The sequence below is a fragment of the Eurosta solidaginis genome, chromosome 4 (genome assembly GCF_040869045.1).
Source record: "Eurosta solidaginis isolate ZX-2024a chromosome 4, ASM4086904v1, whole genome shotgun sequence".
Lineage (NCBI taxonomy): Eukaryota > Metazoa > Arthropoda > Insecta > Diptera > Tephritidae > Eurosta > Eurosta solidaginis.
Window position 1 is genome coordinate 70,867,636 of NC_090322.1, and position 60,948 is coordinate 70,928,583.

Below are 60,948 nucleotides of genomic sequence, written 5' to 3' on the forward strand. Positions count from 1 at the left end.
CTCATAGTCGGGCGCTATGAAGATCGGCTAAGCCCTCACACCAACGGCGAGGTGCCTACCCTAGTGAGGGAGATATTGGGGAGATAGCTGTTTATTTTATTGCAAAGCTCATCGGTGTAGGAAACAATACCCCAGCGGGTTAGGGGATCAGAATATTTCCGCGGTAGGTATGCCTGTCGTAAGAGGCGACTAAAATACCAGATTCAAGGGGCTGGGTAGCGCAACCCTTCAGGTTGCCAGCGCAATATATAGCTTCTCCAAACCCAATTGTCAACCTCACCTAACCGCGGCGAATCCTGTTTCACTAACAGAAGAGGCTCTGGCGACCCCAAGCTCCTCATGGAACTTGGGGGTGGAGAGGGAGGGAATGACCTGAAGGTTTAATGTGGCCACATAAATCGTTCCCGAGATGGTCGGGCTAGCACCTTAATGGTGCTGTGGTACCGGAGCGTACCGGATCTGTATCCGGCAAAGGACCATCACATCGATAACACTCCCCAAAGCCTTCGGGGAGCAACCTTATCGCTACAACCACAACGACAACATGTAGGAAACAATGGCATATGTGTAGAAGCAATAGTGACTGCTTCTGGTGGTAAAGGTAGCTATTGATATGTAGAAGTTAAACAGAAATTTGATGAATATGAGTTTTGTTTTAAGTTATTGCAAAAAAGCGTTGAGGATTTTTAATATCTTACTAGGTACCTTCGTACATGTTTCTAAGAATGAAGAATGAGACCTATTCAAACTTCGCTATACTTTAACATACAATACTTTACCCCATTTTAACAAAACTATCATTTTTTGATTTTATTAAATTTTATAAAATGTTTCTTCCTCTACAGTTCCATTTCCGTATTGGATGGTAAATATGGCTTTCGCATTTTCTCCATCAATAACTGTGACAAGGTGGAAGAAATCTATGCGCGTAAATCGCAACATATTATCTTGGTCGAGCGTTTCTTCAATAACTCTCTAGTGGTGATGGTGACAGCAGAGAAACCCAACTGTTTACAAATGTTACACTTCAAAAAGAATCAAAATATCTGCGTCTACGGCTCAAATATCCACAGTATATGAATGAATCGAACGCACCCAATTGTCTTCCTAACGGATAGTATACATATTCATCAACGAACTGGGTCTGAATACTGAAACAGTACACATATTCAAAATCGATGAGAAGGCTGTGATGATGGTATAGGGTGAGTTGTTGAATAACATACGAAAACCACTTTAACCCATCTATATATTTGCATTACAGCTTAAGCTTTGCAAACAAAAATTGCTGGCGCCAAGCAATTGGAAAAGGCAGGCGTCTCCGATATGGACGCCAAGCCTAAAGGTTACTAACTGGAAGAAAATACAGGCCTGTCAAAATGCTGCCACCAAAGCCGCTACCGGCTGCCTTCTTATGTCCTCGGAACACCACCTGCACAATGAAGCGAGAAAACTCCCAATAAGGGAAAGAAATGAAATGCTAACCAGACAGTTTCTGTAGAATACGAAGAAACCTGGGCATCCCAACAGACATCTGATTGTTGATCCAACACCGCTTAGGGGCTTAAAGAGTCATCTCGGTAAGCATTATGAGGAAATACGACACCTGAGAACTCAGCCGTATAAAGCAAAAAAACACAAGCAGGTCCTCAGTGAACTCCACAAACAGGCGTCGGAACTTTATGCTAGGAATTGCCCGGGGAATCCACTACTTAAAGAAGAGTACCCAAAACTTGCGGAAGAGGACCGCATACTCCCCAGGGAAAAGCGAGTCACTCTAGTTCAACTTCGTTCTGGATACTGTAAAAGGTTAAACTCTTACCTATCCAGAATCAACCCCAACATACAAAATGTATGCCCCGCTTGCAATGAGTCCCCAAATGACACCAACCATCTCTTTAATTGTAATGTGGAACCAACGCCTCTAACACCCCTTTCATTATGCTCCACCCCTGTTGAAACAGCAAGTTTCCTTGGACTCCCGTTAGATGATTGATGACAATTTGTGATCGGTCGCACCTATTAGGTGGGGCGAAGCGCTGCTACAACAACAACTACCATCTCGGGAACAATTAATATCATGACTTTAAACCTTCTAAGCCATCCCGCCCACACCCTATTTCCACGAGGAACTTGGGGTCGCCATTACACATAACACTGAACGAGTCCGCCGCACAATCATTATAGCATCATGTAACGAAGCTCAGTTTCTTCCAAAAATTGTTCGGCACCGCCACGTAAAATCAATGTATATGTTCTAGCATTAACGCAACCTTTAAATAATTATAAACTATGAAAATGAAATTAATGTCAAACCCACTATCAAACCTTGGAAAATGTTGAAACGTTCGCCACCAACCTGACGTTCTTCAAAGTAATCACATTGACCCAAAACACTTGAATTAATATCATTAGCTTTAGTCATAACAGCACCACCACAAGCTTTCATTGTACGTTTCCAATCTTCTTCTGGTACATGAACAGCACAGAACATATCCGATCTGCAAAATACTGTGTAGCAACATCACCAATTGGTAGTTTAGAAAACACAACATTGGCGCCTTACTTACCTAGTTTATTGTACAGGAGACGCCATTCAGCATCAACAATTGTCTGATACTCTTGGACATTGGAGGACATTGCTGTGCCAGAGCATTTTTCCAATAAAGCACTTTGTTGTTCCTTTGATTGGCGCTTCGACATGTACAGCCATGTCATATTTTATCATGCATAATTGTAATGCTTTACGTATAGCTTTAATGATGATACGTGCATGCACGCCTTCCTCAACATATGGCTTAACTTGTTTTAAGATTTCACATGCTTAAAATACTACTGAAATGGTGCCATCGCCGACCTGATAAGACAAACATTTTTATTCTACACATTCGAATATAACAAAAAACTTACCTCATCATTTTGAGATTTGGCGATGTCTACTAGAGCTTTACGGCTGAATTCACAATATCCAATAGTGTCATAATGGTTGCCCCATCATTTTAAATTGTGGCCTTACCCCTGGAATCAACAATATGCTTGTCCATATTACGTGAACCCAATGTAGTACGTACATCGTCCACAATTGAATGCGAGGCATTGGTGTTGGATATGATTTGAGGTTTACCTTGAGAGTTATCGGTACCCAAACATTTTTTACACAAATTCTCTTGTACCCAACACAAGTTCAGGACGTTCATATTTATCGACACGCTGTCCGATGTGGCCCAAATGTTGGAAATATGCAGTTGGCACTGTTGAGCAAAAATATGGATCAATGAAAACAAGTAAAAGTGAAAGATTTTTTTTTACCATCTCTTGTTACTTTACACATTAGACATTGGAAACGACGACCAGCATCTACAAGTTGCTTATGAGCCTTGCAACGATTACATCTAATTGCATCCAATTCATTTAAAATTTACAATTGAGACGGTAGGTGTAATGGACAAAGCTGCTGTTTTTAATAAATCAGCTGTCGCATGTATGCAATACAATGACGCCCTGCAAAGAAGAAAGATCAATGTAATTGCCAAACAAAACATGAACTTCGATTATCGATACCTAACGTAACGTGGCGAGGAGTTAAAGCCAAATTAAACTTCCTTAACCCTAACGCCATAGTCGTAACCATACCCATATCCATAACCATCTCAATGTGATCGATTAATGGTGCCTTAAACTAAAAATCGTGAAAATTTCATAAAAATGATGAAAACGCAAAAAATTACAAACATATTCCACAAAAAATAAGTATCTTAGTCATAACGTATCCAAAACAATGAAGAAAATCTAAAAAAAGTTATTAAATTCACCAACTCAAATATTTTTAGGTTATGGATATGGCGAGAAACCAAAAACCAATTGAGTGGCTATGGCGTTAGCGTTATGGTATGGCACCAATAATTGATTACATTCCTTTCCATAAGGTAGGTTCGATCAGCTGATTTATCTGATTATGGCTTTATGGTTATAAGTCACCATTAATTCGCCCTTTACTTTGATCTTCTACCACATATTTTGTGGTCACCAATGGTGGTAATGAACCCTGTTCATTAGTAATAAAAGCACGACCAGCGCTATATTGATTTTCAATGATAGCGCTTATCGGATTTGGCATCTGATCGGGATCTAAACGGCCTTGGGCTTGATCATACTGTTGCGTGTTGCGGCTGTTGATATTTACCAGTAACAGGTGCAGGTGGTTGCTAAAGAAAATAACACAAAAATAATCATCAGCAAATTTGTAAATTATTAGTCGTATTAGCATACATTATAACTAGGACGTCCGGACGTGTCCGGGTATTGGGGGTTGACCCGGCTTGGGTGGTTGACTGAGCATTGGCGTCTGTCCAGGTTGTGTTGGTGGCATCATTTGACCCATGTAACCACGTGGTGCACCTGGTTGTTGTAGAGGATAACCTGGCCTGTTGAGGTTTTCCATTTGTGCTCGATTTCCAGGCAACGAAACGAGACGTGCACGAAGTGCAACAATTGTTTTCTGACAAAATATTAGAATTTGTAATATTGTACAACTACAAGCATAAATACATATTAAATTCACTTTCCAAACACTTACATCCAACATCGCTAAGTTATTTTAATTTAATTTAGTGTAAGGCACCAAAATTAGCACAGGCCTGCAGCTCAATTCGCGGAAAATGGCGGGCTCGCTGAAAATTTTTTTCCACACGAAAATGACATATTTCACAATACCTATGAATATAGTAGGTGCGAGAGAGCACGATACATTGTGGCAAAGCTAAATTTGTCAACATGCTATTTCATTTGGAGAATTTTTCATTCCAAATCGTCACCCCTGTCGAAAATTCGTGTGGCTGTGTACGTTTTTGGTCACACGATTTTTGCAGGGGAAGTATACAAAATCTGCTATGAAGTACTATTTCTTGTATGTCTTCCCTACAAAAACGCTCCACGCCATTTGGCTAGTCATTTTACGGCCATTGTGACTTTCTTCAGCGGTTATATTCATAGTCATTTTTGCATGGGGCGATGCACCTTTGTGACCAAATTTTCGTTTCGTTCCTATTATTGTGATCGTGCATTCCGCTCCCACTTATAGGATATAAACATAGCACTGTTCTGCTCACACGCGTCACAATGCTCGTCAAATGGCGGTCATTTCTTCGGTCATTTCACTCTACATTTTCCAGTCTTTTGACAATAAATTTTACTGCGGTTGTACCATTTATATAACCGCCATATAACTTGAATTTTACCTGCCGATTTACTTTACCTGGAGCAGCCATATGAATAAAATATGAACCAAAAAGATTGAATTTTCAATATTTATTATTTCCAATATTATTATATATGTACATGAAATTGGAACTTATGTTAATACAGTTCATATAAACAAGAAGTAAGTACTTTAATAATAAATAAACTCGCTTAATTGGTTTTTGTTTTACAATTGAAATCTTTTCTAAGCGAGCAGAAAATAATTTTAAGCTTTAGAAAAAACTCCAATTATTTGAATAATCTACAACTTAAAGCTTAGTAGAAATTCAGATTAGGTTAACTTTTTTTTCAGATTAAGAATATTCAAAGGTGTCGTGCAATCAGATTGCTGTTGTAATTGGTGAACTTAAAAATGTACGACTAGTAATTGAGTCAGACTTATTATTGTTCTAAATCTAATCTAATGGTTTAAAATCTAATTCCAACAGCAATCGTACCACGGCATACTTTATTATATATGTACATGAAATTGTAACTTAAATTAATAGACTTCATATAAAGAAAAGTAAGTATTTTAATAATAAACTCGCTTAACTGGTTTTCGTTTTCCAATTGAAATCTTTTCCAAGCGAACAGAAAATAATTTAAAGCTTTAGAAAAAACTCCAATTATTTGAATAATCTACAACTTAAAGCTTAGTAGAAATTCAGATTAAGTTTATTTTTTTTCAGATCAAGAATATTCAAAGGTGTCGTGGAATCAGATTGCTGTCGTAATTGGTGAACTTAAAAATGTACGACTAGTAATTGAGTCAGATTTATTATTGTTCTAAATCTAATCATTCAAGCAATAATTCTGCAACCCTTATCATTGATTGGTTTCAAATCTAATTCCGACAGCAATCGTATCACGACATCCTTTATTATATATGCACATGAAATTGCAACTTAATACAGTTCATATAAAAAAGTAGTAAGTATTTTAATAATAAATAAACTCGCTTAATTGGTTTTTGTTTTCCAATTGAAATATTTCCTAAGCGAGCAGAAAATAATTTTAAGCTTTAGAAAAAACTCCAATTATTTGAATAATCTACAACTTAAAGCTTAGTAGAAATTCAGATTAGGTTTACTCTTTTTTCAGATCAAGAATATTCAAAGGTGTCGTGGTATCCGATTGCTGTCGTAATTGGAGAACTTAAAAATGTACGACTAGTAATTGAGTCAGACTTATTATTGTTCTAAATCTAACCATTCCAGCAATAATTCTGCAACCCTTAGCAGAAGTATTGATTTGTTTCAAATCTAATTCCAACAGCAATCGTACCACGACATACTTTATTATATATGTACATGAAATTGTTACTTAAATTAATACAGTTCATATAAAAAAGAAGTAAGTACTTTAATAATAACATAAACTCGCTTATTTGGTTTTCGTTTTCCAATTGAAATCTTTTCCTGTGCAAGCACATCGCTAACCTGTGTTGGCAAAAGATATGATTATACTGTCTTCGATAGATAGTCGGACGAGCCGCTACTCGGCGAAGTAGAGATGACCGTTGTGTCGGTGGCAGCAGTTACAACAGCAGTTTCTAACTTTGCACCATCCGTACAGTTTGATGAATGCTTCACTGCCTTTTCCAATTGCTTGGCGCCAGGCAGACAATTTGGTGCGTTCGATTCATTCATATACTGTGGGTATTTGAGCCGTAGACGCAGATATTTTGATTCTTTTTAAAGTGTAACATTTGTAAGCAGTTGGGTTTCTCTGCTGTCACCATCACCACTAGAGAGCTATTGAAGAAACGCTCGACCAAGATAATATGTTGCGATTTACGCGCATAGATTTCTTCCACCTTGTCACAGTTATTGATGGAGAAAATGCGAAAGCCATATTTACCATCCAATGCGGAAATGGAACTGTAGAGGAAGAAACATTTTATAAAATTTAATAAAATCAAAAAATGATAGTTGTGTTAAAATGGGGTAAATTATTGTATGTTAAAGTATAGCGAAGTTTGAATAGGTCTCATTCTTCTCCTTTGGAAACATGTACGAAGGTACCTCGTAAGATATTAAAAATCCTCAACGCTTTTTTTGCAATAACTTAAAAAAAAAGCTCATATTCATCAAATTTCTGTTTAACTTCTACATACCAATAGCTACCTTTACCACCAGAAGGGGTCACTATTGCTTCTATACCTATGCAATTGTTTCCTACATCGATAAGCTTTGTAATAAAATCTCTCTCTCACTAGGGTAGGCATCTCGTCGTTGGTGTGAGGGCTTAGCCGATCTCCATAGCGCCCGACTATGAGGCGGAGCTGTTTAGGACTGGCATCTACGCCGTTTTGCCTCAAAGGAGGGTGGCGGGATTGTGGTGACCAAGAACTGCCAACCCCCTAATCCAGGGTGTTATGCGGACCATGCCTATTGGACAATTTGCTGTATTCGAACGGAGCCTTCCCGATACCGGACCACCTCGGGAAGTATTGATGGCCTTACCTCTTTACCAAATAAGGAGGATGATAAGAGGACTGAGTCGCAAGCCAAGGACGACGAATACGCATTAAGGGATGCGTCGGACTCGGCGAGCGAGAGTAGTGCTGAATCAATGAACTCCGTGTTGGAAAAGCACACAAATGAGTAGAAGAGTGGAGAAGGGTACGGAGCAGGGGAATTAAAAGAGCTCTCTCGCAGTACCGTGCAGCACTAAGAATTGTTCAAAGCCTGAGAGCAGTGGTCGACCCAACAGAAGTGGAGAGCCAGCGCTTGGAATGGGCCCATGAGGCGGTAGAAGTAGGTCGAAAGCCGTTCAAACGGTTTGCTGCTAGAAACCCTCGGTTCTGCAACCGGTACGAGAAAGAAGCGTCGAATCGTAGAATGAAGAGGCAACGTTCGGCGGTAGGCGAGAAGCCTGCTTCCAAGAGGCAGAAAGGACCCAGTCCCAGAGCCGTGAGGCAGGGCAGTCGCATAGACAAGACAAGTAGGCCCAAATCTGTAAGACAGATGGGCCCCAATAGCAAGGTAGCAACTACCTCGAAGGTTGCGAGTCAGAGGGAAGTTCCAACTATGGAAGTAGGAGATAAGCCAAAGGGAAATAATGCTAAGACTCCGACTTTCTCGGAGGTGCACGCCGGCTTTTCCCGAGAAGATGAGTGATTCGATGGGTGCATAAGACTGAATCATGTACCGCACTCTTGGAGAACTGCTCGTGTAGCTTTCCTACCAAAGGCGGGGAAGATCGGTCACGTGTATCCAAAAGATTATAGACCCAATAGCTTAACATCATTTCTGCTCAAAACCTTTGAGAGGCTGATAGATGTGCACATAAAGTCCAACGTGGATTAAAACTGCTCTCCACAACACAATAGGCGTACACCAAAGGCAAGTCAGTAGACACCGCATTGCATAGGGTGCTAATAAGCATAGAAAAAGCCCTAGAATATAAGGAATTTGCTCTAGAAGTCTTCTTAACCATTGCCGGGGCTTTCAACAGTGTTTCTAAATGGGCGATTATGGATGGTCTTAATTACGTTAAAGTACATCCAGCCTTACCCAGATGGATCGACTGCATGTTAAACTGCAGTAAGATTACATCGCAATGGGGATTGTACGCGTCCACAAAAATTAGTGGACAGGGGCACTCCGCAGGGAGGGGTGCTATCACCTCTGCTGTGGACGCTGGTCATTAACCAACTGCTCAGGGGATTCTACGAGGGACCAGCAAAACTTACGGTTTACGCAGTTGACGTTGCATATGGTCTTGTTTACAAAGAGGTACAAAGTCCCTAGGTTAGGAGGGGCGACACTACGGGAGAAACCATGCACAAAATATCTAGGAATCATCCTAGACAGTAAGCTGCCATGGAAGCTCAATTTGGAGGAGAGGGTGAGGAAGGCTTCAACGGCACTTTATGCATGTAAAAGAATGCAAAAGAACCGACATATACGATCAGAAGGCACTCAAAGACGATGCCTCAAAACTAACAACTAAAAGCAATAATTATCATTTCACTGACACAAATTTTACAGTTTTTTTCTTCGGGAGTTGGACACAATCTTTTCATTATATTACTTAACAATTTAAAGGCTTCATTCTGTATTGCGAACGATAGCTCAGACGAACGAATCGCCAAGGCGAAAGGCAAAAGTAATTGTCAAGTGATAAGTTGCCACCGTTTAACATAGTGCAAATACACTAGCGATTCGTCTCTGATCCGCAACGAAAGTTCGTTTCGTAATAGAGAATGAGGCCCTAAAATTAGGCTTTTTTCAATTTGTATTTTGACTTACCAGCAACAACAGAATCATGTTTAATTGTACGCCGCACAATCATTATAGCATCATGTAACGAAGCTCAGTTTCTTCCAAACATTGTTCGGCACTGCCACGTAAAATCAATGTAATAATGCGATTTTACATTTTTTGTATGACGTTGGGTCCATCAAAGGAAAGTACAGCGTCCACAACAATTTTAGAAAATAAATCTTTTTGTTGATGAATAAGTTTGGGGGACATTGCTGCGGCAGCGTGTTTTCCAATAAAGCACGTTGTTGTTCCTTTGATTGGCGCTTCCACATGTTCAGCCATGTCATATTTTGGTCATGCATAATTATAATGCTTTGCGTATATCTTTAATGATGATACGTGCATGCACGCCTTCCTCAACATATGGTTTAACTTGTTTTAAGATTTCACCTGCTTAAAGTATTAATGAAGTGGTGCCATCGCCGACCTGATAAGAGAAACATTTTTATTCTACACATTCTAATATAACAAAATAACCAATAACAATGGACCCAATATAGTGCGTACAGCGTCTACAATTGATTGCGAGGTATTGTTATTGGATATGAGTTGAGGTTTACCTTGAGAGCTATCGGCACCCACACATTTTTTACACAAAAACTCATATGTACCCAATACAAGTTCAGGACGTTTATATTTATCGACACGCCGTCCGGTGTGGGCCATATGTCGCAAATATACAGTTGGCACTGTTGAGAAAAAATATGAATCAATGAAAGCAAATAAAAGTGCAAGATTTTTTTTACCATCTGTTGTTACTTTACACATAAGACATTGGTAACGACGACCAGCATCTACAAATTGCATATGAGCCTTGCAACGATTACATCTAATTGGACCCAATTCACCAAAATTTACAATGGGTGGCTCATATTCACCCTCAACCGTGCCATTGGTTAGACGGTAAGTCTAATGGACAAAGCTGTTGTTTTTAATAAATCAGCTGTTGCAGGTATGCAATACAAAGAGGACCTGCAAAGAAGAAAGATAAATGCAATTGCCAAACAAAACATTAATTTCGAATAGCGATACCTAACGTAACGTGGCGAGGAGGTACCCTGATCTTCTACCACATATTTTGGGGTCACCAATGGTGGTAATAAACCCTGTTCATTAGTAATAAAAGCACCACCAGCGCTATTTTATTATCGGATTTGGTATCTGATCGGGATCTAAACGGCCTTGGGCTTGATCATTGATTAGCGGCTGTTGATATTTACCAGTAACAGGTGCAGGTGGTTGCTAAAGAAAATAATCATAAGCAAATTTTAAATATATTAGTTGTATTAGAATACATTATAACCAGGACGTCCGGACGTGTCCGGGTATTGGGGGTTAACCCGGCTTGGGTGGTTGGCTGGGCATCGGCGCCTGTCCAGGTTGTGTTGGTGGCATCATTTGACCCATGTAACCACGTGGTGCACCTGGTTGTTGTAGAGGATAACCTGGCTGTTGAGGTTTTCCATTTGTGCTCGATTTCCAGGCAACGAAGCGTATTTTATTGTTAATTCCATTTGTGGGAGACGTGCACGAAGTGCAACAATTGTTTTCTGGAAAAATATTAGAATTTGTAATATTGTACAACTACAAACATAAATACATATTAAATTCATTTTCCAAACACTTACATTCAACATCGCTAAGTTATTTTAATTTAATTTAATTTAATGCTCCAAAATTAGCACAGGTCTGCAGCTCAATTTTTACGGAAAATGGCGGACTCGCTGAAAATTTTTTTCACCCACACAAAAATGACATATTTCACAATACCTATAAATATAGTAGATGCGAGAGAGCACGATACATTGTGGCAAAGCTTAATTTGTCAACATGCTATTTCATTTGGAGAATTTTTTGTTCCAAATCGTCACCCCTGTCAAAAATTCGTGTGGCTGTGTGCGTTTTTGATCACACGATTTTTGCAGGGTTATGTTCGGTCACCATGAAAATGATTTAAGACTTTCCTGGTTTATAATTAACTACTTGCTTATTTGTTTTCGAAATGGTACCGTCGCAATATACCAGTAAATGCTTCTTTATTTTCAGTTGCTCTTAAACAAACATAATAATTCATATTCAATAATTATAAGCCGGCGTTAAGCTCATGAATTCTTAAATATTAAACTACTTGAATAAATAGAAGGGGCTATTTTTGCTATTGACCAATTTTACGCCTTTTTTGCACCCAACTCGTAAATTGATTTAACATATCTGATGGCAATGAAAGTATATAAAAAATAACCTTGGGGAAAAAGTATTTAGTACTGAATGGAAAAAAAGTGTGCATTCATTTCAAGTTTACATTCATTAAAGATTGGGAGTGGTTCTTACATCCACAATCTATATTGAATTATATTTTACCATTCAATAACACACACACTTTAGCTTTGAGTTAAAGTATTTTAAGCCATTCAGGAATGGAGATATATAATATGCAACCAAAAAATCACAAATTTTTAAAAGAATGCTGAGAGAATGCACACTCAATTGGTTCAATCTTTTTACAGCTCTGCCATAAAGCCATAACCAGATAAAACAGCTGATCGAACCTACCTTATGGAAATCAATGTAATCGATTAATGGTGCCATACCATATCGCTAACTCGATTACACTGATTTCCATAAGGTAGGTGTAATCAGCTGTTTTATCTGGTTGTTACGGCGGCAAGACCACAGATAGGGCGCGCTCGTAATAATGGTGGTGAGAAAAGAAAGGAAAAAACACAAACGAATTCGTTATAAAAAGATACACAATAACGTTTATTGAAGTGAAAGTAAATGCATATTCAGAGTTAATCCAATTAGTAACAATTCAAGATTTCAGATTACAGAAGTGTATAAAATGAATTTTATAATTTTGATTAAAAAAGACTTACCTTCGGTGGCTTGGCTGCTGGCGGTTTCTTAAACGTTCGCAAAAGAAGTGAAAGAGGTAAAAAGACTTTAGTTCGCGGCCACCGCCGAATCCTAGGCTTAACTATTATCCGGCGGGGTAAACGGTTATCGGTATAAACCGATATGAATAAATGAAAGGAAAAGTAAAGCGATACGAGGGTGCACCGCCATATTAGGCTTGTGGCCTAAACACTGGTTATGGCTTTATGATTATAAGTCACCATTAATTCGCCCTTTACATCAAATATGTAAAAGACATGCATTCTGTAAATACTCGAAGCAAAAATAACTTCAACCTAGCTGCTTATAAAACTGAAGCAGACAAATGTAACTTGTATTATAAGGGATTAAAATGCTATAACGAGCTACCCAATGATATCAAATCATGTAATGCCAATAGATTAAAAAAAAATTGTATATTCATTGCAAAACACTACCAATTTTTAGTACTGTATAGGCAGGCTTCCATAGAATCAGTAAAAATGTATGCCTGCTATGTATTCTGATATGAAGCGTCTTCCAACAATTTCCCTTCCAAGTTCTCGTGCGCATACAATAAAAGTCGCCGAAGCAGATACTGCAACGCATCACTCGATCATATCAGTGCATCGCCGTTCGGATGTTTCCTTCGCGCTTTACGAACATGCGTAAAAGTCGCCGAAGCACATACTGCAACGCATCACTTGACCATATCAGTGCATCGCCTTCATGCTTATTCGTAAACGGCCTTCATACCAGAGATAACTGGCATCAAAATAATGTTGGCATGATTCGGAGGTCTGCCACAGTTCAGCACCATACGATAGTTCATAGATATAACTAGGTTAGAATTATATGTTAGTCTAGTTCAGATTAATATATATATATATACATTGTAAATAGATATAAGCTAGGTTTAATTAAGCTGTAATAAATAAATAAATAAATAAATTGTTCGGGGTGTCAATCCTCGACATAATGGACATGAGTCGTTATCTGTTAGCCAGATCGTTAAACGCGATCGGTGAAAACCGTGCAAACATGGCGTGGAGACAAAATTAAAGTTTGTAATCTCCTCGTTACAAATCGCACAGGTATTACCTGGTGTTGGGTGGTTGCCTAAATTCTCATTACTGTGGCCTACCGACATTTTAAATTTATTAGGATTCAATTACCCAAACACGCAATTAAAAAAAGAAAAAAAAAAATGTAAGTTTCTATGTATAAACTCTATCATCAAAAATATAGGTCTAGTAAGTCAATGAAAGTCGTGAGTTGAATGAACTGGTATACAAATTCTTCTAATGCACATTTAAAGAAAACAATGTAGCTGGTGCAAAATTTTGTCTTATCTCTCTTACTATTTCACATTCAAGCACGAGTACCCACACGCTGATGTAAAAAGGGTAAGGGAGAACTAAATGTATTTCGGGGATAACAACTGGCAAGGTATACTATTTATAATTAAGAAAACCTTGTTCCAATATCGCTAATTCACTAACTTTTCTGAGTTGGTGAGATCGACGACCAATCGCATCCAAACTAAATTCCGTTACTCGTCCAAACTAGCATTGAAAAAAAAATTGGAAGCTCCAAAAGTAAGATTCTAAATATCTCGTTTTGGATCTTTGCTAACTGCTATTATTTGCAAACACTCAACTTATCCAAAGCCAGTTCACTGGTAGAGTGTAATAAACATATATTGCTTCAACTCTATTTCAAATGAAAAGTAGTTGGAAACCAAAATCCCAGTCAAAAAAATTGTGGACCGTGAAATGATTTTTACACTTGTTTCAATTATCCAAGTTTCATAATGCTTATCATGGTAATCGTGAGCTTTTTACTTTGCTTTGTATACATTTTGGTTGGTTATTAATCTGTTGCATGTCAAAACATTTTTGAGATTGGAGAACATTGTTTTTTGGACTTTTGACCTCCTAAAAGTGAAAAAAGTTATACTGTGTCACGGAAAGGTATGCATCACCACAAAAAAACTGTATACATGAGCATGCGGAGGAGACATATTGTAAATTCGGATGAAAAAATTCATATTAGGGTGGATCGCAGCAAGAATCCCGACCTCCCGAGTAACTATGCCCGGTTAACGCAAGCATGCACGCCCGCTCCGAGCTGCCTAGGCCAGTAGCAGTAGAAAACTGATTTGGCGTTAGGTAATATATAATAACCTAGGTAATTGTTTACTTTAGCTCACCAGGTGTCATCAGGAGAGGTGTCAAAAGACGCGCCTTGTACCCAGGATCACGAATCCGAAGGCGGAAATTCAAAATTTTATTTCGTTTCGGAGATATTTGCAAACAAAATTGAAAATGTTCATGAGGTTGTTATTGTTTTGATGATTTTGTAGCCTACCCACATGAAAAACTGTGGGTAAAGGTGTTTTGCACGGATATATTTTTGGTCTCCAAACCGATGTTGGACCCACCCAGGGTAATTTTTTATAAGCGCGGCCGAAGGCCGCACATGCAGAAAGGTGTTCTGCGCACAAATACTATGGATCCCACACCCAGTTTCGGAGCTCTCCGGGCCATTTTTCGGTTTTTTGGAAATAACTTTTGACAGAAATAAAATTTTGCATTTCCGCTCTCGGATTCGTGGTCCTGGGATCAAAACGCGTCTTTTGACACCTCTCCCGTCGGCTTTTAGCAGTTATGAGCTAAAGTAAACAATTACCACAACCTATCCTGATGTATGGCTCGGAATTATGGGCTGCGTCGAGAGAAGATGAAATGGCTCTTGGTGTGCTCGATAGAAAATTTCTTCGGAAGACGTATGGTCCTGTCCGCGATGCCCACGGCGAGTATCAAAGGAGGTATAATGATGAGATGTATGGGTTTACGCAGATATGACGATAGTGCACCTAGTAAAAACCCAAAGGCTCTGCTGGCTAGATTTAAAAAATATTTTTTACCTTTTATTTATTTCCCCTCCCAAATGTAAACACGGTCGTTTCACTCGATTTGTATATAATTTTCGACCATAACGACCGAAAAGGCTAATTCACTGTACTTTTACAACCGGGTATTCGTATGGTAGAGGGTCTCTCTCACTTTAGCAAACGCTTTAAATTTAAATATTTTAACACTTTCTAAACTTTTCCCAATTTTGGTTTTGCTTTCATTGTTTTAAATTTTCTTTTAATTTATGTAACAGGTGTCATTTTCCAACCTGTTTGATAAAACCGGTTGTATTTATTGAGCAATCTTACTGATGCAACTTTGTGTCGAACTCGTTTTTAAATGCGTTAAATGGTAAAACGTATTTAATTTCCTACAACAATTTGCTTGCGATTCATCACGTTTAAATAGGTTTTGACCATTTTCAATTGAACACAGTATAAAGGGCCTATTACGGTATACAACTCAACTTAGTTGGGTTGTAACTAAAACAACTCAACTCCTGTTTGGTATTACGAATTACAATTTATTTCAGTTGAAGTTGAATTGGTGTTGCCAACCTAGGAAAGTCATGATTTGACAGATAAATGAACAGCTGATCAATTTGTGGCGAAAATTTAAACATTTGCAAAAGTGATTTTATTATTAAAAGATATTATATGATATGAAATCTATTTTATAATGGCAAAAATGTTGGTGATTAACACGTCGCGAATACGGAAAACATTTGCGTGATCATTCCAATCCCTTGGAACTACCAAGCACCCAGTACGAAAATGTTTAAGTGACTAAAGATGAGTTTCAAATGAAGTTATTTTGCAGATTTGAAAGGAAGCATTTTGCTCATTACTAAACACAATTAAGAACCATTTCGGCAAACGCGTTCGAGGGAAGGCTTAACTCATATTTTAAAATTATGCGCCACACTCCGATTCCTTGCTGATGGCAGCTATCAAAAATGCTGTCGAAATGATTTTGGTGTTGGACTGGTTTTGTATATTATTGAGGAGCATACTTGTGCGAAGTGGATTAATACCCAAACAGTAAAAGTTGTATTTTACTCTAAAACAGAATTCCCAGGAGTAGTGATTAGTATCAATGGGACTCACGTTCGCATAATTTCACCTCTTTTGGCTGCATCCGAACTGCGGCCAGCCTCGTCCAACTTCGGAATGTCGCTCCAGATAGTCAAAAAGTTATTCAAATGCAATCCTTCGTATAAACGTTGTTTTTTCTATAAATGCGTACAAATTCTCGATTATTGTTTGATTAAAAAAGGTTTAACTACCGGCTTTAAATTTTTTGTTTTTTTTTTTTTTGTAACGTTTTATGGACCATGGATCATCTAACTTTTATCAAAGGTGGTATCAAAAGACGCGTTTCGATCTCCGTTTTTAGGATTCGAAAGCGGAAATTAATAATTTTATTTCTGTCGAAAAATATTTACAAAAAACCACAAAATGGCCCAGAGAGGGTCCGAAATATGAGGTCCGATCCAGAGTTTTTTTTGCACAGAAGATCTTTCTGTGTTGGCAGCATTTGGACGCGATTTGTAAAAATAATCCTGAGTGGGTCCAACGCCTTTCTGCACTAGTGTGTACAAAAAATCTGGTAAAACACAACCATATGAAAATTTTAACCGAAATGATATGACAAAAATTAAAAATTTAATTCGTATTCTTAAATCGGAGGTCGAAACGTGTTTTTTATACCAACTTTGAAAATTTTTGTTAAAAATTAGGTGGCGAATCGTCTTCTAAAACTTAACATTTTTTCAAAACAACTGCAAAATTGTATGAGACAACTGCTAGTAATCAGTTGTAAGATTTTGACAACTACATTAATACAAGATTGTAAACGGTAATGCCACAAAAAGTTGTTAGACTAGGCAACTCAACCGACATTTTTTTTGACAGGTTGAGTTGTAATCGGTAATACCAAATTGCGAAATTTCAGCCATACGGTCATAGTAGTATAGCGCCATCACACATTGGACGAACAGACAAATGAATCCCGTACCTGCGCTTCGATGGCGATTTAGGAGCCGGTATAAAAACAAGGAAGGATTTGCACATAATCGGCCAAGCGGGAAAGGCGTTGAACCGGGCAAGGGCTGTGTCGAGGATCTTGTGCAGATCTCAGGACCTTAGACGAAACAAGTTAATCTTATCACTAAAATATAAGGGATTGTAGGCTCATGATGCTGACCCTGCTTTCTGGGGTAAAATGCTTTTTAATTAGGCATCGTCAGTGATACCAGTGTGCTCGTATAGGCCCTAGAATGCTTCTGATTCCTAGGGTCTTTCAGTTAGGTCGTAAAACTAACTGCAAGTAACACTGCACATTCAGTCTATGTGAGGTCCTCAGGGACCAGCCAGTTCAAGATGAAAAGATACATTTAATTTCGCGTTTTAATAAATTAATATAAAAAAATATCTCACCATAGTGACAGAAGCTTGAAAAAACACCTACAGGGTCGGTCATGATTGTTTTTTTTTGAAGTTCTTGTGCAATCAAAGTGTATTTAATAAAATGTGATTGATTTTGACAGTTCTCTCATTAAGAATCGCACTATAATGTCGAAAACAAAAAAAAAATTAATCCTTTCAGAAAATTTTGAAAAATTTTAAAATTTTAAATTTGTGAAAGATATCATTTGCGATAAGAGCACGCCAAGAACAGTAGGGTTCATGTACATTTATAATATTTCCCATGTTGCTGTAGCGATAAAGAACACTCCCCAAGGTTTTGGGGAGTTTTATATATTGTGACGAATATTCACACCACTAAGTGATACTAGCATCCCTAATCCGATATTAAGCAGCCACTTGTATGTACGTAAACAAATCAATCATCATTTACACATATACATACAAGGCAGCAGAGAGATACTCACCATCAGCCGAAGTAGTACTCACATATACACACGCATATGGCTATGCGAGAGACTATAAACTAAAAATATACATGTACATATATGGCTGGTAACCAAGCATGAAGTTCGCGAAGTTACTAGACCTTAGGAGAAATGGGTGGATGAAGCAACGGAGAGTATAAAAGCAGCACAAGCTGAGTAGCCAGTAATCAGTTTTGATTTAAGCACGCTATTGGTTGTGAAGTTAAGTGTTATTGTAAAGTACTCTCAAAGTAGTCTAATAAATACCATTTTGCATTATTGAATAGAGGAGTTATTTATTCAACAGTTTAGCGATTCGAACGTTACCAGAAGGTTTGGAATAAGTGGAATTTCACTAAATTCGTTACAAGTGCTGTCAGAAGAGGAATTGTTGAATAAATTCCGAAGATTTCGAATAGAATTTGGATACGGCAAAGTTAAGTGAATTAAGGATCCAAAAACTGAAAAAAGAGTTGGAGAACCGTGGATTGAATACAACCGGCAATAAGATCGAACTTCAAGCACGGCTTCGAGAGGCAATGGAGTTGGAAGGAATTAATGTGGACGATGAGGTCTTTCATACTGATGGGGACGAGACAACAACAAAAATTGAAGAGAAAACCGAGACATCGTAGACAGTTACGAGCACAAACTTGAACATGATTTTGGCTGCAATATCTCAACTGTAAGAACAAAAGACAAACATAACATCTCAACTGGCAGAACAGAAGACATATATGGCATCCCAACTGGAATCACAAGAGACACGTTTAACATCCAAGATGGAATCACAGGAGACACGTATATCCGAAATGTCGTCACAAATAACATCCAGGATTGAAACACAGGAGGCACGTATATCCAAAATGTCGGAATAAATTTCAGCACAGGTATCGTCGCAGATCTCTGCACAACTGGAAGCCCGTATGGACGAAAAAATAATGCAGTTTGAGAAAGAAATCGAGGCTGAGGTAGATGCTTTAAAAGGTCGTATACAGGAGCTGCAACTAAATCGCCCAGTTGTTTCCGCAAGCAATACGAAGGTAAAAACTCCATCTTTTGACGGTTCTGTTCCTTTCCAGGTATTTAAGCTCCAGTTTGATAAGACCGACCCAGTGAACAACTGGAATGTTGAAGATAAAGCTGCTGCACTATTTGTGGCATTGAAAGGGCCTGCAGAGGAAATCTTACAGACTATTCCAGAGTACGTACGGAACAGTTATGAAGCATTGATGGCCGCTGTCGAAAGACGTTACGGAAGCGATTCAGAGCCTTATAAATGGCACACGGGATGTCGAAATACAGCGAGCTACATACGCAAACCCAAAGCCAACATTTGCAGAAACGGTATCACATGCATTGACTCAGGAAACTGACTCACTATTGAGTAAACCAGCTTTCAAAGCACGCCGTGTGGAGCTATGTGGAGCTAGCAAGACCAGATTGGGTAGACACAATTTTGGAAGCACTGAAGAAATCACAACAGGAAAATGCCGGAGTTATGAAGTGTTTCAAGTGCGGTAACCCAGGTCACATTGCACCTCATTGCAGCACCGGTCCTGGTATTTCCAACTTGGCTGGTCGTAAACGCAAAGCTGGAGGAGATAAGCAAGAGCGAGTCAGATGTAAAGATCGAGAACTTGCCCCAGCTATTGAATGTCCTGTGATATCTATCTCGCAAATTGGAAGAAAATCGAGCAGTCTTACCGTCAAAGGAAATGTGGATGGCACAGAACGTGTACTGACTGTAGATACGGGCGCATCTCATTGATTAATCCGATCTGATTTGGTCAACAAGAGAGTAAAGCCATTTCCTGGAGCAAGGTTGCGTACGTTCACTGGCGAGTATAACCAACTCTAAGGAGAAGTGGTATGTGAGGTCTTAATTGGAAAGGTCACGATTCTACACAAATTCGTTGTGGCGGAGATCGTTGATGAAGTCATATTGGGAGTGGAGTTCTTAGTTGACCATGACATCAGGATCGACATGCAAATAAGGAATATGCGCTATAAGAACCAAGATATATCACTTAACTTCAGGAGAAAGGGTTCAACAGTAAGCGTGCTGGTGGAGGAGAATCAGCAAATACCTCCAAATTCGGAGGCAGTAATCTGGGCAAAGGTTGATGGCAGCAAACAAATCCACAGCGAAAATACTTGCAGGAAAAACCCTGGCTACGATTAAACAAAATGGACGTATTCCGGTAAGAGTACTCAATGAGGAGTTCAATTCACCACTCAAACTGACCAAAGGAGCTATATTGGGATGATGCCAAGAGGCTGAAGTAATTATTAAATGTGAGAAGCTCCAGGAAAACGTTTCAACTAGCAAGATTGATCTTTCAAATGACATCACGGCATGGACGGAGGGGCTAGGGGAGTACTATCAGAGTAAGGCCAAACAACTGCTCCTGAAGTACGCAAACATATTTGGCCAAGATGGTTCCAAACCAGGCCGCACCAAAGTTGTGAAACATCAAATTGGCACTGGAAATGCGAGGCCAATCCGTCAAGCTCCTCGTAGTGTTCCACTGGCGAAGCGGGAAGGATGATGGAATGAATGGGCCAAACCGATCAAAACCGAAGGTACCCGCGAGAAAAACACTGACATTGACAAACCCTAATGGATGCAATAAAACGAACGAAAGAAATTCCCAGAAAGAATGCAAGGGTGGTTAAAAGCCAGGGCGCACTACTGTTGTGAATCGTCGGAACGATACTGATTATGCGCAGCCAATCCGTCAAGCGCAAGCTCTACGAAGTAGTTCATTGGCCAAACAACAGAGTGTGAGAGAACGGTCCAGGATAATGAGTATTAGGATGAAACACAGGTACGACAAGAACAATAATTCTGAAAGTTTCTTGGAGGGAGATTTGGTACTGCTATACAACTCTCACCGGCGGAAAGGTGTTCCATCCAAATTTGGTACAGTTGGGAAGACTCGTAGAAAGTTGTAAAGAGGATTAGTGATACCATCTACCGCATACAAACCATTGGGAAACCACGAAATATAAGGGTGGTTCATTTGGAGAGGCTAGCAGCGGTTGGATCGAGCGATTTGTCTGATCGGGACGATCAGACTAAGGTGGAGGGCAGTGTAACGAATATTCACATCACTAAGTGATACTAGCATCCCTAATCCGATACTAAGCAGCCACTTGTATGTACGTAAACAAATCAATCATCATTTACACATATACATACAAGGCAGCAGAGAGATACTCACCATCAGCCGAAGTAGTACTCACATATACACACGCATATAGCTATGCGAGAGACTATAAACTAAAAGTATTCATGTACATTTATGGCTGGTAACCAAGCATGAAGTTCGCGAAGCTACTAGACCTTAGCAGAAATGGGTGGACGAAGCAACGGAGAGTATAAAAGCAGCACAAGCTGAGTAGTCAGTGATCAGTTTTGATTTAAGCACGCTATTGGTTGTGAAGTTAAGTGTTATTGTAAAGTACTCTCAAAGTAGTCTAATAAAGACCATTTTGCATTATTGAATATTGGAGTTATTTATTCAATAGCTTAGCGATTCGACCGTTAGCAGAAGGTTTGGAATAAGTGAAGTTTCATTAAATTCTTTACAATATGTTAATGGCCCTTTTCCGATCATAGATCCAGTACGATCCGGTACAAGCCCGACCATCCCGGAACGAATAAATGTTGTAACGAATTTAAAGAAGTTCCTGATTATTTTACCACTTATGTTAATGTTCGAATCTGAACTGTTGAATAATATTCTGTACAACCAAATGTCCTTTATTTATAATTCTGCTGTAGTACTAGTACTTCCCAATAACGTACTTCACTTATAACATGTTAAAAGCAAACTGATTCATCATTCCCCAGCTTGCGCTGCTTTTATTCTCTCTGTGGTCTCGTTCGCAGATTTCTCCCAAGGTCTAGACTTTTCGCGAACAGCTGCTTATTTCTCCTTTATGTATCTGATATTCGCGTTTGGCTTTTAGTTATATGCGTGTGTATATGTGAGTCATAACTTCTGCTCACAGCTGCTGCCTAAATGTGTGTGAAATGTTCTCTTTGCTGTTACATTCGCTGTTTACATGTATGTGCGGGTGATTGCTTTTGTGCATTGATTTAGTAGCAGTATAGTGACGTATCGAAATGCAAATATTTGCGACAATATGACCACATTGAGCCTTCTAGTTAATCCCGCCACCCATCTCTAGTTCCATGACGAAATTGCCCCCCGCCCCCCTCTCCGCTAAATATGGTTATGATAATTTCATATTTGTAACAAGATTCCCCTCGGTTAGGTAAGGTTGACAATTGGGCTGCCGAAGCTGTTAGGCTATAAATATTTTTATTGCGCTTATCAACCCATTAAACCCTCTTAGAATTCCATTTAGATCATAGACGGTAAACGTTTTTTCAAAATGCCAGCTTGCGAAAAAAGATGGAAGCGATGGGAAGAAAGCTATGGGGTTGTATTAAAAATTTATCTCGCCTTTCAGTAAATAATGTTAAGGAAACTGATTTTATCAGATGCCTGTCAGATATGGGTATTTTTCGTTGTATCCAGGAGCTGTTCCCATTCCAATTGAACCGAGTCCTTCAAGTTGGGCACTAGTAAGCAAAATACCATATATGTTTTCGAATTGGAAATTCAATCAAAAAGCCCTATCTAAACCATTTTTCGAAGGGAGAAGAAAATAAACATGGAAGTAAGGCTCGGGGAGGTAAGGTGTATTAACTTAAAAATCTTAACAAAAAGTTGTTTTGGAAGTGGGAAAATAATTAATGCGGAAAAGCATAAATCTTGTGCAATGAAGTAAAAAAATGGCTTAAACGGTTTGCGAACAAATATGTTTTATTTTCAGAAAAATACCCTTTTAATATAAAGTCGGATAGACAAATGTAACTTTTATGTTTGGTTTTATTGAAATAATAATTGCGAATTGAATTAAAAAACACCACAGAACAGCACTCGTAGCATTAGACTTATCAAAAGCTTTAGATGCAGTCATCTAGTAAATTATATAAGGCGTGTCACAGGGTGGTGCCCTATCACCGCTTTTTTTTAACTTCTATATATCGAGGAGTTACCATTGTATCCTATGCATCCGCACTGCACTATAATGGCTACAGGTCCCGGCCCATCCATTGATGAGCTTTGTTATAAAATAAACGACTAGCTCCTAATCCCTCCAGTTTCTTCGCCTCGCGAAAGCGTCCACATAGGACATCCACGTCGATGACATCGCGCTACCGACTGTCTTTAATCGGAAAATACTGGGCGTCCAGGATCTACATTTTGGCGAGTATGCATCCGCAATTGTACATAAAATCTAAAGCCGTAATAAAATCCTCAAATCTCTTGCCGGCAGCACTTGGGGTAAAGCCAAAGAGATGCTCATTACCACTTACAATGATACTATAGGCCTGTCAAAACACCGCTCTCAGAACTACTACGGGTTGTGTTCTTATGTCTCCAGAAAAACTGAACAAAAAGGTCCTCACAGAAGACCATAAAAACGTCTCAGACCTCTATACAGGAATTGCCCGGCGAACCTCCATAGGGAGACGTGCGTCACTCTAGCTCAACTTCGATCTTGATACTGTAACAGGTTTAACTCTTACTTACTGCTAAGCGTTGGCCGCGGCATGTACGGAAGAAATTTAGTTATGAGTTATACAGTAAATTAATGTGGCTGAAAACAAATTTTCGTGATGTTGTGGAGTCATCCTTCCGAGATCATCATCATCATCATTGGATTCGTAGCAAGTCGCGCCAGCTATCCTTGTTGCGCGACAACTGACGGCAATTGGAAGCACTAACGGCGGTCAAATTTTCCTTCACCTGTCTCTCCCACAAAACTAGAGGTCTCCGCCTCCTCTCCTTCCAAACTGCGGTGACGGCTGAAATACTTTCTTGGCCGAAGCGTTTTCGTCCTTTCGCAAAACATTACCTAGCCAGCGAAATCTTTGGGCATGATGAGTGACTTGTATAGCGTGATTTTTGTTCAATTGCCTTCTCAGCCCAAAGTAGAGTTATTCTCCGTTTGATTTCTAAGCTGACATTCTTTTTGCTGTTAATGCCGGCTCCCAAGACGAAATTCTTTACAGTATCGAATTTATGTAAACCGGCAGTGACGTCGCTGCGGGGGCGCGAACGCGCCGATTCTTTCTTGGATGACAGCAAGTACTTCGTCTTGTCCTAATTTACAGTAGGACCCTCTTTTTTGCTTCTTTATCTATATTTTTGAATTTGAGATAATAACCGTGTTTTTTACTTGTATATACAACTGCATTCGCGGGTAAAAAAATGCTTAGATAATGTTTAGGAGACCCATCTTGGGGGAATTATTGAAGACTCGGGCTGGTGATAAATAACTCGCTACAAAACGGGTTGTTTGGAATGGCGGAGCCATGCATCTCTGTTGGCCATAGGGTAAAAGCTAAAGCTGAATCCGTTGCGATCAATTAGTAGACTCACACATTTTTCTGTAATAGAAGTGAAGAATAAATAGTGTAGAGACAGAATTGAGAGACACATTTCAGTTGCAACTGAGTATGATGCATACTGAAATTTAGCAGTACTAATTTTCTGCGTAATAATTTCATAAGTTTATATAAAACTAGCTTTACCAAGCGCACGTTGTAACGCCCGAGATTGAATGGATGATGCGTTATTTTGTCTGTTTTGTTTGTTGATAATTTAATTTATTGTTCTGTAAATTTAATTAAATTTTGTACGCATATTTGGTGAAATTTTCTGTTAAAACATTTTATTCTTGTATCTTATTGTATCTTATTTTATATTATTGTATTGCTTTTACCGCTGATGATTGTTGCTTTGATTACATTCCGAAGAAGCATGGCTGGTGAGCCAATTTTCAAAGTTGATATATGCGCTGGCATTCCTTTTGGTTCTAAGGAGTATAGACATTCATTTGGATAATTCACAATTTAATCTTCATCTGTAACTGTGTCGATCGATTTATATTTCGTCACTTCACCAGGAAATTGATTTTGAAAGCGATCATTGATTTTGTTAACATGATCATTTTTGGGAGCTAAGATAGTTCCTTCGCATAGCCAAAAAACAAAAACATTTAAATTTAAAATTCTTAATTCTGAAATATGAAAAACTTTCGTCTTGATCGAAGGAACCTCGAGCCAAAATTTGGTGATGATCGAAGTATAGCAAACGCGTTTTCATAGGGAACACACACACAGAATTTGATTTTTATAGAAGACTAGCTTTACCAGGCGCACGTTGTAACGCCCGAGATCGAATGGATGTTGCGTTATTTTTTCTGTTTTGTTTGTTGATAATTTAATTTATTGTTCTGTAAATTGAATTGAATTTTGTACGCATATTTGGTGAAATTTTCTGTTAAAACATTTTATTCTTGTATCTTATTGTATCTTATTTTATATTATTGTATTGCTTCTGCCGCTGATGATTGTTGCTTTGATTACATTCCGAAGAATCATGGCTGGTGAGCCAATTTTCAAAGTTGATATATGCGCAAGCATTCCTTTTGGTTCTAAGGAGTATAGAAATTCATTTGGATAATTCACAATTTTATCTTCATCTGAAACTGTGTAGATCGAGTTATATTTCGTCACTTCACCAGGAAATTGATTTTGAAAGCGATCATTGATTTTGTTAACATGATCATTTTTGGGAGCTAAGATAGTTCTTTCGCATAGCCAAAAAACAAAAACATTTAAATTTAAAATTCTTAATTCTGAAATATGAAAAACTTTCGTGTTGATCGAAGGAACCTCGAGCCAAAATTTGGTGATGTCGAAGTATAGCAGACACGTTCTCATAGGAAACACGCACACAGAATTTGATTTTTATAGAAGATGTAGATAGACTGAAGCTAAACAATTTTTTTAACAGCGGCAGATTACTAAACGTCCAAAAGGCATAACAGCTAAACTCAACAATGCAGTCAAACTTTAGGTGTTAAAATAACTTAAGTTTGTACGGCAGCCATAGTTTTTTCCCATTCCACATTTTACTGGAGGTTTTAGGACTTAACGTCACAAAGCTCTTTACCAACTTAATTTATCCTACCATTACGACATCCAGATATATGCAGTATAATATGTTCCATTTATATGGGAGGTGCCACGCCCCCTTTTTCCCAATTCCATATTTTCTTGGTGGTGTTAAGGATTGACCTCAAATAACTCCTTACTGAATTTCAATGTTCTGGCATGTATACCTTCAAAGTTATGCAGTACCAAAGATTCCATTTGAATGGGAGGTTACACGCTCCCTTTTTCCCAATTCCGCATTTTCTTGGTGGTGTTAGGGATTGACCTCATATAACTCCTTACTGAATTTCAATGTTCTGGCATGTATACCTTCAAAGTTATGCAGCACCAAAGATTCCATTTGAATGGGAGGTTCCACGCCCCCTTTTTCTTAATTCCGCCTTTTATTGGTGGTGTTAGGGTGGTGTTAGGCATTGACCTCATATAACTCCTTACTGAATTTCAATGTTCTGGCATGTATACCTTCAAAGTTATGTATTACAAAAGATTCCATTTGTATGGGAGGTGCCACGCCCCCTTTCTCCAAATTTCGCATTTTCTTGGTGGTGTTAGGGAATGATCCTAATTGAATTTCAATGTTCTGGTATGTATACCTTCAAAGGTATGCAGTACCAAAGATTCCATTTGTATGGGAGGTGCCACGCCCCTTTTATATATCGAAATTATTTTTAGCCTAAAACCTTCCCGTTGATCGAAGGAGCCCATAACCAAAATTTGGTGATGATTGATGTGTGGGAAATACGTTTCCATAGCGAACACACACACACACAGAATTTGATTTTTATATATATATGGCGAAACCGATTTGGGATTTCTAAATCAACTAACCATCATCTCTCCTTCCCGTATCTCTCCTAAAATTTTCATGGCAATCTGTCGAGCTGTTCTCGAGTTATGGAGTGACAATCAAAATGTACACTTCTGGTCTATCTGCATACATTTTAATAAACTTTTTCCGTCTAGGTCTGCCCCCCCCCCCCCCCCCCCCCCTTCACATTTTCTTAATCCTTTTATTCACTCCTCCCTCCGTCTTTTTCGCTTCATCCATCTCTATCTTCGTCTCACTCTATCTCCTTCTCAGTGTCCTTCTCCTTCCCTCTTTTCTCTTCACTCAAGTTTTTCCCATTGTTCTTCATCCCTTATTGCCAGTCCCAGTGGGTATTATTAATTCATGTCTTTATTTCGGCTTCGCATGCATATTTATCAGTTTTGCCAGGATGATGCGACTAAATCGAATATCTCAATGAAAATTACTTTAAAGCTCTCAGCAACAGCTTCCATTTGATATGCATAATACACACACATTCTAGGGGTATCCGGGCCATTTTTTGGCCTATATCTTGAAACCCTAGTCACCCAACGGTGTAAAACTTACTCTGTACTAAAGCACACATCAAAAGCTTCAATTTGATACCCATAATGTCAAAACACATCCTAGTGTTACCCTGGTCCACGTTTTGGCCTATATCTCGAGATCCTAGTCACGGATAGGTATGAAAACTACCCTGTACTAAAGCACTAATCAACAGCTTCAATGTGCTGCCCATATAATGTAAAAACACATCCTAGTGTTACCCTGATCCACGTTTTGGCCTAAATCTCGAGATCCTAGTCACAAATAGGTATGAAAATTACCCTGTACTAGAACACTCATCAACAGCTTTCATTTGTTATCCATATTGTACAAACGCTTTCTAGGGGTACCCGGATCCACGTTTTGGCCTCAATCTCGAGACCCTAGTCACAAATAGGTATGAAAACTACCCTGTACTAAAGCACTCATCAACAGCTTTCATTTGTTATCCATATTGTACAAACGCTTTCTAGGGGTACCAGGATCCACGCGTTTGCCTCAATCTCGAGACCCTAGTCACGAATAGGTATGAAAACTACCCTGTACTAAAGCACTAATCAACAGCTTCAATGTGATACCCATATAATGTAAAAACACATCCTAGTGTTACCCTGATTCACGTTTTGGCCTAAATCTCGAGACTCTAGTCACAAATAGGTATGAAAACTACCCTGTACTAAAGCACTAATCAACAGCTTCAATGTGATACCCATATAATGTAAAAACACATCCTAGTATTACCCTGATCCACGTTTTGGCCTAAATCTCGAGATCCTAGTCACGAATAGGTATGAAAACTACCCTGTACTAAAGCACTAATCAACAGCTTCAATGTGATACCCATATAATGTAAAAACACAACCTAGTGTTACCCTGATCCACATTTTGGCCTCAATCTCGAGACCCTAGTCACGAATAGGTATGAAAACTACTCTGTACTAAAGCACTAATCAACAGCTTCAATGTGATACCCATATAATGTAAAAACACATCCTAGTGTTACCCTGATCCACGTTTTGGCCTAAATCTCGAGATCCTAGTCACAAATAGGTATGAAAATTACCCTGTACTAAAGCACTAATCAGCAGCTTCAATGTGATACCCATATAATGTAAAAACACATCCTAGTGTTACCCTGATTAACGTTTTGGCCTAAATCTCGAGACCCTAGTCACAAATAGGTATGAAAACTACCCTGTACTAAAGCACTAATCAACAGCTTCAATGTGATACCCATATAATGTAAAAACACATCCTAGTGTTACCCTGATTCACGTTTTGGCCTAAATCTCGAGACCCTAGTCACAAATAGGTATGAAAACTACCCTGTACTAAAGCACTAATCAACAGCTTCAATGTGATACCCATATAATGTAAAAACACATCCTAGTGTTACCTTGATCCACGTTTTGGCCTAAATCTCGAGATCCTAGTCACGAATAGGTATGAAAACTACCCTGTACTAAAGCACTAATCAACAGCTTCAATGTGATACTCATATAATGTAAAAACACATCCTAGTGTTACCCTGATCCACGTTTTGGCCTCAATCTCGAGACCCTAGTCACAAATAGGTATGAAAACTACCCTGTACTAAAGCACTCATCAACAGCTTTCATTTGTTATCCATATTGTACAAACGCTTTCTAGGGGTACCCGGATCCACGTTTTGGCCTCAATCTCGAGACCCTAGTCACAAATAGGTATGAAAACTACCCTGTACTAAAGCACTCATCAACAGCTTTCATTTGTTATCCATATTGTACAAACGCTTTCTAGGGGTACCAGGATCCACGTTTTGGCCTCAATCTCGAGACCCTAGTCACAAATAGGTATGAAAACTACCCTGTACTAAAGCACTAATCAGAAGCTTCAATATGATACCCATATAATGTAAAAACACATCCTAGTGTTACCCTGATTCACGTTTTGGCCTAAATCTCGAGACCCTAGTCACAAATAGGTATGAAAACTACCCTGTACTAAAGCACTAATCAACAGCTTCAATGTGATACCCATATAATGTAAAAACACATCCTAGTGTTACCCTGATCCACGTTTTGGCCTAAATCCCGAGATCCTAGTCACGAATAGGTATGAAAACTACCCTGTACTAAAGCACTAATCAACAGCTTCAATGTGATACCCATATAATGTAAAAACACATCCTAGTGTTACCCTGATCCACGTTTTGGCCTCAATCTCGAGACCCTAGTCACAAATAGGTATGAAAACTACCCTGTACTAAAGCACTCATCAACAGCTTTCATTTGTTATCCATATTCTATAAACACATTCTAGGGGTACCCGCGTCCACGTTTTTCCCTATATCTCGAGACCCTAGTCATCCACGGGTACGAAAAATACACCGTATCAAAGTACTCATAAACAGCTTCCATTTGATACCGATATAGTACAAACATATCCCAGGATTACCAGGCCCACGTTGTAATCACAAGACCCAATCCAGAACGGGGTAAAAAGTATCCTATGTCTGTCCTCTGGTTCTAAGCTACCCCTCCACCAATTTTCAGCCAAATCTATTCATCCGTTCTTGAGTTATAAATAGTGTAACTAACACCACTTTCTTTTATATATATACATCACATTATACCAATACCAAAAAATAAAACTTTTGTTTAAGAATTTTAAGGAAATGTTCAATATTTTTAACGAAAGAGTATTTTTCAAGAGATGTATGCATTCTTAAACATTTATGTTGAATTAACCATTAACCATTTATGTTGCATAAATATTTATGTACATACATATGTCAAGCTGATATAATATGAAAATGCGAATATATGTAGTTCCATATATGCCTATAAACCTACGCCCGAAGTTAAATAATGCAACGAATGCTATGTATGTACGTATGTGTCGCATTGCCTCACTCAAAAGCAATTAGAGCGCGCAGTTGACAGCGAACAACCACACACACGCATTTTTCGGTAAAAATGTTATATTTGTTTAAACAACTTGGCTGATATAAGAAAGGAATCAATTATTTTTTTGCTGCAGTTCGAAGGTAAATATTTCAAAGTTTTACTGAAAAGTAGAATTTTTTAAATCCATCCATCCGTTTATGAATTATAGCTGTGTAAACAAAAATTTTGTGATTTTTTACTACATTTTGGCAATTTGCCAGGCCCCTATAATATATACCTTCAAGTTATATTAACCGTACAATCTCACGTAGCTAAGCTTTCAAATGCAAAAAACCGCTTTAAAATCGGAGCATTCTGTGTGAAGTTATGTTCGTACATGGCATTTAGCGACTTTATTTTATAAGATTTACTGGCAGACCCGTCAGACGTTGTTCTGCCCTAAATTTGGTCTATCTCCATACATTTTAATAAGCTTTTTCCGTCTAGCTCTGCCGAATATCACAATGAAAATTACTTTAAAGCTCTCAGCAACAACTTTCATTTGATATGCATATTACACACACATTTTAGGGGTATCCGGGTCCAGGTTTTGCCCATATCTTGAGACCCTAGTCACCCAGCGGTATAAAAATTACTCTGTACTAAAGCACTCATCAACAGCTTCAATTTGATACCCATAATGTAAAAACACATCCTAGTGTTACCCTGATGCACGTTTTGGCCTATATCTGGAGACCCTTCACAAATAGGTATGAAAACTACCCTGTACTAAAGCACTTATCAACAGCTTTCATTTGTTATCCATATTGTATAAACACTTTCTAGGGGTACCCGGGTCCACGTTTTGACCTCAATCTCGAGAACCTAGTCACCAATAGGTATGAAAACTACCCTGTACTAAAGCACTCATCAACAGCTTTCATTCGTTATCCATATTTTATAAACACATTGTAGGGGTACCCGCGTCCACGTTTTCGCTTATATCTCCAGACCCTAGTTACCCGCGGGTACGAAAAATACCCCGTATCAAAGTACTCATTCGATACCCATATTGTATAAACATATCCCAGGATTAGCCACATCCAAGTTTTGATCTCAAGACCCTATCCAGAACGGGATAAAAATTAGCCTATGCCTGTCTCCTGGTTCTAAGCTACCCCTCCACCAATTTTCAGCCAAATATGTTCATCCGTTACTTCCTCTTCAATCACTCTTTATCTATTCAAAAAAGCGCATCAAAATCCGTTGCGTATTTTTAAAGGTTTAAGCATTCAAAGGGACATAGGGACAGAAAAAGCGACTTTGTTTTATACTATGTAGTGATGTACATCCATACATACCTGTAAACATACGCCCGAAGTTAAATAACGCAGCGAATGCTATATATGTACGTATGTATGTGTCGCATCAAGCCTCACTCAAAAGCAATTAGCGCGGACAGTTCACAGCGAACAAACACACATACGCATTTTTTGAAAATGTTACTTTTGTTTAAACAATTTGGCTGATATAAGAAAGGAATCAAGTTTTTTTTGATGCAGATCGAAGGTAAATATTTCAAAGTTTTACTGAAAAGTAGAATTTTTGAAATCCATCCATCCGTTTATGAGTTATGGCTGTGTAAACAAAATTTTATGATTTTTTGCTACATTTTGGCAATTTGCCACGCCCCTATAATATATATCTTCAAATTATACTAACGATACCATCTCACGTAGCTAAGCTTTCAAATGCAAAAAAACCGTTTTAAAATCGGAGTATTCTGTGTGAAGTTATGTGCATACATGGCATTTAGCGACTTTATTTTATAAGATTTATAGATATAGATAGATAGATATAGATATAGATTGCACACTTAGCTGCTCAAAAATAGATTGCAAGATTACCAATTTTGTATTGAAATTTGCGGAAATGCATGAACCGAAACTAATATCAAGGCAGTAAAAAAGTGTCATACATCTATAAATTGCAAATTGCATGGTTAATTTTATGTCAGTTGGCTGTATGAAACATTTAAGGCTATTGATTTGTGGTGATATCTTGTGTGCTCCCTCGTAGTAAGTCCTGACAAATCGGCAAATACCTAATCATTTGTTATCGATAAGTAAGTACCTAAGTAAGTAAGTACCTAAAAGTATGCTACACATTTACACATAGTCATACAATTGTTTGTGAATTAAAAAGGTAAAAAGGAAGTGATCAATTATTTCTTACTGTTATCTAAAACTTAAGTTCAGAATATTATAAAAAAATTAATGAGTTAAACAATACCAATATCTTAGTGATATTCAGTTTGTTAAAATTTAATAACATTTATAAAATGAGTGTAGTTGGCAAACAGTTAAATTCCTTACAGTCTAATGCTGACATTAACGCAAAAGATTCAAGAGAACCAAATTCGAAAACATCAATATTGGGAAAGTTCATATCACCTAATTATGTACTTAATTTAAATGAAATAACCGAGGACTACTTGTGTACTGTTAGAGACAACATTTACGACATTGATTTTACGCGATTTAAAATACGTGACCTGGATTCAGGTGCAATATTATTCGAAATAGCCAAGCCCAGCAATCGATTTTCCCCGAGTGTGGAAGACAAGTTGATTGAGGCAGTGGATGGAATGTCTATTGAAGACTTAGTTGACGCAAACGCTGGCAGATACGTACGATACCAATTTACTCCAGCTTTTCTGGACTTGAAGAATGTTGGTGCAACGTAAGTAAATGCATAATTTTAAGGATATTTCTACGTATATATACATATATCTATGTGTGTTTATATATATACATACATATATTCGTACGTGCATATAAGCAGGGGCCAAATCGTAACATCCGTGTTCGTATAACTCCTCACGTAAAAACATGATTTTCGGATTATGACATGCGTGAACGTACGACTTCGATCGTAATTTGGGATCGCAACATACATACGTGACGTGTGACTGAACGTACAGGTTACGTACCACTTGCATTCGAACACAAACTGGCGATCGTATACACACAAATTTCATTGAAAATGTAAGAAAATTGTTAAAATTGATGAACAATAAAATATAATAAATTTCAAACTCTTATTATTAACAAAGGTCGAATTCAAACAAGCTTAATCCAAGCCAAAAATAAATATTGGCCGAATTCACGGCGAGGCACCCGCTTTGGTATCGGCTTGCTTCAAATTTAACTTCTCCAGAAAGTAACTAAATGCTTCTTAAGTTAAGCGAAATCGTTTTAAGAAACTGCAATAACTTTTTTTTACAAAGAAATAATACATAAATGATATGCTTACGCTTTGTTCGATAAGTCCAAAGGGTTACTACACACTCAGAGAAAAAATCGTTCTAAAAAGAAAGAAACAAGTTCAAAGTTAAGAACATTCGTTGACGAAAGTCTGTTAAGTACGTTTTTTCTTAACTGGTGAACGATGGGCTTGTTTTAAGAACAGTTTTACCAAGCACACCGTTCGTATTTTATGACCAGTTTGGTATCGATGTGTGAACCTTCTGTGCTCATTTCAAGCACTACTTGGGCTTGATTTAAGATTTTTCGTTCTCACGCTTCGAGAACGATTTGTGGTCGATTTAACATTTTTCGGTCTCAATTCAAGAACGGTTTGTGCTTGATCTTTGGGGGGAGTGGGAAGGAATTTTTTCAAGTCGTACCCATTTATTTATTTTTTTATTACAAATAATTTTGTTGTCATTAATAAAAAATATTAATAACAAAAAAACTATCATTAAAAGCCAAAAACGAAAAAATGCGTAATATGCATTTTTTCATGTATTTTTCTTACTGAGAAATTCTTCTTTTTATTGATGCAGTCTGAACATATACTTAAAACATTTCATAACAAGTTTGAGAATTACCTGTGCATATGTGAATGGAATGGCGGCCACCGTGGTGTGATGGTAGCGTGCTCCGCCTATCACACCGTATGCCCTGGGTTCAACTCCCGGGCAAAGCAACATCAAAATTTTAGAAATAAGGTTTTTCAATTAGAAGAACATTTTTCTAAGCGGGGTCGCCTCTCGGCAGTGCTTGGCAAGCGCTCCGCGTGTATTTCTGCCATGAAAAGCTCTCAGTGAAAACTCATCTGCCTTGTAGATGCCGTTCGGAGTCGGCATAAAACATGTAGGTCCCGTCCGGCCAATTTGTAGGGAAAATCAAGAGGAGCACGACGCAAATTGGAAGAGAAGCTCGGCCTTAGATCTCTTCGGAGGTTATCGCGCCTTAAATTTATTTTTTTTATGTGAATGGAACTGAACGAAAAATAAGAGTTAAAAAAATAGAACATAAAAAAATTGTTTTAAAAAGCTTCAGAGTTTGACGGTGTTCGAACTCGCGCCACACGATCGCAATCGCAACATCATAGCCGCTGGGCCACTACAACTCCTTGTTAACTTGTGCCAAATGTTGTATTTAACATTGTAGTGCACACGAATTGTACCGTTTCTTTTTTCTTGAACTTAATTTAAGAAAATTGTTCTCAATTTAAGAACATCGTTCTCATTAATAGAACATTTGTTCATATTTTAAGACCAGCCGTTCTATTTTCAAGAAAATAGTGTCAGTTCAAGAACAAGGTTGTTGTTGTAAGAACAGTTCGTTGGTTTTTCAGGAACAAAAAAGTAAGAACATTTAAAGCTTGAATTGAGTCGGGTGGTGCTGGATTTTAGAACGTCGTTTTTCTCTGAGTGCACTCTCTTAACCGCCTTCGGACTATCTTTTCATCGCCTTCGCTATTACTGGAGCTCAAACAAAACAATAAAATTGGGTCCATCGCAGTTATTTACTTTTTTTATTTTTGGAAACCAATTTGACAGTTCAAAATCTATTGTGAGCTTAAAATACAATCCAACCTAATGTGGATCGTAAAATTTATTGTGAATTGAAAAGAAATTACGTTCCGTTTGCTATCGTATGTTCTAATCCCATTTTTTTTACGTTTGACGTATCACGTAATTTTGTTTCGTATGGTTGCTGAACCGTGATCGTATGTTACGATTCGAGCACCGTATTTGCCCTACAGCAAAAAAAAATTACCAACATAAAAATTGCTTGTTTTTTATTAGAGTACATAAATAGTTAAATACAATTTCAGTTTTAAACTTCCCTACTATACAGCCACTTGGACAGTGACAAATTATCTGACCTTGAGGTAAAGTGGCATCAGAATTCTGACAAGATTTATATAGCAATGTCATAAACTCTGGGCCCGAATCGTAACATACGATCACGGATTGGCAACCATACGAAAGAAAATTACGTTATAAGTCAAACGTATAAAGAAAATGGGATTATAACATACGATAGCAAACGGAGCGTAATTTATTTTCAATTCACAATAAATTCTACGATCTAAATTAGGTTGGATTGTATTTTTAGGTCACAATAGATTTTGAACTGTCAAATTGGTTGACGAAATATAAAAAATAAAGTAAATAACTGCGATGGATCAAATTGTATTGTTTTGTTTGAGCTCCAGTAATAGCGAAGGCGATGAAAAGATAGTTCAAAGGCGGTTAACCCTTTGGACTTATCGAACAAAGCGCAAGCATATCATTTATGTATTATATCTTTGTAACAAAAAATTATTGCAGTTTCTTGAAGAGATTGCGCTTAACTTAAGAAGCTTTTAGTTACTTTCTGAAGAAGTTAAATTTGAAGCAAGCCAAAGCGGGTTCCTTTTGGCTTGGATTAAGCTTGTTTAATTTCGACCTTTGTTAATAATAAGAGTTTGAAATTTGTTATTATATTTTACTTGGTCATCTATTTTAACAATTTTCTTACATTTTCATTGAAATTTGTGTGTATACGATCGCCAGTTTGTGTTCGAATGAAATTGAAACGGAACGTGTATGTTCAGTCACACGTCACATATGTTGCGATCCAAAGAAGTCACGTGCAAAAAGGTTCAAGGGTCGATGTTCCTTTTTTGCGGGGAACAGCTCAATAGGAAGAATAGGTCCAGTTTAATACCCACACCAAATATTTTTTTATATCTCTGACACTTACTTCGTGACATCGAAAGATGTAGACTCTGTGGCGGCTTTTTGCCTTTGTTTAAAAAAAAAATGACGCTTTTCATACTCCCATACTGTGTCCGTCGTCTTATAAGCTAGGAAAATAACATGTAAACGTTTCCCAATTTCGTTGAAAATTATAATTTCCCTTTTTACGAACGCTTTGAAGCTCTAAAGCTTTGTATTGCGCTTATTAACCCCTTCACCCCGTCCTTTGCCGGATATTGATCAGGTCCGTTCCGGTAACAAGCACTATCAAGTTACAAGCCCGACCATCTCGGAAACGAATCAATATGACCACATTGAGTCTTCTAGGCCATCCCGTCTCCATAGTTCCATGAGAATCTTGAGGTCGCCAGAGCCTCACCTGTTAAAGAAATAGGATTCGCCACTGGTGGGTGAGGTTAATAATTGGTTTTAAGAAGCTATGAATTGCGCTATCAACCCCTAAAATCCCATACTTAATTGATATTTTTCATAAGTCTCGAAATCTCCGAAATGGGTGACGAAGCCTCCCTGGTCGGTTTGCGTCGGTTCAATTTAGGGGTTACACAGGGTGGAGTCCTATCCCCGCTTCTGTTTAATTTCTACATATCAAAGCTCCCTTTCCCACCAGAAGGAGTTACAATCATTTCCTATGTTGGCGACTGATTCCACTACTAAAGCCTAGGAAACCAGCTAACATAGGAGATTCATATCGCCCGATATCTCTCCTATCGCCAGTAGCCAAGACACTTGAAGCCATTTTGCTCCCCTATTTCAAAGCAAATTTGCAACTAGCTTGTCATCAACATGGCTTTAGAAAACTTCATAGCACAACCACGGCGCTAAATGCCATTAGCACCGAGATAAATTGCGGTTTTAATCAAAAACCTCACCATAGAACAGTACTTGTTGCGCTAGACCTATCAAAAGCTTTTGATACGGTCAACCATGTCACGCTACTGCAAGACCTGGAAGGGTCTACCCTTGCCCCAAGTCTTAAAAGGTGGACCGCAAATCATCTGCGTGGTCGGCAGGCATCGGTGCAATTTAGAAACGCAACATCAAAACCAAGAAGAATTAAACAAGGTGTGCCACAGGGTGGTGTCCTATCCCCACTTTTGTTTAACTTCTATATATCAAAGCTACCTTCGCCACCAGAAGGAGTTACTATCGTTTCCTACGACGATGACTGCACAATAATGGCCACAGGCCTAGGCCCACAGATCGATGAGCTTTGCAACAAAACAAACGGCTACCTCCCTGATCTTTCCAATTTTTCACCTCGCGAAACCTGCTATTATCACCGACTAAATCGCCGGTGACCTTACAACATGGACGTCCCAAATGTCGACCATTTTGAACATCCACGTCAATGGCAGTACGCTACCGACTGCCTTACACCCCAAAATCTAGGGTATGACGTTTGATCAGGATCTATATTTTGGTGAGCATGCAGCCGCAGTTGTACCGAAAATCCAGAGCCGTAATAAAATCCTCAAACCTTTTGCTGGCAGTACTTGGGGAAAAGATAAAGAAACGCTCATTACCACCTATAAAGCAATTGGCCAACCGATTGCATGCTACGGGTCCCCGATATGGTCGCCAAGCATAAAGACTACTCACTGGTTGTCTTCTTATGGCCCCAGAACACGATCTACATAATGAGACGAGAATACTCCCCATTGGGGAGATAAATGCCAGGAATTACCCGGTGAATCCTGTACTCAAAAAACAGTACCCAAAACTTGCAGAAGAGGAACACTCTCCCTAGGGAAACGCGAGTCACTCTAGCTCAACTTCGATCGGGATACTGTAACAGGTTAAACTCTTACCTATCCAGAATCAACCCCGACATACAAAATATATGTCCTGTTTGTAACGTGTCCCCACATGACACCATCTCTTCAACTGTATTGTGGAACCAACGCCTCTAACACCCCTCTCATTATGGTCCACCCCTGTTGAAACAGCAAGTTTCCTTGGACTCCCGTTAGAGGATATTGATGACAATTTGTGATCGGTCGCACCTATTGGATGGGGCGAAGCACTGCTACAACAACAACATGCTGACGACTGCGCGATTATGGCTACAGGACCTGACCCTTCAATTGATGAATTAGTTTCTAACATAAATATCTATCTTCCCAATCTTTCCGGTTTCATCACCTCGCGAAACCTGGAATTATCACCGACAAAATCCACGGCCAACCTGTTTACGACGTGGAAGGAACAGATGTCGCAATTATTGGACGTACGCATCGATGGTGTCACACTACCGACTGTCAGTCACCCAAAGATCTTAGGGTAACGTTCGATAATACTCTAACCTTCAAGGCTCATGCCACCGAGATTGTTTCTAAAGTACAAAGTCGGAACAAAATCTTCAAGTCGCTTTCCGGGAGCACATGATGAAAAAAATAAAGAAACGTTGCTGCCGCTTATGTGCTACGCGTCACCAGTTTGGCCGCGGGGTCTTAAAAGCACACACTGGAAAAGGCTACAGGACTGTCAAAATGCTGCAATCAGAACTACCACCGGATATCTCCTTATGACCCCCGAACACCACCTACATAGTCAGGCCAAAGAGGTCAATATTAAAGAGCACAACCACCGAAATGCTAAATAAGCAGTTTTTGCTTAATTGTCACAAACCAGGACATCCCAGCAAACAACTGCTTGATTTAGCACCGCCTCCATGGGGATTAAGGGAACATCTTCTAAAGCACTTTGACGAGATCCGGCACCTGCCAACACAGCCGTTTGATCCAGGCAACGCCTTTGTCAGGACACGCCCGGTGAACCCCGTTACTAATATGCAATATCCCACCCTTGCGGCCGCCGTGGTGTGATGGTAACGTGCTCCGCCATCCACAAAAAAGATCCCGGGTTCACGCCCCGGGAAAAGCAACATCAAAATTTTAGAAACAAGTTTTTTCAATTAGAAGAAAAATTTTTAAAAGGGTTCACCCTTCGGCAGTGTTTGGCAAGCACTCCGAGTGTATTTCTACCATGAATAGCTCTAAGTGAAAACTCATCTGCCTCGCCGCATGCCGTTCGGAGTCGAAAATAAAACAACTAGGTCCTGTCCCGCCAATTTGTAGGAAAAAATAAAAGGAGCACGACGAAAATTGTAAGAGAAGCGCGGCCTAAAATCTCCTCGGAGGTTATCGCGCCTTACATTTATTTATTTATCCCACCCTTGCAGAAGAAGAAAGCACATTACCAAGGGAGTCACGAGTCACCCTGGCCCAACTTCGTTCTGCATACTGTAACAGGTTAAACTCTTACTTGTCCAGAATCAACCCCGACATACGTAATGTATGTCCTGCATGCGATGTGTCCCCACATGACACCAACCATCTTTTCAATTGTAACGTGGCACCTACGTCTCTAACACCTATCTCCCTATGATCCGCTCCTGTTGAAACAGCCAGTTTCCTTGGACTCCCGTTAGAGGACTTTGATGACAATTTGTGAGTGGTCGTGCCCATTGAATGGGGCGAAGCACTGTTAATACAACAACAAGCCTCCCTGAAGATTTTATAATAATATTCATAATTATTTAGTTCTAAGTATGGAAAATAGTTGAATTCAAAACTAACGACAAAGTGAAAGCGTCATAAAGATATATGTAATACTCCTATATTGCTAATAGAAAATGCTCGCAATGTGTTTTGAATTCGAAATCAAAACAAGACAGCCTATACAATTTTTGTGATTGTAGAAGCATAAGTGTGAGAAGAAAAAATTTAAATTTAGGTACATTCGATTATTGAATACAAAAACAAAAACTTTTAAACAGCAATATATCGGCACTCTGATGTTTGGGAATGTACCTAGCTTTTTGTAGCAATATAGGAGTATTACATATATGGTCATAAACAAGCATAAAATCAATAATTATGAAAGGGAATATTTTCTTTTTACTTCAGTTTTTCTACAAACAGTATTTTCTCTTTACCTCTTCTACTCTATGTGCATGATAAATTTTTTGACAGAAAACTGCCGCAGTGCGTTTATTATGGATGCAAATCGTATTTTGGGTTCAAAGGGTGTATGGAATATACGTGCAAAATGCTAAATGTGGTCTGAGCAGTGTTTTGTAGGAAGGAGAAAAAGACACATATTTCTTTCCATCTCGTTGTGGTTTAATATTTTTTTTTAGAAAACCAGGATAACTTCTTTTGGGTTTTAACGCTGTTTTGCTGACACTCAGAGTTACATCGAACATTTTGTTATGAAAGAGTAAACAATTTTAAATTTTGTGTAAACACACAAACCGGATGCTTACACATTAGTATTTATCAAAATTTTGCCTATTCACGGCTATAAACGTAATGTGTTTTTCATTCCTTCAAAATTTCATTATCCTCACTATTTCATATAGTGCTTAATTATAACTGTTTCCTCTTATTTCTAGGGTGGAATTCACAGTGGGCAGCAAACCTGTAAATAATTTTCGTATGATTGAAAGACACTTCTTCAGGGACCGGCTGTTGAAAACATTCGATTTCGAATTTGGGTACTGCATTCCCTATTCTAGAAACTCCTGTGAACATATTTACGAGTTTCCAAATCTTCCTGCTGAACTAGGTAATTAATCTTGATTGTAATAATAAGACAGTTAATGAACTTGCAATAGAAGAATTACAATAGAAAAGGTTCGAGAAAATTGAGAAAATAACATCAAAAAATATAATGTCTCAATACAAATACAATTTTTTATTGTGAATTTTAAGTAGGTTTTATGAATTTTTCAAAACCCCCAAAAAATTGATGTGCACTTATTATGTTTTGATGTGGAACTCCTCAAATAAGATGAAAATAAGATTGATTTTGATCAACTTAACTAAAGCAAGTAAGGGTGTCACAACTTTTGACGCAGTCCGAGAAGAAGACGCTCCTCGCCTCTTGTCAGGAGACGATCATCGGTGCTTGTGGCAGTACCATCCATAGTACACTAAAAGCAAAAACAGCACTAACAACATCAAAAAATATCCAACTGGGTACCAACCCGGGAACCAACTTCTAACCCCAAGGTGGCTTGTGGCACCAACCATAGTGCACATGCCTCTAAAGGTAAGAAGACGATGAAAAACGAAGGGCAGTTAAGACGCAACCGGTACCAGCCTGCGCTTTACACTCTTAACAACATTACTATACGTCGATGGTACTCCCAAAACAGATCATCAGACTCCTCGACAAACACACTCGGCCGGCGATGCCTTTCAAAAGAGGAACAGATCCGGCCAAGATATAAGTAGTGGAGCGGTTCCGAAGAACAAACCTCCAAGAGACAATTCAACGAGGTCGCCAGATATCACCTCGCCAGCAACCATACAACAGAACTGGGTGGAGATAAAGGTCAAGCGTTCGAGACTAGCCATGCGGCACGTGCGAAACAACCCTGCCGGACCTCTTCCGATTTTTGACCCTTCGGAGAACCTTCCGATCTACAGGGTTATCAAGTGCGCAGATCAGGCCTCTTTGGATTTTCTGTCGAGATGCGTAGCAAAAATTAGCGGAGAGGTCAAAAAACTCAAGGTTAGGCTTATACCTGGCGCAGATTTTCCAAAGAGACCGCGAGTGCATTTGGTTGCCCCCATGGGGACTCAGAGAGGAGTTGCTGGCCTGCATCAAGCTGTACAACAGCGGCATCCCGGCCATGTCGGACTGGCAACTAATTAAAGAAGCGGCGCGGTCAAAGACCAGCAAACCTATCCTGGTGGCTATATGTGAAGGGTCTTTGGAGGCTCAGGCAGAGGTCAATTTCCAAATAGCGTTCAGAAATATCTGTTCAACAAGACATATGCAGGCAAGCCAAGAGCATGCATTTTTATCAAAAAAGGCATAAATGATTATGCTCAAGTAACAGAACAATAATTTTAACAGTAGTAAAGGTTGAATTTGATTCTCATGTAGCCATATTTGTAACCTCGGCTTACATGGTCCATGACAGATTATCCCGCTTCCAGAGCTGCAACACTTTTTAAATAACAGCGGTGAGTATGGAATCATTATCGGATGTGATGCGACAATAACGACATCCTTAATTCTAAACTAAATATTTGTAACATCGGTGATTGGGGGCTAAGATACTTGACTTGGATATCATAAGTGGTTCCAGGCTCTGGATCAGGGACTGTTATCAGTCTTAGACCGTCCATAGTGACGAATGTCACGCGTGATTAGTTATCACGTCCTGCACGAGGTGCCCATGCTTCTACTGATAATGGCGGATCTAGAGAGGACAACTCGATAAAACCCGCACCCCTGAGTCATTGTGTCGAGCTCAGGGGAGAGAGAACTCTTTAAGAGTCAAGATCGGTACACAGCGGTGACGAACTGGATTGTTTAGGGCTTTTGATTATTGATATTCAATTTTGACTTGATGACTTTGGGCTGGTAGGTGCGGTATTTTGCCACCTTAGTAGGTCGGGGTGAAACCCTACCGAAATGGCTGGTAGGCTTATGCTGCACCTGCCCACGTCCCGTTAAAACCGTGGCGTGCCTCAAGGTACGTTCCGGCTACGTCGCCGTTAAGGTGGTGGTGTAGGTGCGGTTGAAAATTTTCCCGCTTCGCGTCCGGTCTGGCTCTGAACGCATTACTCATAAGGTAATGCGTCAACCCTCGCGTGGTCTCCCTGCATAGCATAGGTAACCAAGGAACCGTTGAAGGGCGACTACACAAACGGCTCCGGATAGCGGCCTTGAGTGGGGACTTTTTAGAATGGACACGATTAACACGACTCCGCCAATGATGGGGTGCGGAAGAAGAGCGGTTTTGATGGAAATCCGTCAAACCAATCTTCAGCACTCTAAGGCGGCTTCCGCAAATTTGGTGCTCTGCCTTGAAAAAGGCGGAGTGGATATAGCCTTTGTCCAGGAGCCGTGGCTGAGTAGTAACGGCAGTAAGATTTCTGGATTAAGGACTGGAAAATTCAACACCTTGGTGCATGGGGAGGCAAGTAGGCCTAGATCCTGTGTGCTTGTTAAAAAAGAGATTAAAGCTTTTATTCTCCCTAATTTCAGCAATGCTGACGTAACCACGGTCTGCCTCGAGCGAGGAAGTAATGAAATGTGGGTGGTCTCAGCGTACATGCCCCACGGGGATGTAGCGGGACCACCACCTGCGATACTGGGCGAAATCACCGCTGAAGCAAGGCGGAGAGGTGTTGGCGTGATTATCGGTGCCGATGCTAATGCCCATCATAGCATCTGGGGAAGCTCGGATACCAACACTAGAGGTGAGTCTTTATTTACTTTTATTGTAGTTGAGGGACTTTGTATATGCAATAGGGGGAATCACTACGACTTTTATTACTGCGGTAAGGGAGGAGGTCCTGGACCTCACCCTGGTTAGTAGAGAACTGGAAGGTCGGATATCTGGCTGGTGGGTTCTCAACGAGCACTCCTTCTCTGATCACTGATATATTCAGTTCTCGGTGAACGAAGAACGTCCCGGTAAAATACCTTTTAGGAACCCTAAAAGTACTAACTGGGACTTGTATTGTAAGAAGCTGGGAGAGCTATTGCCTGCGGCGCCTACCGTTAGTTCGGACCTGTCCGAATCTGAGATAGACGTTCTTGTGGAAAACTTCACCTCGGCAAGCAATAGCGCCTTTCAGCTGTCCTGCCCATTGAAAACTTACAGAGGGAAGGGCAAGCCGCCCTGGTGGTCGGATTCTCTTGACGACCTAAGAGCGTCCAGTCGGCGGCTCTTCAACAGAGCCAGGAGGAGTAAATTACCCTCGCACTGGGAGCTCTATAAGGTGAGTCTGGGGATTTATAAATATGAAATAAGGATAGCCAAGCGAGATGCATGGCGAAGCTTCTGCGAAAACGTAGAAGGCTGCAATGAATCCGCGAGGCTTAGAAAAATACTCTCTAGGAATCCCGCTCCTCTGAGGCATCTGAGAGAGGATGGTGGGGACTGGTCGATGAGTAGCGAGGAGTCCCTAAAGCTTTTACTGGACAATCATTTTCCCGATGTCCCAGTTGCGCAGGAATCTTTGCCTGCATGGTCGGCGGTCGTTGGCCATGCAGAAGTGCCTGCCATTCCAATACGGGAAAGTCAAATAACCTGGGCTATAGGGTCGTTCAAGCCCTATAAGTCTCCGGGCCCGGATGGAATCATTCCTGCGCAACTTCAAAAGTCTTTGGGGATTTCCTTCCGCTGGTTGGCCATTCTCTATACTAACTGCCTCAGGCTTAAATATATCCCGAAGTCTTGGCACACGGTTAGGGTTATTTTCATTCCGAAGGCCGGCAGAAGCTCTCATGTATCTCATAAGGATTTCAGGCCAATCAGTCTCTCGTCGTTTCTTCTTAAGACGTTTGAGCGGTTGATTGACCTGTACCTACGGGAAAGGATACCTCGGGGGTTACTGTCGGATTCACAGCATGCGTACTGCAAGGGAAGATCGACGGAAACGGCTCTCCATTCGATTGTAAAGCAAATAGAGGGGTCCCTAGAACACAAAGAGTATGCTCTGGGTGCCTTTCTAGACATCGAGGGGCTTTTAACAATGTCTTACCGGGGGCAATCGAAAGAGCTCTGGTGGGTTTAGGAGTCGAGGCAGCTCTGGTTGAATTTATTAGCAAACTTCTATGCGGCAGAATTGTTGCATCGGAGTGTGGAGGGGCCATAATTAAGAGGAAGGTGTGCAGGGGTACGCCACAGGGGGGTGTCCTATCTCCTCTCCTCTGGGTTGTGGTAGTCAACGAGCTTCTTGTGGAGCTGGAAGCCAATGGTTGTCGGGTGGTTGCCTATGCAGATGATATCGCTATCCTAGTCAGAGGCAAATTTCTGGGCACCGTTCGCGATGTACTGCAGGGCTACCTGGATACTGTGGCTAGGTGGGCTGAATCATGTGGATTGGCGATCAACCCGGGAAAAACGGGATTGGTTCTTTTTACAAGGAGATATAGAATGCCCGATTTCAGAACTCCCTCGATTGGAGGGGTACCGTTGGTACTTTCTGATAGGGTTAAATATTTAGGGATTGTTTTGGACAAGAAACTGTCCTGGAGACCCAATGTGGAAGATCGGGCCAGGAAGGCCGCCATTGCCTTGTACTGCTGCAGAGGGGCTATCGGAAAGAGATGGGGACTCTCGCCAGGAGTAGTACACTGACTTTATGAGATGGTGGTCAAACCGATTCTGCTATATGGGGTGCTGGTCTGGTGGAAAGCACTGGACACAGCGAGCACCTCCAAAATGTTAGTGTCAGTGCAACGGACGGCGCTGATCGGTATCAGTGGCGCTCTCAGAACAACACCTACCTTGGCACTGAACATCATGCTGAACATATACCCAGAAATTATTGCGGGAAAGGCGGCCGCGGCAAGGTCGTTGGTCAGGCTTCGTGATATGGGATATGGACTTTCTGACCGCGGACACTCTAGCCTTCTTACCAGTTTCGACTTCATCCCGGACAGAACGGACTACTGTATGCCGATAACTGCTCCCTATACAACCTTCACCCCAGTTATTCCAGATAGAGAGGAGTTGGGAACAGGAATCATCTGGGGCATGGGACCGGTTAACTTGTTCACGGATGGGTCGAAGCTGGATGGAAAGGTTGGTGGGGGGTCTTTTGTCAAGAGCTAAATTTAAGCCGCAAGTTTAAGTTGGCTAATCACTGCAGTATATTCCAAGCGGAAATTGCTGCGATTAAGGATGCGGTGGATGGAATGCTATCCAGTGCTACTACTCTGATAGCCAAGCGGCTATCAAGGCCTTGAGCTCAACTACAGTGCGATCGAGGGTGGCCTGGGAGTGCCTGACATCGCTTGCGATTGCATCGAATTATTTTACAATTAAGATTATCTGGGTCCCGGGCCATAGTGATATCCCGGGTAACTGTCAAGCGGGCCTCTTAGCCCGCAACGGTACAACTGAACCGGATGAAGATGGCTGTAGGGATTTCGGGATCGCGCTGGCCACATGTGGATTGCTTCTCCATAGCTGGGCCTCAAATCAGCTCAGCAAACGTTGGGCGGATACCACGTCTTGCAGGGTAGCAAGATCTTTCTGGCCAAAAGTGGATGGCAGGAGGTCTGCTGAAATAAGGCTCACCTATCAATGTTCATTGGGGTTGTGCAGGGCACTGTCCCATGGGTATCCATGTGGTACGTCTCAATATACTGGAAACTCCATCCTGCTGCAGCTGTATGGAGGATGATGAGGTGGAATCACCAAATCACTTTATGCTTGATTGTCCAGATTTTGCCAGAACTAGGCGAAAGTACTTCGGTCGCGACTCACTTGGATCTCATGAGGATATATCCAAAGTTGAGATCGGTATCATTCGGAGCTTTATCGTTGCTACCTAACGATTCTCTAAGTAGCTAGATCTAAGTCACCGTTATTTTTGGTGTATGTGGTATCACAACGGAACTTCGTGTTGTCCAAGTGAGCTATCCTTATCAGGGCAGCTACCACCTAACCTATCCTATCCTATCCTAGCATCGGTGATACGCCCACAATTAAATTCCTTAGTTTGGATAGGCTCTAACTTTCTCAACTGAAGAGGGAATCACGTTGGTCGAAAACTGGAGAGAGTCTAAAAAAGCTTCTCTCTCGGATCACCGCTGGATCTTCTTCGACTTAAAGTTGAGATCTGGTCAGAATCTTCACTGCAGAAACCCAAGAAGGACTAATTGGAAGCTGGATATGGTAGTGAGTAAGCTAGCGCTAACAACTACATACAACAAATCCACCACAGTATTAACTCTTAAAAAGAAGTCCCCACCCTCGAGGGACGGGGAGCTTAGGGAACATAGAACAGCAGTAAGAAAGGCTTTCAATGAAAGCCTCACAACCAAAGTGTGGCAGCCATATAGGGATACTCTCAATCATTACAAAAAAGCTGCTAGAGTAGCAAAAGCTGTGTCCTGGAAATCCTTCTGCTCCTCAATAGAAAACACTCGGGATACCTCGATACTGAGCAAAATTCTGTCTCAAGATCACTACAACGGCCACTTCACAAGAAGGAAGGATGGGGTATGGACGGACTCGGCAGAGGAATCCTTGAACACGAATACGCACAAAGAAAAATCTCCCTGTAGGCGCTCTCAACTCTCGGAGGGACTTCTATACTCGATAATAGACAGCAACAAAATACGATATGCACTCAAAAATTTTCCCCATTTAAATCGCCTGGCCTAAATGGCGTTACCCCGGTGATGCTCCAAAAGCTAGGCAACTCAATGATCCTCTGGCTGGAAGGGTGTACAGAGCCTTTATCACCCTGGCTTACACTGCACGAACGTACGAGAATGCAATATGTCTCACATCCTTTATGCTTAAAGTTCTTGAGAGGTTGTTGTACATCTATATTAGGGTAACAACAACAGAACCAAACATTCCAAAAGCGCAGCATGCTTACATTAAATGCAGGCAAACAGAAATCGTGCTCCATGAGATCATTGCCATTGTAGCAAAAACAGTCCACTACAAATATTGCACCCTAGCTACCTTCCTAGACAGAGAGGGTGCATTCAATAAATAGAAACCAGCGCTATTGTCAAAGCCTGGGGTAAACTCCAAGGCAAAGTAGCATAAAAATTTAGAAACAACATTTGTTATTCGAGAACAGTTTTTCTAATTGGGGTCGCTCCTCGGCAGTGATTTGGCTAATACACCGAGTGTATTTCTGCCATGAAACGCTTCTCAGTGAAAATTTGTAGTCGGCATAAAACATTAGTTCCCGCCAATTTGTAGGGAAATTAGAAAAGAAGCTCGGCCTAAATCTCATCGGAGCCAAATCGCGCCAAATTTTTTTTTTTTTCAGTTTGGTCGTTAGACAAACTTCTGGTACCACTATGGACTCATTAAATCTGTGTGATGTCCTCATGGACCGACTAGTTCAAACTAACATAATATGACGAAGGAAAATGGGTATTGCATTTAGTTATTTCACTAAATGGATCTTTTCGGCCGTTATTTAAAATAGAGACACTTAAGTTTAGAGAATGCTTTTGTTGTTTCTCGTTCGTTAAAATTACACATATATTGAAGCTTAGAAAACAGTTACAGCCTTTTTTTCTGAAACCCGGTTGTGAGGTGGTGGCTTGGTGATAGCGTGCTTACCTTTCACGCCGAAGGTCATTGGTTCAAGTCCCGGGGAAAGCAACCTCAAATACTTTATAAAGGTGTTTCTATTAGAAACAAGTTTTTCTAAGGGATGTTCCCCAGCAAAAACTCATCAGCCTTGCAGATGTCGCCAATCTGTAGGACATTTGGAAAACACCATATAGCGTCTTGTATTCATTTATTTGAAGCTGAAAGTTCCGTCCGGCTTGGGCTTCAGTTCAAAAAATCCACTTTCGGTCGGACTCTACTTATTACTAAAAAGAGAGGGCTTTATGCTCATAATGTGTATTCCAACTGGACCCTGCCTTTTAGCGTCACATGATTTTAAGTAAACTCTTGCAGTGAAAGCAGATGTAGGAAGTGCGCTTTCAGGAGGAGCGAAAAATCATTCTACAATTTTGCACTCGCCAGGTTAAGACTCCAGCTATTAGGATTGACATACTTGGAAGCAGCAAGCAGGATGGGTCCTAGCAAAAGTTTCTAGTCAAGAGGACATAGTTATTTTATAATATAGTATGGTGTTTTAGATAGGGGTTTTCAGTTTAGTTGTTGTTCTTAATGTTGTTGTAGCAATGCTTCGCCCCATCCAATAGGTGCGACCACTCGTAAATTGTCATCAATATCCGCTAGAGTGACGCGCGTCTCCCTAGAAAGAGAGCGTTCCTCTCCTGCAAGTTCTGAGTATTTTTCTTTAAGAAGTGGGTTCGCCGGGCAATTTCTAGCATAAAGTTCTGACGCCTTTTTCTGGATATCTTTGAAGGCCTGTGCTCAGGTGCCATTTTTCCTCATAATTCTTGCGGAGATGACTTCATAAGCCCCTGGGAGGTGGGGCCTCTTCAATCAGATGTCTTTTGGGATCCCCAGGATTCTGAGTATTCAACAGAACTGTTGTTGAGCATTTCATTTCTCTCCCTAATGGGGAGTACTCTCTTCTCACAATAATTTGACAGGAGACAGTGTCAGATTTAGCGACGCGAAAAAACTGGAGAGATCAGGGAGGTAGCCGTTTATTCTGTTGCAAAGCTCATCGATCTATGAACCTGGGCCTGTGGCCATTATTGTACAGTCATCGGCGTAGGAAACGATAGTAACTCCTTCTGGTGGCGAAGGTAGCTTAGATATGTAGAAATTAAACAAAAGTGGGGATAGGACACCATACTGTGGTAGCTCTTTTTTAATTAAACCGGGCTTATATGCTATGTTCCTGAACTGCACCGATTCCTGCCGGCCAGACAGATAATTTGCGGTCCATCTTTTAACACTTAAAGGAAGGGAGGGCGCTTCCCGGTCTTGCAGTAACGTGCCGTGGTTGACTGTATTAAAAGCTGTTGATTAGTCCAGCACTACGAGTACTGTTTTGTAGAGCGGTTTATGATTCAAACTGCAATTTATCTTAGCGTATAGCGCGGTATTAGGCTATGTAGTTTTCGAAAGCCATGCTGAGACGCCAGTTTGCAGTGAAATAGAGAAGCATAAGTGTCTTAGCTACTGGCGATAAGACAGATATGGGCGATAAGATTCTCCCAGGCTTCAGTATCGGTACCACACCGGCCATTTTCCATTTCTCGGGGATGATGTAGGTGGACAATGAAAGGTTGAAGACATGCGCTAGATATTTAAATCCCTCTTTGCTCGCGCAAATTTTTCGCATCCGACAGCACTTTGTCGCCAAAGGCGATGGATATTTTGTCTTTGTGGTTAGTCGGGTTCGATATGGACTTTATTTGGGGGTCGCCAGGATCGTGCTGTTTTATAAGGTCACATTCTTTGCTAAAGTTGCCGCCTCTACTGGAAAGTGTGACCGGCTTTCCGGGATTCTTCCAGCGGGAATAAAACGACGCGGATTCAATAACCTTGTAGAAAGCACGCTCCCTTGACGGGCATCAGTCGGGATTGGGAGGGCAGCAAAGCAATTGTCAGTATATTTTTTATAGTCTTCCCACTTTATTTTTTTAAACTTTATGAAAGTGCGTTTTTCAGTGGTGTTACCAATGTTATCATCGGCTGCCAGCTAACGTTTCCTGAGGTCACGATGGATATGGCTGGCGAACTATGACAGCCTCCTACAGTACGTGTGGAAGCGTCCCCGCTTATCGTGCAGAACCCGTTTCTTGTATTTGGTCTGCCAGCATCTCACCCCCGGCTGTCCACTTGTAGATCAGAATACAATAGATCGTGGTGACCTAGAATCGTGCGAATTTTCACCGGTGAGTAGTGTGCTGATGTCAGATCAGTAACCACTGGGTCTTCAGTAGGAGGCAAGAGAGATAATTTCTAAATTTGCATTGCCTGACCTGACCAATGTGCCTTGAAGTTCAAGGACGCTGTCCCTACAGCCGATGTCGGTGAGTAGTGGGTGATAAATGGAAGTCCGCCGCCATTTTCGCTCTCGCTATCTTTTCTGTGGACGTTGTATCCAGAGCAGGTCTGCAAAGCAGATCTTGCCGCGTGTTTAGTCTTCTGGATCGCAGTAATGCGAATGCTGTGCCGTTTCATAAATTCGACTATCACCGTGATTTTCCCAGTTACTCGTTACTCTGGGGTTAAGTGACGGGTGACTGCGCTTGGGTTGAGGGAGGCTAGGTCGCAAGTGCTGTTGTGTCCCTGAGACTAGGCGTCCTTGGGTAAGCATAGGAGTGCCCGGTATAGTTGGGTTTGCGGCACTGCCGTAGTATCAATAGGAACTTTGGGGATTCAGCCCAACCTATAATTTGCTGAGCCCCACCCAGAAATTTCTGAGCATCCCAATAAAAATGAAAGTTCAATATTTCGTTGAAAAGCAATAAAAGCAAATAAATATGACCTGAAAATTGTCAAAATTATTTCAAATATTAGTGTTTGGAACTATCGAATGAATTCAACTATCGATAATTAGTTATTGAATGATTTTAACTATCGTATGAATTTTTTCATTCATTCTTTCATTTGATATGCTCTTTAGCTGGCCCGAGGCGAGTACCGATGTTCTTTGTAGTACATTTACTATACAAAAGAACAATTTCTGGACTGTTTGGTTACCCCACGGGGTAGCTAAATACACGCCTATATAAGACAAAATGTTGAGTGTGACTAAAATGGGTTAAGTTTTGCTACAAATAAATAATGCAAATATTCAACTTAAATGCCTTTGTTACATTCTATGCAAAACGCATTCATGATATGCAAAAGGTTTTGGTTCGCAACCCACAGGTTTTTGGTCTTACCACTTCATATATAGTTTGGCAGCTTAAATAGAGGTTATATTGCGATTAGAGTGGAAGGAAGTAGACTAGGCAGTCGAATGTCATATAATGAAGGAATGGTGTTCGAAGTTTTTTCAAAGTTAAAAAAAATGATAAAAGCTTTGATATAAATAAAAATATTGTTTTAATAACAACAAAAACGCCTTATATATTCTATATACATAAATTCGTAAGGATTATCTCACTTTAAAATTTGAGCTAAATAATCTAAAGTTTTTTTTTGAAACTAAGTCAAGAACTGTGCGTGTGAATGTGCGAATTTTCACCGATGAGCTGTTAGTTGCGCTACTTGGTAAGATTTGCAATGATGCCAGTACTCCCCCAAACCTATGGCGAGATTTTATGCCGCTACAACAACAACAACAACAATAGGACAGAAGATTAGTGAAAATAGGGGGACTCATTTAACCTTATAAATAACTTATAAAGTGTGTAAACGTATAAATTTATCTAGTGCGTAAACGAACTGTCAAATTTTGTATGAAAAGTCATTTACACAATTTATATAAATGTACGCGCACATTTCATGGTGTAAACGCGGTAAACTCAAAGGAATTCAAACTTGCAAACACAATTGCCGTCCTTTTCATCAGAAATCTCCGACATCAGCAAGTCATTTATTAGAATTTCTTAGTAAAGAAGTTTTAGTTTAATTTTTCACTTAACCTTGGCATTTTTTAATTTGTGTAACAATCGAACATTTTTTTGGCAATAATACAACTGATCTACAATTAAGTTTATCAAGAATATTACTATGTGTGTTCATATAACAGCGTGTGTAAATGGATATAATTTTACACCTTATAAATTTATATGCTTTAATGAGTTCCCCTAATGAATTTGTGTCTGTATTGTTCAACAACATAATTTTGTTTCAACAGTGCTTCTCAAACATCCACTATTGGAAGTGTCTTCGATAGGTACTGTTAAGGAACTGCTCGCTGTTCTTGCTGCAGTAGTTGACGAGGGAGAAGTAGAACTTCATACGTTCCTCTTCAGAAATTACAGGTGCTATTTCTCCTGAAGTTACATTCCTCTGTTCTGAGGAAGACGGATGCTCACGGCGTAGATGGTCATTTAAATGATGTGCTTCCAGAAAATTAAATTTTTTTGCATATATGGCATTTAACTTCATTGCAATTTTTGATGAAAAATTCCCAAACTGAAGATCTCTTCAATGCAGGACGCATCAAAGAGGATAAATATAATAAGAGACGTCAGTCGTTACTTGTAGCCATTTGCTCGATGTTTTCTATGAGGTAGTCGCTGTTTTTTTTTTTTTTTTGCGAGATGTGCACAAAATGTCTTCTATACATTTTCGTGGGGTATTTGTGTTTATTTTTCCGACTTTATTTAATTAATTAATCAATTCTCTTTCCCAAAATTACATTTGCATAAGGTGCCTATACCGCATGGATAAATGGGAGATAATTCAAAAATGTCATTCATAGAAAACATTTAGAATACATTTTTTATTTCCAGCGAGTTACTCGCCACTCGTAGCAGACTGGAGGCCCTTATTATATTTATCCTCTTTGGCCTTTTTTAGTTAAAAGCACTTCCTCAGGAAAAAATTTCATATACTCGTAAATACCACGCTTAAAACGTTTGTCGATTAGGTTGAAGTATGCTAAGCGTTAAAATTACTTTAAATATCTTTTTAATTGAGATCACTCATATATGCATAGTAAAAATTTAAATAGAACGAACGATTCGAAAAAATAGTAAAGAACGAATCAATTATACCAAGAACAAGCAATTCGAAAAATTAGTAATGAACGAATATCAAATGACTATCAATGAGTTAACTATAGAATAACTCGATACTTCTCCTGCTTCGGGACCGAATCCGGGTCCGTCTCCCGACCCCGGTCCTAAGGAATGGTTTTGCTGCGTTTGCCGGAAGAGAATCTTTTTGCATCGAAACTTTTATAAATCTTTTGTGGCTCCTTGCTGTTCACGCCCAAGGGCATCCCGTACATGAGTGCCTAACCAAAAACAATTGTGATCTAATCCGTTTTGCAATGCAGTTGAGCAGGGAGAATTCGTGGACGTACGCCCAAATTGTAAAGCTGTTAAGGTGACTGATATCGAGAGTATTGAACGTGTTGTTGCTGCAGACACCTGATTATGTATGATTAATATTAAGTGTATCTGATATTATATATTCTCTTTATTTTTCTCTTATCTTCTTTTTCAAACATTCTACTGTACTCCTACACTCTCATCCTATCATATGTTTAATTGTTGTCGCTACCGTTTTTCGCTCTATTTTTTCAATCATGTGTTTAATTGTTTGTCTTTCTTTATCTTGTCATTCCCCATGTTTTTGCCATGGTGTTTTGTGTACACACGCGTGTTGCTTGCCTGCCTTTGGCTCGTTCTGTTTTGGTTCAGCTTTATGTGTATGGGGTCATTCCGTCGATCTCGCCCTGGCGCTAGTGAAAATGAAAGAATTTTGATTGATATTTTTTGTAAGCAAAATCTTGGCTTCAATGCAGTACATTTTAATGCACGTAGCCTTAGCCATGACAAACTTGATTTTGTTAGATATGTTTTCGAGGATTCTGCCGTGGATGTGATTTCAGAAACGTACAAATAGGACAAATATTCCCTGGTTTTATACAAAGAAGTGCGAAATGAAACAACATCTATTATCAGGCAGGCAAAGTGTAGGTACAGTAAGTCAAAGCTAGATCCCTCATTTCCATCCAAGAAGCTGTGGAGAAACTTAAAAAGGTTTAAAATACATGACGGGGATACTTCTGAGTGTGAAATAGATGTATATGAACTAAATGACTTTTTTGTTAGCGCTAACAATGACGTCAATGCTCCTGCCCTGCTAAAAGATTACTCCTCCTATGTCTTCGGCCTCTTTGATTTGGTAGGCACTACTTACGCTGACCTTGCCCTTTTTGTTGCCGCTTGTGGCTGCCGCCTTTCTGCCAGACGAAAGTCCGGTATCACCTCTTTCGCCCATTTGATTTCTGCCAGGATTTCTCCCACGTTGTCGCTTTCCGCTCTACTACTGGCATTCGTGCGGATCTTGTTAGAATCCTACCGGCCGCTCTCCTGTGCTTGTATCCAACTTCACTGGGGTGTGGCCCCTCATTTGGCTTCGTGAAGGCTGTATGGGGGGTGGATCACGCGGGGCCTACACACCAGCTTCAACGGAACCATCCCCTTTTTTAGCCATCCTCTGGCGGTTAGAATGACCCTGCATCGCACTGGTCGCCGTTGTGGTGGGCAGAAGCCCTCCCGGCTTTTGAAGAGCGCCCGTATCTATTTGTTTTCTTGTGTTTTTTTTTTGTTTTCTTTGATTTTTATTCATGTTCCCGCGAGTGGCGGAGAAAGGAACGTCCACCCGGGCAGAGATCCGCAATACCCATGTAAGGTCTTCATACAACCTGATACCAGGAGGGCTCCGTTCGCGACTGGGCTATTTTGAGGCCCCAGCCTGGCTGATCCTCGGCATAGCGCCTTGATGCAGCCCCCGAGAAGAAAAGGAAATAGGAAGAAAGAAAAGAGAGAGAAAAAGTAATAAAAAGATAGAAAGATACCCCAGAAACCATGATCAGGAATCATTTCCGTATAACCCGGCCATTAATGAGTCAGGCACACACCCCTGATTCCCTGATCATCGTCCTGATATCGCACAGGCTCAATACTGGAGTGTCCATTACCAGTCGCCACCCTCTAGGAGGGTTCAGTTGGGGATTTGTGCCATCCAAAATCTGAGTGCAAGATAGCAGAAAAATTCATCAAGAAAAATTAGAGCAGGTCCAGGGCAGTTAATGAAATAAGATTCTAACAGTGCGATATATTGGAAGAAAGAAAAATAGAAGTTTTTGATAGAAAACCCCAACCTCAGCGCCTAATCCCAGCCTATCCTAATAGTCTCGTGCTTTTATTATTCCTGTGTCCTAGTCCACTGTAAATTCCTTTTGCGATTCTACCTTCCAGTTAATGTTGTGTTTTTCGTGCGGTATGTCGGTAGATCACTATATGAAAAACCCGGAAGAGGCACAAAAACCAAAAAAGTGTTCATCCTTGTTTCACGGTCTGTTTTGCGTGTGGTAGTAATTTTTCCTTCTGTGTTTTTAAATCAAAGAAGGTAAACCCAAGGCTGGCAGACCTGGAACTTCCGATCCAAACAATTTTTCAAAATATCTAAATACGTGCTCGATTGCAAAATGTCCAAATTCGGACGAGTTATTAAGGTAACAACTTACAACAGGGGTTGACTGCTAATACACGTACAAAAAAGTCAAAAGACCTCAGCATCAATAAACCGAAGGCAGTAAAAAAAACTGTACCTCTATTAAAAGATTTTGCGAAAAACCAAAAGATGACTCCGAACCTCTCCGAAAAAATTATCCTGACCGGTCCACCAATGGTGTGGGATTAAAATTAAATCCATAGAAATCCCTTTGTACAAAGTTTGTCTTCCTGTACACTCAGAGAAAAAATCGTTCTAAAACGAACGAAACAAGTTCAAAATTAAGAACATTCGTTGACAAAAGTCTGTTAAGTACGTTTTTTCTTAACTCGTGACCGATGGGCTTGTTTTAAGAACAGTTTTTCCAAGCACACCGTTAGTATTTTATGCCCAGTTTGGTATTGATGTGTGAACCTTCTGTGCTCATTTCAAGCACTACTTGGGCTTGATTTAAGATTTTTCGTTCTCACGCTTCGAGAATGATTTGTGATCCAAAATTGTTCGGTGTCAATTCAAGAACGGTTTGTGCTGATATTGGTGGGAGAAGATAATTTTCTCAATTATTTCTCATTTGTTTTTATTTTTTTTTATTAATAATAATTGTTTGTCATTAATTAAAAATATTAATAACAAAAAAACTATTATTAAAATCAAAAAGATTAAGAAAAAAACGCATAACGCATTTTGTCATATATTTCTCTTATTGAGAAATTATTCTTATTTGATGATGCAATCTGAATATATACTTAAAACATTTCATAACAAGTTTGAGAATTACTTGTGAATACATATGTGAGTGGAACTGAACGAAAAATAAGAGTTAAGAAAATAGAAGATAAAGAAATTGTTTTAAACAACTTGAGAGTTTGACGGTGATCGAACTCGCGCCACACGATCGCAACCGCAACATCATAGCTGCTGGGCCACTACAACTGCTTAATAGCTTGTGCCAAATGTTGTATTTAACATTGTAGTGCACACGAATTGTACCGTTTCTTTTTTCTTGGACTTAAGTCCCCATTACTGATACTTAGCATAGACTTGACTTGGCTTGAGAACTGTCACCTACAGTTCTGTTAAATTAACATTGCATGTTACTGATTACTCAAAACTTTGCAACAATTAACTTGACTTAGAAGTCTGTTGAATTTTGATTTTCTATGTAAGTTCTAAGTGACGTTTACATTTTGAGAAGCCATTTGTTTGTTTCCATTTCATTTTGACATTTTGTCATACAAATTGACATTTATTGATTATGATACCAGATTGTATGCGCTAAGTGGAGTATAACCAAGGCTAAGTTGTCAAGTTTACGCCAAGTCAAGTCAAGTCTATGCTAAGTATCAGTAATGGGGCCTTTAATTTAAGAACATCGTTCTCATTAATATCGTTCTCATTTATATTTTAAGACCAGGCGTTCTCTTTTTAAGAAAATGGTTTCATTTCAAGAACAAGGTTCTTGTTTTAAGAACAGGTTGTTCGTTTTTCAAGAACAAAAAAGGAAGCACATGAAAAGCTTGAATTGAGTCCGGTGATGTTGGAATTTAGAAAGGCGTTTTTCTCTGAGTGTACAGCAAAATTACAATAACCATATGAAAATGTTCAGCTTCAACTGCAAATATCTCGTGACAGACTTAAAACTTTTCTTTTCCGCTTTCGAATTATTGTTGTCGAGGTCAAGATGCGACGTTTCACACCTCCGCCAATATTTTTGTAAAACTTTTTTTAATATCACGACCATTGGCGCAATTATCCTGGTACGTTGTATTGTTATGGGATTCTGAACTACATATGTTTCAAGTTTCAATACTCTACCTCCAAGTGAAGCTATAAAAAATAGATTACAGGATTACCCAATTTTGTACTGATTTTTGTGGACACGCATGAAACAGTCCTAAAATAAAGGAACTAAAAACCAAAAACAGAGACAAAGACAAGGACAAACACATGGACAAAAGACAAAGGCATAGACAAAGATAGCTTGGCTTGTTTATACCATCGGTCCTAGGGTTTCGTCTGAACGGGAGGAGTATTGGCTGGTGGTAGGGTACAAGCACTAACATCGGCCATCCAGTACGAGGTAAAAGTTTCCAGTCACACATGTGGCGCGTGTAAGTCTACCTGGCTGAATGCCGTTCCTTTCACCTAATGTCTGCTCTAGAGGTAAAGATCGAACTCAAGGCCTGCATTATTCATATTAAATTAATGGTCGTAAAAATAATTTAATTTATAATAATCTTGAAGTGAATTATAGTTTAACATAGATTTTTATTTAGTTTCAGAAATGATTGCAAGCCCTTTTGAGACACGATCGGACAGCTTTTATTTTGTTGAAAACCAACTAATCATGCACAACAAGGCCGACTACGCATACGATGGTGGCATGTTTATATAAATAAATGCATTCGAAAAATTTTGAATACATTTTCACCAAAAGCCTTACTATTAATATCGTTCTGTAATTAATTGTTAAATCATGTATATATGTATAAGAAACTAATTAATAAAACATTTTTGATTGCAGTCGAATTATCCTTGCGGCAAAGATTTATGTATAATTAACAAGGCGCAATTGATCGAAAAACATAAGCAGGAAGATTGAAAATGATTTGTCTTACCCAGCAAAACAGCAGTTTCCAAAGGAAAAGACTCGTTACTTTTCGGTGTTCGTCTGCGCTGGCTATCGAACATAGAAAACAGAATTTCTATTGTTAGAAAACGCTTTTGAAAGTAATATTTTTTGTTTTTTATTTTTAGGCGATTCACAAGGACTCTTAAGTTTTATGTAAAAAAATTTACTAAATACAAAACGCGATTACCTCCAAAGAGATTTTAGGCCGAGCTTTTCTCTTTCAATTTACATCGTGCACCTTTTTAATTTTCCCTTGAAGATGATGAGACGGGACCTACATGCTTTTCATGACAGAATCTTTGAGGGTTGCATAAAACTGAACCACGTCCCGCAATCTTGGAGAACAGCTCGAGTAGTCTTCATACCGATGCGGAAAAACCAGTCATCTGCATCCGAAAGACTACAGGCTTATTAGTTTGACGTCTTTTCTGCTCAAAAACCTAAAAAATCAAAAATTAATGAATGAGGAATTATTCTCTTCAGCCGGTGTCCTTAAATTAAAAAACTTGATTCTCTTATTTAAATACATTATATTTAGGAAAGGTTTTGTTTATATGTATTTAAGGAATGGACGTTTTGGCCATTTTGGACCTCCCGCGGCAACCAGTTCTATATTTTGGAGTGATCCAGTGTTTTTCCAGGACCAATGGCTAATATTTCAATGTAACGCAATTTAATTTTTCGCGGATCTTTCAAAAAATTCCAGGAGTAGAACCTTGCGGAAGGACTGTCCGTCATTCACTTACTCCAGGGAGGCTTCAAATATAACCCCGGTCCTAGGGACTGGTACTGCTGCGTCTACCGAAAAGACAATACTGTGACGAATATTAGCAACACTAAGGGATACTATCATCTCTAAGGCGATGCTAAGCAGTGACTTGTATGCACATCAATAGATCTATCATTATGTCTACACATATGTACGTATACGCAGCGGAGAAGAGACGCACAAACACATACAGATATCTTATCTGAGATGCTCCCAAAAGTATGCAATTATCATTGTGGAAGTGTCGCTCACAAATACATGCGCATATGAGAAGCTATCCACGTGCATTTGTAGTTATAATTTTAAAGCAGTAACTAAGTAAATTCTGGAAGCGCCTAGAAGATGCAACGAGGAAATCACAGAGTATAAAATGCAGCAACAGTGGAGGCACGAGAATCAGTTTCATTTAAGCAAGCTATTGGTTGTGAAGTATCAGTGTATTGTGAAGTACTTCAATAAAGGCCATTTTGCATTATTAAATATTGGAATTATTTATTCAACAGTTTAGCGATACGAACGTTAGCAGAAGGTTGCAGTAAATTCGTAACAATACAAATACCTAAAATGATCATACTTTTGTCTGTATGTCACGTGCAAAGCGTCGTTTCACCGAAGAAGATGTTCTGGGCTAACTTCTAGTACTCGTTGTCGACGCGAACTCTTAAAATAATTTGTGGCTCCTCAGCACTGAAATCCATCGAAGAATCAATCTTGCCAATAAATGCTACTTTGGACTAGGTAGGCAATTGAAAAGTAAAGTCCTCTCTCGGCGAACGAAAATCATACTCTACAAGTCACTTATCGTACGCGTCCAGCTATATGGGGCAGAAGCATGGACCATGACAACATCAGATGAAGCGGCTTTGGGAGTGTTCGAGAGAAAAGTTCTTCGAAATATTTATGGACCTCTACGCGTTGGCGAGGGCGAGTACCGAAGAAGATTTAATGATGAGCTGTACGAGCTATACGCAGACATCAACATAGTCCAGCGAATTAAAACGCAGCGGCTGCGCTGGCTAGGCCATGTTATGCAAATGAATAATGATGCTCCGGCCAAGAAAGTGTTTCTATCGGAACCCGCCTATGGAAGCAGAGGTAGAGGGCGGCCCCCACTCCGTTGGAAGGACCAGATGGAAAACGATTTAAACTCCCTTGGTGTGACCAATTGGCGCCGGTTGGCAGAGCGAAGGAGCGACTGGCGCGCCTTGTTGGATGGCCATAACCGTTTAGACGGTTAAGCGCCAATTAAGTAAGTAAGTAAGTAATGGTCTATTAATCGTCATGATTCTCTGGCTATTCTTCATTGCGCCAAAGAACGCCACAAATTTTTCGGCTGCTACAATTTCCGAAGTTTAAACAGCACCTATAGGACTGCGACTTCGAATTCATACCTTCGTCAACGTCACTTTCCTAGAAGCTCTAGGTGTATCTCCGAAGACTTTCTTACAGATGTTTTAGTCGCGCTATGCTGCCGAACTACATAGCGC

At 39.7% G+C, this 60,948-nt stretch overlaps 2 protein-coding genes across 4 annotated transcripts in view; one reads left to right on the forward strand and one right to left on the reverse strand.

The window, feature by feature from the left end:
• The window catches only part of LOC137249946 (T-complex protein 1 subunit eta-like), a 21,781-nt gene extending 18,347 nt beyond the window's left edge, over window positions 1-3,434 (reverse strand). Inside the window, exons 1-5 of one of the 2 annotated variants that reach the window (XR_010952632.1) lie at window positions 3,310-3,434; window positions 2,911-3,251; window positions 2,571-2,857; window positions 2,329-2,511; window positions 1,823-2,273 (exon numbers count right to left, since the gene is read on the reverse strand). Coding sequence is in view for 1 of the 2 variants with exons in the window: in XM_067782043.1 (XP_067638144.1) it covers window positions 2,182-2,273; window positions 2,329-2,511; window positions 2,571-2,718 (423 nt within the window). In the remaining variant the exon portion in view is untranslated. Of the gene's footprint in view, window positions 1-1,096; window positions 2,274-2,328; window positions 2,512-2,570; window positions 2,858-2,910; window positions 3,252-3,309 lie in introns of those variants that run through there. The other variant, XM_067782043.1, reaches the window with a different exon arrangement.
• A 29,206-nt stretch (window positions 3,435-32,640) lies between these two features.
• unc-119 (unc-119 lipid binding chaperone) lies at window positions 32,641-58,706 on the forward strand. 2 transcript variants are annotated; one of them, XR_010951981.1, is made up of 4 exons: window positions 32,641-33,207; window positions 40,920-41,092; window positions 58,337-58,518; window positions 58,585-58,706. XR_010951981.1 is itself a non-coding variant. In XM_067778896.1 (3 exons), the coding sequence occupies exons 1-3, from the start codon at window positions 32,807-32,809 to the stop codon at window positions 58,453-58,455; spliced, it is 693 nt and encodes a 230-aa protein (XP_067634997.1). In that variant the 5' UTR covers window positions 32,641-32,806; the 3' UTR covers window positions 58,456-58,594. The 2 variants fall into 2 exon arrangements, 1 of the variants encoding a protein (XP_067634997.1); XM_067778896.1 differs by having other exon boundaries at window positions 58,337-58,594.
• The last annotated feature ends 2,242 nt before the right edge of the window (window positions 58,707-60,948 follow it).

What these genes read in the sequence shown, in the direction of transcription:
- unc-119 (XM_067778896.1), top strand. Translation starts at nt 32,807, where the DNA reads ATGAGTGTAGTTGGCAAACAGTTAAATTCCTTACAGTCTAATGCTGAC. An exon ending in TTGAAGAATGTTGGTGCAAC is followed by an intron (nt 33,208 to 40,919) that starts GTAAGTAAATGC and finishes TCTTATTTCTAG; the next exon opens with GGTGGAATTCACAGTGGGCA. An exon ending in AAATCTTCCTGCTGAACTAG is followed by an intron (nt 41,093 to 58,336) that starts GTAATTAATCTT and finishes ATTTTTATTTAG; the next exon opens with TTTCAGAAATGATTGCAAGC.